Source organism: Leptopilina boulardi, unplaced genomic scaffold (assembly GCF_019393585.1).
Source record: "Leptopilina boulardi isolate dan_hultmark-lab unplaced genomic scaffold, ZJU_Lbou_2.1 LbouV2_121, whole genome shotgun sequence".
NCBI lineage: Eukaryota > Metazoa > Arthropoda > Insecta > Hymenoptera > Figitidae > Leptopilina > Leptopilina boulardi.
In genome coordinates, this window is record NW_026137665.1 from 1,574,941 (window position 1) to 1,637,108 (window position 62,168).

Here is a 62,168-nt window from a genome sequence, read left to right on the forward strand (position 1 = left end):
GAGACAAATCCACTTCTCAAGAAACCATATGCTTGTAGTAATTGTGGTGCATCTTATACACATGAGAAGAGATTAGTTTTTCATGTTCGTCGTGAGTGCGGTAAAGTTGGACAATGTAGAAAATGTGGAAAATATTTTGCCCACATCAGCAGTGTTAATTATCATGAAAAACGTTGCAAAGTTAAATTGTTTTAATTGTTCATTTTAGGTGGTCGTCCATAAACTACGTAGCCCCATTTTTTGGAAATTTTAAACCCCCCCCCCCCTCATCCCATGTAGCACGCTGTTACATATGTATTAGCGCCATTTTCTCCTCTTATCGTAGACAATAACTCGACTCCCCTCCCCCTCTCCCTTGAAGTGCTACGTGGTTTATGGACGACCCCTTAGCAATAATAAAATTATATTTATTCGACATATTGTGACTATTATACTTTTATAAATAGAAAATGTGAAAAATATATATGTAATCGTCAAAAAATCTTTGGGACGCATGAATATTCCCTTCATTACAGACTTGACGGAATTTTTGTGGTTTTAAATTAAAAATTATCGAATTTACATTCAGTAGAATTTTAAAAAAGAGATTTTATAATGAGCCTAATTTTAATAATAAAAAATTTCTATTAAACAAAATTCTGATTTTGTATAGAATTTCTATTTAACTGAACTTAGATAAAGCAGATTTTCTAATATATCAAATTTTCAAATAACATAATTTCAATTTAACAAAATTTATATGTAGAAAAATTTTCATAAAAAAGAAATTTTATTTATCAGAATTGATTATTTGTCGAATTTCTATTTTATTCGAATATTCACTTAAAAGTATTTAAATTAATAGAATTTCCAATTAAAATAATTTCTATATATAACAAAATTATCATTTAACCAAAGTTTTATTCAAAAAATTCCTATACAATCGAATTTATTTATTATTATTTATTCGAATTTATTTTTAGAATTGTCATTTAACAGAAATTCTTCTTAGCTATAAATTTTTAAGCTATAAAGAATTTCTGTTATTTTAAATAAAAATTAGATTGTATAGGAATTTTTTGAATAAAACTTTTGTTAAATAAGAATTTTGTTATATAGAAATTCTTTTAGTTGGAAATTCTGTTAATAAAAATATTTTTTAAGTGAATATTCGGATAAATAGAAATTCGATAAAAGAACAATTCTGATAAATAAAAATTCTTTTTTATGAAAATTTTTCAAGATATCAATTTTGTTAAATTGAAATTGTGTTATTTGAAAATTCGATATATTAGAAAATCTGCTTTATCTAAGTTCAGTTAAATAAAAATTCTACAAAATCAGAATTTTGTTAAATAAAATTTTTTTATTAAAATCGAGCTCATTGTAAAATCTCTTTTTTAAAATTTTACTAAATGTAAATTCGATAATTTTTAATCTGACACTACAAAAATTCCGTGAAGTCTAATAAAGGGAATATTCATGCGTTCCATATAGCCAAATATTTCTTAAAGTTGTAATTAATACAACTCTTCATTCATAAAAAAGTAATGTTATATTTTACTTGAAAATTTCTCTTCTCATCCGTTTATAATGGAGATTACTTTTTTTTGGATAATCTAGATAATGTTTTTAATATTTCAGATAAATTGTTTTTTTTTCATATACTATCGTTTTAAAGTACATTTATAATTGTTACGTTTTAACAATAACAATATATGTAAATTGAAATTTCATTTTACGAGTATTAACAAATAAAAAAAAAGTTTTTTCTACACAATTGTGCTATTACAATTTTTGTAAATCAATAAAACATTTTTTTTTTTAATTTAAAATTAAATTTATATATTTGAATATTATAATATATAATTTTGATAATATATTATAATATTGTAATATATTGAATATTTCTATATTTTTGGAAATAAAGGTATGTTTAGGACAACTTTTTTTCTAATTATTTTCTATTAGAATTGTATTAATTAATTTTTTTTTTATTTTGTTTTAGACTCAAATGACTGGAAACCTTCTTTAAATCAAGATCATCAACTTGACAGTGGATCATTGAGAACATCAACACAATCAAAAAATGGTATGAATAAAAAAATATATAATTTTTGCAAAAAAATATAATTTAAAATTTATTATTTTAAAACAAATACAATTTAAAATTCTTTATGTATTTTTAAAAAAGAAATTAAGTTATAAATAATTTGGAATTTATTAATTTATAATTTTTATTATAACTATATATACGAGTAAAATATATGCAGAAAAATTGAATTTTTCATTTTTTTGAAAATTTTTATTTCTCATCAATTTATGTTTTAGATCCTTTAGATGTGGCGCAATTTGAATTTGTCGATCGAAAAAACCAAGAAAAAAAGAAAGAGAAGAAATTACATCATTGTCCCAAGTGCCAACGTGGATTTACATTGAAACACAATCGAAATCGACATTTAAAATATGAATGTGGCTATGCGCCGAGATTTGCTTGTCCTTATTGTAATTTACGTGGGAAGCAATCATCGCAAATTTATCGACACATTAGAAACGTACATCAAGGTCAAAATGTTTATTACGTTGATTTAAAAACTTAATCTACAGACAATTTTTACAAATTCGAATTATCAGAAAATCGACATTTCACACTCTCTAAATCTGAATTAGTAAAAATATTCACTAATTTCAATTATAGTAAGTCACTTTTTGCTTCTCAATTAGTAAAATTTTACTAATTATTAGTAACTTTTAACTAATTCTAAAGCAAAAAGTGAGTCACTAATTTAAATTAGTAAACATTTTTACTAATTCAGATTTAGAGAGCACAAAAGTTCGAATTATCGAAAAAAAAAAAATTATTAAAAATTCGAATGTTTGATTTATATTCAATATTATTTGATTATGTGATCTTATATTTATTTCGATTTTATTAAAAATATCATGATCACAAAGATTACTTTTTTATTTTTCAAAGAAATATTTGCGTACTCCAATTTTGAAATTAGAGCTGAAGTTTTTTTACTCTCTCGTTGAGAGTGACAATGTTAATAATCAAAAATACTATGTGAAAATTATTGCCAAAATTAATAATTAAATATTATTCTTTATTTCTCAAAATATATATTTTATTTTCATTATTCAAGGAAATTTTATTTTTAAAAATAAAACAAAATCTCGATGTACTTCTAAGTAGACTTAGTTTTTTAAGGAAAAAAAAACTGTGAAAAATTATTCTATAAAAAAATTATGCATAATTATAAATTACATTATATATTATTTACAATATATTATATTGTATCATATATTTTAATATTATATAAAATTTGTAATAAATTACTTTATTATAATCATGTACAATATAATATGACGTTTATATAAAAAAAAATTAAAGAATGTTAAAAGAACCAAATTATAAATAAAAAAAAACTGCTTCTTCTATTTGCAAATTTTTTTAGTTTCTAAAAAAATAGATTTTAATTTTTTAAATGAATAAAATTATATTTTTTTTTGCAGAATTCTAAATTATTAGTATTCTTATTATTTTCATTATTATTTATTTTTAAAAATTCCTTTTTTTAATTGAATGCCATGAATAATAATTATAATTAATTTTTCCTGATTTTCCTAATGACTGACTAAATATTGTTTCAGAATTTACAAGGAGTAGTGAAAAACGACATTATTGTAAACAATGTGGCCGTTGTTATAAGCATAAGGGTCATCTAAAACGTCATATTAATTTCGAATGTGGACTTCCTCCAACTTTTCAATGTCCATATTGTCAATATAGATCGAAAAGAAAATCAGATGTCTATCCACATGTGCGAAAACTTCATTCTGGTCTTGATGTTTATGTTGTCGACTTAAAATATATGGACAATCCATATTAAATTATTTCATTTTATTAATAATTATTAAAAATATATTTTATATATTAAAAAAAAAAAATTCTGAGAGATTTATTCTCATTTATATTATAATTATATATATGAACGAAAAAAATAATAATAAATTTGACTCAGTTATTACAATTTTTTTTTATTAAATATGCTTCAAAAACATCACTTTTTATTTATTATATTAATACAAAATTACAAATTAATAATAAATAAATGAATATAAATAATTAATAACGAAATTTACAAATATTTTTAATAACATAGTAATTAATAAAAAAAAAAAAAGAAAATAGAAATTAAAATAAATTATTGTATATCTTCATTAGGGTCAGTTGGGGTAAATAGAAACAAGTGGTAAATCGAAACAGTAGTTATTTCAGTTAAATAAAAAAAATTTAAAAATAAATACGGCCTCAAACCTTGAACCTTAGATAGATCACCCCCAAACAAGGTTTGAAGCCGTATTTATTTTTAAAATTTTTTATTTAAATAACTACTGTTTCGATTTACCCCTTGTTTCTATTTACCCCAACTGACCCTATAAAATTTAATATCGAAAATACAAAAGATTATGTAAATATATCTAATGAATGTATAAAATAATTATTAAAACGTTTTATTCTCAAAAATGACTATTACATTATTTTAATTTAATTATTATTATTGTTGTTATTAATATTATTATTATTATTATCATTATAATTATTATTTAAATGTTAATTTTCTTTTTTCAAGTATAAAAATAAATATAAATTTTGATTCAAATATTTAATTCGTAAAAAAATCGATTTGTTTTGTTTCAGACTATTATGATTCAATTCAAGTAGAATGTGCACGTAAACATACATGTGAATATTGTGGTAAAGGATATATAACATCGCAATATTTGAGAAAACATCAAAGAGAAACGTGTTCATCAAATCCTGAATCAAAAGATTTTCAAGCACGAATAAATAAACCATTTGCATGTCTTCAATGTGGAACACGTTATGCAACAAAATCGGGTCTCAATTTTCATATTCGTCGTGAATGTGGACAAATTCAAATTTGTCATTTATGTAATGACACATTTTTACATTACAGCAGTTTAAGAAAACACATTCCACGTTGTCGTATGAAAAAAAATAAATATCTTAATTGAAAACCAAAAAAAAAAAAAAAAAACACTTATACCAAATATACTTAATATTATGTTGATAAGACGATATAAAAAAAAGAAAAATTATAAAATATAACACGAAATATTTAATATAAATAAATATTATTATATGTTATACAAAATTATAGTAAATTACTGTTTCTACATTGTAACTAAATGATATAGTTACGATTTTCTTGTATTAAATCAGTATAAACGTTAATAAAGAAACTTTTATACGCTTATAAATATTTTCACATTTTTTTTTTGGTTATACACGGAAAAAACAAACTAACTATTTTAGCACCAAACTACTTTATCCTTTATTAGTATACAATTTCGTTTACCTATTAAAGTATGAAATAATGCTTTTTTAGTTTAAAGTAAGTCCATACTAAACAAGTATAATGGTTATCTTCTTCTTCTTCTTGTTTAAATGGCCTCTTGTAGAAACAAATAGCCAGTACTAAATAATATTTCGGTAAATATACGTAGTTGCGTAGAGATGATTCATCCAAACAGAATAGTTATATAGCAAGGTTGTTGTTCAATAGGAAAGCTGTTGGCTGTTTAATATCAAGTTGTCCAGTAGGTTAGTAACTCATGCGCCGTTATAGGCAGTTACTGTATTGCAGCATATAATGGTTAAGGCGCTTGTATACCTCACCGATTCCGAGTATACTTGCGTCGTGTACCATTGGAGTAAAAGAGACGGAAATATCTTTTGTTTCTTTTACTCCAATGGTACACGACATAAGTATACTCGGGATTGGTGAGGTATACAAGCGCCTTTATACTCTTATAGTAATAGTGACGTACTTTAAAAGCATAAAATTGATGCCCGCGAAGTACGACATATAGTCTACCTAAAATAGCAAGAGCTTGTTCCTTTTTGGTGGATAAATTCTTGTAATCTGCGTTTTGGCCACGCCTCCCTCCCTTTCCAACCATCGATATATCGATATAGGCCAAAACGCAGGTTGCAAGAATTTATCCACCAAAAAGGAAGAAGCTCTTAAGGTGCTTTTATACCTCAAATTTCGATCAGATGAACATTATTTCTGGACTGTGAAAATGCGTGAAAAGTCATTTTCACGGCGAGTATTTTTGAATTGTTTTAAACAAAAATGTTTTTTTAAGAAATATAATATTAAATAATTGTTTTAATATGTAAGAACACTTTAAAATAGTGATAGAAAGATGATTTGATTGAAAAATTTAGCAAATTTTGCTTTAAAACGTTTCCTGCTACAAGAAAGTATAAAATGACGATGTTTGTGAAATGGTTTGTACAGTGCTTCTTCCTTGTGAGTGCCTCTCAGAGTTTTGTTTATATTATCACGGTTCTTTTTAACTTGCAATAAATAATGAGTACTGAAAATAAATCGGTAAGTTGAAATGTTTATTAAGTAATTTTAAATTCAACAGCTTGATTTGAAAATTAATTATAATTACTTATGAAAATCATAAGTAATTATAAAACTTGATATTTAAAAAAACAAAAAGTATGTGTATGAATTTGAGGTTATAAATCAATTTTCCACGCATCTCTCAAATACTTTCTGTATATTAAGTTTCTTTCAGTTATTCGAAACAATTAGTTGAATTTAAATTTATTTGATAAACATTTCAAGTTACCGATTTATTTTCAGCACTCATTATTTATTACAAGTTAAAAAGAACCGACATAACATAAACAAAACTTTGAGAGGCACTCACAAGGAAGAAGCACTGTACAAACCATTTCACAAACATCGTCATTTTATACTTTCTTGTATCAGAAAACGTTTTAAAGCAAAATTTGCTAAATTTTTCAATCAATTCATCTTTCTATCATTATTTTAAAGTGTTCTTACATATTAAAACAATTATTTAATATTATACTTCTTAAAAAAAAATTTTTTGTTTAAAACAATTTAAAAATACCCGCCGTGAAAATGACTTTTCACGTTCCAGAAATAATGTTCATCTGATCGAAATTTGCGGTATAAAAGCACATTTACTATTTTAGGTAGACTATATATCGTACTTCGCGGTCATCAATTTTATGCTTTTAAAGTACGTCACTATTACTATAAGAGTATAACCATTATACTTATTTAGTATGGACTTACTTTAAACTAAAAAAGCATTATTTCATACTTTAATAGGTAAACGAAATTATATACTATTAAGGCTGCAGTCCCATGGCAGCGTTTTGCGTTGCGTTTTGTCACTAAACCATGAGTGTAAAAGAGATGCAGATATATGTTTGCTATGTTTACACTCAGGGTCTAGTGAGAAAACGCAACGCAAAACGCTGCCATGGGACTGCAGCCTAAAGGATAAAGCAGTTTGGTGCTAAAATAGTTAGTTTATATATAATTATAACTAGGTTGTCGCAATTTAGTTAGAATTTAGTATTAATCTACGTAATGCTGAGGTGAATCTTGTTAAATTATTATCAAAAAAAGTCTATTTCGTTTGAAATTAGTTGATATAGTTGTCAGTTGTTAAAAACAATTTTTTAATTTTAGGTTATGTCAATGAATTGAACCTCCTTAAAGGTCAATGCACAATAAATTCGCGAAAGTCGTTTCATTGGTTTCCATTGTCCCCACTTGCCATTTGTCATAATTCTTGTCAACTACCGCACCTTGCTTTTGTGAAAATTTAGTGACTTTATTTTTAAAATTAAAAGTTTCTAAATTTTCACTAGAGCAGGGTGCGGTAGTTGACGAAAATTATGACACATGGCGAATGGGGACAATGGAAACCAACCGTTCGTAAACGAGTTGCAAGAGATAGAAAAGAATACAAATATATCTCTGTCTTTTTCTAACTCATGCATTACGTTCGCGATAATTTATTGTGCATTGGCCTTAAAATTCATCTGAAGTTGGTTGGTTTCCATTGTCCCCACTCGCCATTTGTCATAACATAATGGAGCATTTACATCTTTGGTAAAAAAAATTTTTATTTTTCATTTTCCGAAATACACAAATCTGATTGGTTGTCCATTATCAATCAGATTGTGAACTACCAATCAGATTTGTGTATTTCGGAAAATGCAAAATAAAAATTTGTTTTACCAAAGATGTAAATGCTCCATAATTCTCGCCAACTACCTAGTGAAAATTTAGTGACTTTATTGTTAAAATTAAAAGTTACTATAAAGTTACTAAAGTTTCACTAGAGCAGGGTGCGGTAGTTAAAGAGATTTATGACAATTGGCGAGTGGGAACAATGGAAACCAACCGTTATTATTTTTCTTTTCCTTTCTTTTTTACTATTGAAAAAGTAATTTAATTTTTTTTTTTTAATAATAAAAATTCCTAACAATGAATGCAATTTTTTTCTTGAATTTGTGTTGATTAGGGATTTTTTTCATCCTATTAATACTACTTAATCTATTTATATTATTAATAGTTTGTCTGTTTTGTTTCAGGAGAGGAGAAAATTTTAAAAAATTCTCAAACATTGGAAAATGCTAAGGATAATAGAGCATTTATATGTCAATATTGTAATAAAAATTTCACACAATTTGGCTTTTTAACGAAACATCAAAATAATTCATGCTATTGGAATCCAAAATCAATGAAATACGGCCAACATAGACCTTATGTATGCAGTTCGTGTGGTGCAAGTTATTCAAAACTCGGAAGTTTAACGTCACATTGTAAATTTGATTGTGGAAATATTCACAAGTGCGACGATTGTGGACGAACATTTTTACAAATTAATAGCCTACGAAAACATAGAATTTCCAATTGTTCAGCGCGTTTGCGAAATCCTTTGGAATAAAAATGCAAAATATAAATAGAGAATAATATAATAAAAATTTAAATATTTACAAAATTTAAGAAAATTTTTTTCTTTTACTAACTATTGAAAATTATTCAATAATGTATATATATATGTATATTTAAATTAAACAGAAAAATATTTTTATCTCAGAGAGCTATAAATTATTTATTTGTTTCAAATAAATCGTTTGTTTGGCGTAAATAAAAATTTATTTCACGTAAATAAAATTTTTATTTGAATTAAATGAAATTTATTTTTGAAATAAATAAATATAAATTTAGCTTTGTAACAAATGAGAATTATAATAATAATAAATTGTTGTATAAAATCAAAAGTTGAAAATAAAAAATTGTTATTTCTTTTTAAAATATATTATAGAAATTATTATATCCAAAATAAATGAAAAATAATAATGAACGAATTTCTTTGTGACGTAATCTAAAGAAAGGGACCTAATGCAAAATGATAGGTTATGTTTATGATAGTTTTATTATACTCATACCCATTCGTACCTTGATTAAAAGTTCCTTATGTAAAATAAAAATTTTTATTTTCGATGCAAATGAAAAATCAGTTGTTTTTCCCTTTTCTGTATTTTTACTACAAACTATCATAAACATAACCTAGCATTTTTTGTTTAGATCCCTTTCTTCAGAGCTTGTCACAGTTAAATATATTTATTTTTATGTACTATATATCTATTTGTTAATATAGCTAGCTTTTTTCGTCATTCTAGATTGATGTTTTTCACTAAAAAAAAAAAGAAAAAGAAAATTTTTTATAGTAACTTAAAATTTTTCTTTTTTTTCCAGTCCTTGAAGTGGATTTAGGCGAAGATTTTGACCTGTTTGCAGCCAAATTATGCGATACTAAACGTAATGTATCTGATTCAAAACGCAAGCATCCTTGCAAATATTGTTGCAAAAGTTTCACAACTGTGGGATTTTTAAAAAATCATGAGAAAACAACATGCAATTGGAATCCAAGAGCAACTTGTCGACAAATGAAAAATTCACGTCCATTTTCATGCGATCAATGTGGCGCTTCTTATGCAAAACATTCGCATTTAATATTTCACGTTAGACACGATTGTGGTAGAACACAAAAATGTCTCGATTGTGGAAAAACATTTTTACATAGCAGTAGTTTAAGAAAACATAGAAGATTACTACGTTGCTGTTAAATATATGTGATATATGTATAATATATATAATATGTATAAATCTTAAATCTCTGCAATTATATAATATATACACACCCAATTGAATAAATGGTGTCCTTCCGGTTTCATGTAAATCTTAAGCTTTTACATGAGAGAGAAAAGGATAGAAATATCTTTTGTCCTTTTCTCTCTCATGTAAATGTTTAAGATTTATGATTAGAGATTTCATTCTGCGTTGGCCCATTTTTCATAATTCTCGTCAACTACCGCACCCTGCTCTAGTGAAAATTTAGTAACTTTTAATTTTAACAATAAAGTCACTAAATTTTTACTACAGCAGGGTGCAGTAGTTGACGACAATTATGACAAATGGCGAGTGAGGAAAACGGAATCAACCCCATTGGGATCTGAAAATGAAATTAATTCATGAAATGAAAGTTCCCACACAGCACCCTAAATTTCCTGAAACTTGACAGAGCCTCACACGGCAAGGTTTGGAAACTTCAGTGGCAAGGTTCATACAAGTTTGTGTCGATGTTTAAATGTGCACATGAAAAGAATATTAACACGAAACTTTGATGAAATATTACACTATAAACATTCACGTGCAATGTTCAGTTAATGTTGTGTCAATATTCACCTATACTTATTATATTAGTAAATGAAATTTTTATAACTAGACGAAAATGTAATTTCAATATTGACTGAACATTGCACGTGAATATTTATGTGTAATATTTCCTCAAAGTTTCGTGTGAATATTCTTTTCATGTGGACATTTAAACATCGACACAAACTTGTATGAACCTTGCCACTAAAGTTTCCTAACCTCGCCATGTTAAGTTCTATCAAGTTTCAGGGAATTTTAGGGGGTATGTGGGTCAGATAACGTGACCAAAAGTTTCTTGTAAAAGCCGCAATAAAGACAAGGACATAATGATCGAGTATTGTACTGTTCAAATGTAAACAAATATCTTTAACCTCTAAAAACATTGGCAATCACAAATTATGTCCCTATAAAAATGGTACTAAACGTGAAAATGATAAACATTGTTTTTAAAATACTTTTTTCTCGAAACGCGGACACTTTTTACAAAATCGGACAAAATACCAAGGATCCTTATCTTATTAATTTCCTAAATCCAAAAGATTTGCAAATCCATACAAAAACGCGATTTTAAAACGAAAAGTAGGAAAGTAATATAATGAGAGGTTCATTACGTCCTGACGCCGTCAGATGTCAGGGAGCACAAAGTCGCAGCTGTTATTATATTACTTTTCTACTTTTCGTTATGCAATCGCGTTTTTGTATGGATTCGCACAAACTTTCGGATTTTGGAAATTTATAAAATAAAGATCCTTGGTGTTTTGGCAAATTTTGTAAAAAGTGTCCGTGTTTCGATAAAAAGTATTTTAAAATCAATATTTCTCATTTTCACTTTTAGTACCATTTTTATAGTGTGATAATTAAAGATTTCTCCTTGCCAAATAATTTCAAAGATCGTTCGATACTCTTAACTTATCTTTATATCTTTATAAAAGCAATATTTTGCTTTTAATTTGAGGTTATGTTTTTGTTCACTTATGAACTTTGAATTTTGATCGTTGTTCATGAAATAGAAAAGAATATATATATATTTCTCAGTCGCGAAGCTATTGTGCATTGGCCCTAACCATAGACTAATAATATTATTATGGAAGTGTCATGTTTAGTTTCCATTGTCCCCACTCGCCAAAGTTCCCACTCGTCATTTGTCATAATTCTCGTCAACTAATGCACCCTGCTCTAGTGAAAATTTAGTAACTTTATAGTTAAAATTAAAAGTTACTATAAAGTTACTAAATTTTTACTAGAGCAGGGTGCGGTAGTTGACGAGAATTATGACAAATGGCCAGTGGTGATTGTGGCATATGAGGACAATGGAAACCAAACTCATGACTTTTAAAAAAGGAGTCAGACCAGAAAAACAGCATTTATGCAATTGGGTGTATACATATTTACATTAGAAATGAAATATTTATAAATCATTCACCAAATATTTTTGTTACACCCAGAGAAATTTTTTTTCAAATAAATAATTTATTTGAATTAAAAAATAAAAATATATATTTACACAGAAAAACACAACGGTAAACGCTGTCATGGAGGTCGAATCTATAAAATTCGTTTGGATTTGCTTGAAAATTGTTTCTCGGGGGTTTTCAGTGTTTTTTTTACTACATTTAATTTGCTATATTAAATTTTTGAAAACCCCACACCTTATTCGTAATAAGTGTCCGCTAAAACCCTCGAGTAACAAGTTTGAAGTAAATTCAATGAATTAAAAAATTAAAAAAAAATTTGTTTTAGCACAAATAATATTTTTATTTAATCCAAACAAAATTTTTAATTGAAACAAATAAATAAGTAATTAGCTTCGAAAGAGAGAAATATATTTTTTCCCTGGGTGTATAAAATATAATTTCCAATTTTGGAAAATATTTTTTTCATTAAAAATGTTTCTTAAAAAAATTATTATTTTCTATCATAATTGAACAAATTTAAAGTAATATTTTGTTCCTCATCGATTAATTATATAATTTAATAATAGATTTAATTTTCAGAAACTTTATAAATTAAATAATTAATTGAAATATGTAGGAAACTTTTAATAATTATATTTAATTATTTGTTATCATTTTAAAAAAACGAAAAATTTACACAATAAAATTATGAAACTATTTTTCTTTTTTTTTTCGAGAAAAAAATTTTTTTTTTGTGATAATAGAAATTTTTATTTAAAATTGGAGACTGAATGTTGAATAACGTGATATGTATTATTCGATAGAATTTTATTATAACTCCATATTTTGTTTTTCATGGATTAAATAATAATTTTGTAGATCTCTGCATATTAGTAAAATAAATAATATTTTAAAAAATATAGATATACTATAAGTTTTGTATTAATTGTTTATGTCGTCGACCTTTTAAATATTAATTGTTAATTTCCATCATTCAATTTTTTTTTACAATTTCAGTTTTATAAATTCTGCATGTTTCAATCTTTTTTCTTTGTCATTTTCATTGGTAGTGATATATATATTATTATGTTTGAGAGATATTTCATCACACTATATTAAATTTAATCCACATTTTTTTTTTCATTGTTCTAATGAAAATTTTTCTTTACTTTTTTTAGGTGGAAATCCAACAACTGGTCATGATATGGAATTTATTGATCCCATGTCAATTGATGTTCTCTCATTTTTCACTAAAGGCAACACTGGCTCGTTAAAAAGTGACATTAAGAAATCGGAAAAGATTACTATTTCATCAGGTAATTTTTTTTTTTGTTCATTAATATATTAAAAAAAAAAAAAGATTTTTAATAAAATTATATTCAATATTAACAGAATCAATTTTAATAAATAAATAATAAATTTTTAATATTAATTTTTTTTTGTTTGAATTTTCAGAATTTCAACAGTACGTGAGGCAAGAAATGGGAAAAATGTCTGCACAATTAGATGAAGTTCTTGCACATCAAAGACATCTTTCCGCTCAATTGGAAAAGTCTGGTGTAATTCAGTCAGAAACGTTGGACACTTTTATGCAAGAAAATGCTCTTAACTTACCATTTAGAAGTCTAAGTGAATTCGAACAGTTTGATATGATTTTGACTGTAAATCCCAGCGTCAGAGAAAAATTCGTAAGTATTCTAAAAATGCATAAATAGTTGAAATTATAACATTTTTACAATAGTAAAATTAATATTAAGAGTGTCGAATGGTCTCTGAAATTCTTTGGCATTTAATTATCGCCCTATAAAAACGGCACTGAACGTGAAAATGATAAACATTGATTTATTTAAAATACTTTTTTCTAGAAACGCGGACACTTTTTTCAAAATCGGACAAAACATCAAAGATCCTTATCTTATAAATTTCTTAAATCCGAAAGATTGTGCAAATCAATATTAAAACGCGATTTTAAAACGAAAAGTAGGAAAGTAATATAATGACAGGTTCATTACGTCCTGACGCCGTTAGGTGGCAGAAGCATGCAGGTAGCACAATGTCGCAGCTGTTGTGATATTACTTTCCTACTTTTCATTTTACAATCGCGTTTTTGTATAGATTTACACAATCTTTCAGATTTAAGAAATTAATAAGATAAGGATATATACCTATAAATACTTTTTAGAAAAAATTTATAATTAATAGTTTCTTGTTTTTACTTCTAAAATAAAAAAAATTGCATTTCTTTTTTTTATTTATTTATTTTATATTTGTTTTTAATTTTTAGTTTTTATAAAAAATTTAAAAGCAAAAATTTTTTTATTTAATATTTAAATTTACTTTTCTAGATGGCATCATTGGTTGATTTATTTGATGGGAATTTTATAGCCTCCAAAAGCTTACTGAATATTATTAAAAAATACATGTCAAGAGATGTTGCATTGTCATTTACTGCAATGAAACCAATTAAGGATAAACTCGTTTTAAAAGTGACGACTTTTTGCAAATGTGTAATAAGTAAGTTAATATTTTAGTATTATTATTAAATAAATATTATATTTAAAAAAAACAAATTAATCGGATTTTTCAGCCAAAAATTTTAAAAAAACATTTAATTTTTTTTTGTTTTTTAAATAAAACGCTTTTATTATTTTTTTTCTATAAAGTGGTAAATATAAGGGAAATTTTGTATAACTGTTTCAAAAATTCAATAAAAAAAAAAAAATTCGTAAAAGAATATTCCAAAAAAAATTCTTTTTCATTAAATCAGTTTTACTAAAATAGAGTTTAGTAACGTTCATTTTTGAAGTTTTCATAAAGTTTTTAGAAATTTGTGTAAAAATTTTAGAAGGTTTCATAAAGTTTTTACAAAAATTTTATAAAATTTCTTGAAAGTTCTGTAAAAATTTTAAAGTTTCATAAAAATTAAAAATTCTAAAAATTTCTATAAAGATTCTACAGAAAATTCTATAAAGATTTTGGAAGATTTCATATGACGTTTATAGAAGTTTCCATAAAATTTTTAGAAAGTTCTATAAAGATTTTAGAAGGTTTTTTAAAATTTCCAAAAGTTTCCATATAGAGTTTCTCAAAAGTTCTATAAAAATTATAGATAGTTTCATAAAATTTTTATAAACTTTCCATAAAGTTTCAAGAAAGTTCTTTAAAAATTTTAGAAAATTTCATAAAGTTTCTATGAAATTCCTAGAAAGTTCTATAAAAATTTTAGAAAGTTCTATAAAGATTTTAGGTTTTATTTTCCAAAAGTTTCCATAGAGTTTCTCAAAAGTTCTATAAAAATTATAGATAGTTTCATAAAATTTTTATAAAGTTTCCATAAAGTTTCTAGGAAGTTCTTTAAAAATTTTAGAAAATTTCATAAAGTTTCTATGAAATTCCTAGAAAGTTCAATAAAAATTTTAGAAGGTTTTATGTATGTGGCAAAAAAAAAATTTTTGAAGAATATTTTAATTCTGTTTGAAAAAAATATTAATTGACTAATTTTGAGGTATTTGTTAGACTTTTAAAATTAATTTTAAGTTTTTTAAAGACTTTTTCGATAAATATAGTAATTTATTTTATATTTATCGAAAAAGTCTTTAAAAATCTTAAAATTAATTTTAAAAGTCTAACAAACACTCAAAATTAGTCAATTGGGATTTTTTTCATACAGAATTAAAATATTCTTAAAACTTTTTCTTTCCGTGTTGCTTCTTGAAGTTTCCATAAATTTTAATGAATCTTCTAGAAAGTTCTAGAAAAATTTTAAAAGGTTTCATAAAGTTTCCATATTGAATCCGCCATTTTGAATTTAAAAAAATTTACATCCAATTCTCAATAAACGTACTTTTTTCTATTAGGCCGCACACTCACCTCTCGGCTGTCTGCCTGCCTGCAGGAGTTGTCATGGCAACGTGCAGGAGTAAGAGAGAGAGAAAATTCAAATTTGAATTAACTATCTCTGTTACTCCTACACGTTGCCATGACAACTCCTGCAGGCAGGCAGATAGCCGAGAGGTGAGTGTGCGGCCTTAAAATCCATTTATAAAATAAAGTGAAAATGGATTTTTTAATTACATCCTTTTGACAAACATTTCGATATTTTTTTCCAAAAGATTGTGAAATTTTTTGTTTGAAAATAATTTTTTTCTTTACAGATGTTCTACTAAAAAATCATTTTGATAAAATAAGTGGTGGTAAAGTAACCGAAGCTAAATTATATTCAGCATTGGGAATAATTCTCACAAATGCTAAAGATTGGGAGGGTTATCGTTCACGTAGATCAAGGGCTGCAGCGCAAGGGACGCAAATAATATCCATACGAGAGGATGAGGATTATTAATCCCATTTGCATATGAAACACTAAAAAAAAGGGAATCAAGAATGAAAAATTTTGTAAAATTTTTTTTTTTTTTTAAATAAAACCTTATATAGATAAGAAATTAACTGTGCGAGTTTACGTTTTTTATACAATATTTCGAAGTAAGAAAATCGATTTTTAATAATAAAAAAAAAAAAATTCGGGAATTTTTCATTTATTGTGTTTTGTAGAATTTTTTAAATTTAACAAAAACTATTTAATGTTTTCTCACTTTTCTTAAATATACATAAAGAAAATTTATTTTACATTAAGAAACTTTTACTTTTTTTTTAAATTTATTTTATACGTTCAAATATTTTATTCAGCCAAGTATAAGCAGAATAACTTCGCGTCAGCTGTTCACAAAAAAGATGCATGAGTTAGAAAAGAAGAGAGATATATTTGTTTACTTTTCTCTCTCGTGCAACTCAATAGGCCTAAGCAGAATAGCTTTCGCGAACGTGAAACATGAGTTAGAAAAGGACAGAGGTATATATGTATCCTTTTCTATATCATGCATCTCGTTCACGAATCACGAACGACTTTCGCGAAGCTATCGTGCGTTGGCCTTTTCGTGAACAGTTATCAAGGACTATTGTGCGTAGGCCCCAAAACAGCTGACTGAAGTTGCGCGCGCAACTTTCTACTGCTTGTTCCATCTGTCGAGAACGCTTCAGTCAGCTTGTGCCATTACAATAATGTTGTTTGACGTACAAAATAAATTGTTAAAAAAACATCGGAGTTTCTTAATTTATCAAAAAAAATTTTCTGTTTGAACATTAAAAGTGAATAGTTAAAGATTACTTTCGTCTTTGTGTTATCGAATTTGGATTTGCTGCTTAAAAGATAAGTGAAATTATTGAAATTTAAAAAGTTGCACAAAACACTATACATACAATTTTTTTTGTTATTTCATTCTAATTTAAAAAAAAAACTATTTACATAAGATTTTCATATTTTGACATTCCAAAAAGTAGCAAATATTTTGCCATTATATTTGGAGGAAACATTTCTTATTATAGAAAATTAAAATAAAATTATTTTAATCACACATAAAATTTAACATTTTATGTATGTGTTTTTTTTTAAATTTAGTGAGAATTTATAATTTTCATAAAAATAAAAACTTATTTTTCCCTTTGAAAGATTCTCCACAATTTGATTTTGTTAATTTTTGTTAAACCTATTTAACAACAAATTTTGGTTCAAAGTAATTATTTGCATTTTTGAAATCAATTTTTTTACTTCGAAATAATGTATTTAAAATAGACGCACAACGTATATTTATATATATATATAAATTTAACAATGTGTATAGTTGCACATTCGCAACCCAGAACGCCTAAAATTTACACTGAGTGGGTTATTGAAAAAAAAAAAATGCTATTTGAGTGTATGACATGTATGCAACTGTTTTTGAATATTATTTCCATACTATAATATTGTATACTTACTATAATGACGGTTGGATAAAAAAATAAAATACATTTTCCTAATGTAAAAAATTAACAATAAAGTAATTCATTTTTATTTACAGCATTTCTAATAATTTTAAATCACAATTTTTCTTATTAACCATTTTTAAAATTATTTATTCTCACCATAGGTTTTTACACACTAAGTATAGTCATGGGGTATTTCACGTGAGAATTTCATTCATAAAAAAAAATTTTTTTCGCATATAAAACGGTCGCATATAAAAATCATTAGTCAGAATTTTCATTATATAGATTTTCTTTTGTCGTAATTATTTTTGAGACGAATTTTTATTTCTTCGAATTAGTATTTTGCAGAATTTTCATCAAACCGATTTTTTCTGTATTATAGAATTTTATATAACCGAAAATGACCGAAGCAACAATCGATTTTGGCGCGATTATTAAAATCAACCAATCACAAATTATCCATAAAATTATGATTGGTTGATTTTAATAATCGCGCCAAAATCGATTGTTCCTTCGTTCATTTGCAATTTCGGACAAATGAAAATTCTATCAATTGGAAATTCTGTTAAATGATTTTTCTTTTAAGTAAAAATTCTGTAATATGAAAAATCAGTTATATGGAATTAATAATTTGTACGTACCAATATTTACGTACCAAATAATAATTCGAACAAATGAAAATTCATCTGAAAGAATAAAATGAAAATTCTATGCAAATGAAATTCTACCCAAAAAAAATTCTTTAAAATTCTTATTATGTTAAATAAAAATTCGAGCAAATAAAAATTATGACAAATAAAAATTCAAAGAAATAAAAATTGTGTAAAGTGAATTTTCGGTTATATAAAAATTCTGTAATATAGAAAATTGTTTTGATGAAAATTCTGCAAAATACACGGAAAGAAAATAAATATCAAAATTTATAAAAGCATTTGGGGCATTCCACGGGAGATTTTCATTGAAAATTTTTTTTCCCCGAAACATTTTTTTTCGAAATCTATATGAAAAATTTTTAATTTTTTTTTTGCATTACAATCTCTGCTGATTGAAGAATTTTTTCCCCTATCTCTGAAAGTGGTATTTTTAGTTTTTAAATTACTATTTATAATTTTTTTTAGTACGGCTCACAGAATTGAAGCATTTTTTCTACAAATATAACCTTTTTCCATTAATATTCATTTGTTTTTTTTTTTAATTTTCATAAAAACATACTAAAAATTTTTGCGCCGAGCTTAAAAATTGTAAATAGTAACTTAAAAACTAAAAGTACCACTTTCGCAAATAGGGAAAAAAATTAAAAATCGAAAGTGTCTCTTTTGAGAAAACTCACTTTTTAAGTTTAATTTCAACTTTTTTGTTGCTTCTCTTATAGGTACGTTATTTTTGAGCAGATATTTGAAAAATTTAAGAAAAAATGAACAAATTTCATATATAGCATAATTTTTAATTTATTAGTACAATAGATTAAAAAATGTCCCAAAAACACACTTCCATCGTTGACGTTAAATTTCAAAAAATCATAACTTCCTTCATTTTTGTTAAATAAAAAAATAAAAAAATACGTATATCCTTATTTTTCATATAGATTTCGAAAAAAAATGTTTCGGGGAAAAAAAAATTTTCAATGAAAATCTCCCGTGGAATGCCCTATTTTCAAATATTGTTAATGTATTTTTAAGTCGTGGAAAATATTGTAAAAAACGAAATTTCCATATAAAAAATACTAATCTTTATTAAATTTTTTTGAAATTTACTATAGTTATAATAAAATTTTGATAGATCGTATTTGATTAATTATTAAATGATACCAAATTTTATTAAAACTATAGTAAATTTCATAAAAGTTTATTAAAGATTAGTATTTCTTATATGGAAATTTCGTTTTTTACAATATTTTCCACGACTTAAAAATACATTTACAAAATTTGAAAATGCTTTTATAAAATTTGATATTTATTTTCTCTCCGTGTATACTAATTCGAACAAATGAAAATTCGGTTCAAAAATAATTATGACAAATGAAATTCCATAAAATGAAAATTCTAACTAATGATTTTTAGAACATAATCATGCGTCCCATTAAAACGAGAAAAAGTTTCTTATTTATCAAAAATTTATTCTAAAAAAAAATTTCAAACATCGATCACTTCGATTTTGAGAATAGTCACTTTTTAGTCTTAATTTCAATTTATAAATATTTCCGTTGTAGTTACGTTATATTTTACTACATTTTTAAAATATTAGAAAAAATCAAACAATTTTCATTAATAATATTTTTTTTTATCTATTTGTACTGCAGAGACAAAAATAAGGATTTTCTTATTCATAAAGATTGCGAAAAAACGTTCTAGGCAACAAAAAATTTCTGAATGAAAATCCTACGTCCTCATATTTTATTTAATTAAAAATTGTACATTATGTATAAAAATAAATTAAAATAAACTTTTTTTTTCATTTTAACAAATCGAATTTATTTTTACATCAATTATTATGTGAATTGTGTGAAATCAATTATTTGAAATTGTGTAAATAAACTCATGTTTCTAAAAAAAAAACCCTTTTTCGTAGTGCATGCTTGTGTTTCTTATACACAGTCAGAAGAAAAATAGAATTTTTTTTTTTTTTTTGAAAAAAAAGATGAGTTTTTTTCTTCTTCTGAGAAATGACATTGTATAAAAATCTGCTTTTAATATAAATTAATTATTATTTTTTTTTCAGAGTCATCGTCTTCTTCTTTCTCAGTTGTGAAAGTGGAAGAAGATTATGAGGATGCAATTATTGTACAAGATTCTGGTGACGAGTGTGAGAAAACAAAAGGTGAAAATAAAAAATATGCTTGTGGCAATTGTTCGAGTGCTTTTGCCCAAAAGAAAAGTTTAATGACACATATTCGTCATGCATGCGGACGTCCACCACGTTATAAATGTCCTTATTGTAAACAGGTTTCGAAAAAAATTTGGAACGTTCAACAACATATTCGAAGAAAGCACATTGGTTTTGAGGTTTTTGTTGTAGATGTTGAAAATTTGTAGGAAAAAAAAATGTATATAAAAAAAAATATATATATATATTGAATAAAATAAAAATGACTGAAATATCTGTTTTTCTTTATCATACTTTTTTCCCCGAAAGCATGTCTTCTTTTTATGATATTCATTATTTCTATGATTATATTTTATACTAATTGTAATTACTAATCAAAAAATAAATAAAAAATACAATAAGATGAAAAAAACCTTTAATAAACAATTATAAACAAATTGCAATAAATTTTTTTTTATTAAATTTTAGATTTCAGAGTAGAGGAAATTATAAGCGGTGGAAGATTTTTCTGTCCAAAATGTGGAAATTGCTTTAGAAGAAAAAATGGATTACGAGAGCATACAATTTATGAATGTGGAATGGCACCGAGATTTCGATGTCCCTATTGTCCGAAACTTTCAAAACTTCGAAGTAATTTATATAAACACGTGAGAGGAAGACATGAAGGCAAAGAAGTTTGGGCTTTAGATTTATTGCAACAATAATTTTATTTTATTCTAGAGTATAATAATAATTTTTTTTAATATTGTAAAAATATTTGAATTGAAAAATAAATTAATAAATGCTTTCAAATATGGTAATTAATTAATTATCATTATTAATAAAAATTAGTCTATTCTAATGAAAATAAAATTTAATTATGAAATTGAATAATTTATAAGTACATATGTATATGCATTTACCTGTTAAGTGTTACTAAATTTTTAAGATTACTATATGATTTATTATTTACATATGGGTGATTTTCCACAAACTGATCATTTTCTCAAAATTCAATTTATTTACTCTCCCTGCATACGCAGGGTTCGAAACTCCCAAATACATACAACAACTTAACCTAAAATACATAAATCCTTAACCTAATCGCAAAACTTAAATCTATAAAATCTATATCCGCCAATGTGCCAGGGCTTCCGTTTCCAGTTTCAATTGCCCTTTTTTGGCTTCGTCCCCCAAAGAAAACATAAACAAAACGCCCAACCCTTAATTAACAACCCCCATTTTCTCAAAATGAAATTTTTTCTCATAAAGGTAAATGGAAATTCTATTTCTTTAGAGATTTAAAGGTTTTCTGAAAATTTCCAAATCGATTTATTCATAAGTTTAGAAAATATAAGAGTATTTTTGAAAAAACTCATGGAGCGTTAAGGCATGAGGAGAATAGAAAGGTAATCGTAATCGCAAACGCAACCGGCAAAATGAGTTAGAGAAGGACAAACAATATGTATATCCTTCTCTAACTCATTATTCCGGTTGCGTTTGCGGTTACGTTTCTATTCTGCTCAGGCCTTTATAGCGAGTTGAGTGGAGAAGTTCGTCTGCTATAGGGAAAAAAGTATAGTAACCAACACCCTGACAGTGAACGACACCTGCTATTAAAAACAATAATAACTTTAAAAATAATAATACTGAATTAAATATCACTAGTAAATTCATTAATATACAATATTTAGAAATTGATACAAATTAACACATAATTTTATATGTTTATATTTTCCTCAATATTTTACATTCTAGAAAACTAACCTAAAAAAATTTTGCTTTATTGATTACAAATTTTTATAAATATGAAGAAATTGTTAAATAATTATATTTTAAAAGCAACTTTTTTTTGTACATTAAATCTGAATAATAAAATTTGTGATAATATTAATAAATATCATGTTCCTTAAATAGTATTTTAAATTAATATTATAAACTCTTATCAAAGTGTTTTTTAAATTTTAAACTTATGTACTATAAATTTTAATCCCAAATCTTTTATTTGAAATTTATTTTATACTTAAATCTTTAATAAATACCAATAAAATGTCATTTAAAGTTGAAAGTATGACCAGGGTTTCGGTCACTGTACCATTTTACCCTAATTATTTTTAAGACAAATTTTCATTCTTCAAATTAAAATTTGACAAAATTTCTTATTAAACAAATTTTTACTCAACACGACGCCTCCCATTGATTAGATGCCCGTTCATTTGTCAGAATAATAAAATGCCAACTTGAGCTCAGTTCAATATGAAGCTAGTTCAATTGTCAAAATAATAAAAGGCTAACTCAGTTTCCGTATAATATAATCCTATCTCGCATTAAATTCGAATTCAAGTTTTCGTAAATTAAAAAAGAAGTTTAAGTCAATCATAATGTTAATTCATACTTTTTAATGATTAATTAGTGATTAATAATTATTAATAAAATAAGAAATAGAAATAAAAACAGAAAGATTTCGGCGCGATTTTTAAAATCAACTAATAAAAAATTGTGATTGGTTGATTTATAAAATTATGAAATCTTTCTGTCGATTGTTTGTTCGGACAAATAAAATCTTCGGCGTTTTCAGAATATTCTACTAAATAAAAATTCGGTGCCAAAAAATTATGTTAATTAAAAATTATTTAAAAAAGAAATTCTGACAAATTTTAATTCGAAAAATGAAAATTCGTCTAAAAATTAATGATTTCTAATCAAATACTTTAAAATTAAAAATTTTATTATTATTTTATTTAAAAATTTTAACTAATGATTTTTATGGGATAATCACTTTAAAGTTTTGGTACTTATAGGTTAGGACATACCAAAATGCTATTTTCAGCTATTAAATTTTATTTTTCACCTTAAAAATTATATTTTTTTTTATAAGGTATCACAGTTAAGGGACATTTAAATAACATTTTTGTCTACAGCAAAATTTATTAAAAAGTCTAGATTATATAAACACAAAGACATGAAAATGACCTCTTTTTGGAGAATCGCCCATTACAATAGATTTTGTAGAATCAAAAATGTATTTCAAATATAATAAAAAATATTTCATTGTAACAAATTTATTTGTTAATAGAAACCTTGAATTATTTTTTTTCAAAATAAAATATAATTATTTTGTATAATTAATTTTGTGCTTATTTAAATTATTTTTTTTTATTTCAAAACTATTTGCAATTTATCGTCAAAGATTTTGTAAATTTTGCAATAAAATTTATATATGGTTTTTTAATTCTATATTTTCTGTATAATAAATTTGTACTAATTTTGTTAATTTTGTTTCAGATTTTACAGTTGATCAACAGGGGCAATTAATTCCATGTTATCCTGTTCGTTATTCTGGTGATAATAAAAAATTTCCCTGTTCACGTTGTAGCAGTTCATTTACAAGAAAAAGTGGACTAATTTATCATGAAAGATATGAATGTATGCAATCACCTCGATTTTCATGTCCTTATTGTTTTTATAAGGCACGTCATGTTTCAAATGCACGAAGACATGTTCGTAAATATCATCCCGACGAATTATTAACAACAATTGATATTTGCCAACAACAAAATCAAAATCAATTTTTTTAAAAATGTATAATTTCATTTTCTGTACAAAGATTTTAAAATAAGCGAATAAAAAAAAAAAAACATAGTCAATTAAATTTTAAGGACCAAAGTAGAATTCTGTAAGAGAAATAAATATTATTTAAAAAATCTAGAGTAAAATTTTCTTTTATAAAAATTACTATGTTATTCAATTCTTTTGAGTATACAATATTTCTAATTGAATTAAAAAAAAAAAAATTAATTATAATTCTTTAAACTAATAATAAATTGTGTTTATTCTGTTTTTTTTGTTACAGATATGCATTATTTTGAAGAAAATTATTATTTTTTATCACCAGAAGAATTAGCAACGAAGAAGAAATTTCGTTGTCAAAATTGTCCAAGTTCATTTAAATTTAAAAAATATTTAACCTATCATTTAAAATATGAATGTAATCGTGGTCCAAGATTTTGCTGTCCATATTGTGATCATAAGGCGAGATTTTCAAGTGGTTCACGTTCACACATCAGAACAAAACATCCTGGTCTTGAAATTTATACAATTGATTTATTTAAACCAAGAATTAAATGTTGACACTGAAAAGAAAGCAATGTTATTTAATTTTATTTAATGTATAGGTTGGCAAAAAAAAAAAGGAAATATATATAATTCTCTATATATTAATTTAACAGAAATATATGTGGTGAATATAATAAAAAAAAAAGAAGTAAAAATAAAGAATGTGATTTTATTATCTTGTTCCTGACAATTGCATGATTTCTGTGTTTCTATATATATATATTTATATTACTTACAAAAATCCACTAACAAATATATGAATTTTTAATCATAAGTAAAAAAAAAATGATAACTGAATATTTTTTTTTTAGCTTTAGAAATGGAATTGATTCCACTAACGGAGTTACAAACCGGAAGAGCATGGAGTCAACGAGACACCGCTAATATGGCTTTTCAGGGTGATAGAGTAATTTTCCCATGTCCTAATTGTCCCAGTACATTTAAATATAAAAATAATTTATATTATCATTCGAAATTTGAATGTGGAATGGAGCCAAGATTTAATTGTCCATATTGCGTTTATCGTACTAAGCATGTTTCAAATGTTCGCGCACATATAAGAAGGAAACATCCAGGAAATGAAGTTTATGTTGTTGATATTTTTAAAAATCCACTATAATATATTTATCATTTAATTATTATTATTATTAATATTATTATTATTATTATTATATAATATCTATCTTATTATGTTTCTTCAAGTATATTTATATGACGCGCTCTGAAGAAAGAAGCAAAAAATTATAGGTTATGTTTTGAAATGAAAATACACAAAAAGGATCAATTCTCAATACAATAAATTACTGATATTCAGTGAAAATTGATTTTAATTTTACAGAAATAAAAAGAAACTTTCAATCAAGGTAAAATTATCGTAAACATAACCTATAATTCGTTTGCAGGTCTCTTTCTTCAGTGCACGATACATGTATTAAAATACCATAGTTTATGTGCAAAAATTAATGTAGCAATTTGTAATATTAGTAAAAATATAAAAATAAAGAAAATTTTATAACTATAAATACACAATTTGTTATATAATTTTTACTTTCGATTAATAAATATAATTCTATTGTACAATTCATGTTGATTTTAAAAATATATGAGTCGCCGGAAAGTAAAACCACACATAAAATTCTGACGGCCATGTTAATTCAATGGGAGTCAGAATTTTATGTGTGGTTTTACTTTCCGGCGACTCATATAACGAAAAACATGATAATTGTTGGAATAGAATTTTTCGAAAGTAATTATTAATAAAAATAAAAATGAATTCACCTTTATAATATTAATATATAATTTGTCTTTAACTTTCGAGTGACGCGTAAGGTTAAAAAAAGTCAGTTCTATATATGATCGCGCTTATAGCGATATTCAGCGATAATTGTATATTTTCTTATTAAATTAATTGTTCTGTAAACCGTATGTTTTTTTTATTCAAAATAACCTCCAAAAACTATTAATAATCACTTTATTTAAAAACGCAAATGTTAAACATGTCAAACATAACCTGAAAATCCAACCGAATAAAAACTCAAAAAAAAGTATAAACTGTACTTTATTAATTATTATTTAAAATTAAGATTCTATAAATTGTACTCAAATAAATTTAGTATCGGATTACTTATTGATAGAATTTTAATTTTTTTTTGTACATGAAACAAAGAGTTTATTTATTTCAGTACACTGTAAAAAAAGCCAGAGTACATTAAATTGTGTTTTCCAAATAAAAAATTTAATATCTCATCATCATTTTAAACATTAACTTATATTTTAGACTGCTTCTACAATAGCTGAATCGCATCGTCTTGAAGACGATGTTTTTAGGACGAGACGATGCGCGCGCATCCATTGCCAACTGTCGACAAAAAATTCATTTTTACACATGCACAGGAAATTAAAAGGCATTAAAATAAGCTGCAACGTTTATTATTTTAATCCAATTTTGCTTATTTTAATCCATTTTGGTATTAAAATAAGCAAAATTGGATTAAAATAATAAGTATTGCAGCTTATTTTAATACCTTTTAATTTTCTGTGTGTACGGAAAATTAAAAAAAAATTTACCTGCAAGGAAAAAAATATTTATTTTCTTTAACAAAAATTTTTTTTATAATTTTGGTAATATTTACAAGCTGAAATTATGGAATACGCGAAATAAATTTTTTGTCGACAGTTGGCAATGGATGCGCGCGCATCGTCTCGTCCTAAAAACATCGTCTTCAAGACGATGCGATTTAGCTATTATGGAAGCAGTCTAAAATATAAGTTAATATTTAAAATGATGATGAGAATCAAGTTTGTAATATAAAAAAAATATAAATAAATAAATAAAAATAATTTCAAAGATAACAAAAAAATAATTGACAAAACTTAACATAAAATAAATTAAAAATAAAAAAATTTAACTTTAACAAACCCTACCGATACAGACTCTTCGGAAATTCACTGAAAATTATAATTGACATTGACGTAATAAATTTTCAAGTAGTTTCCAATGATTTCGTATCAATAGAGAATTTCCTTATCCAAATTATTATTATATTTGATAAAAAAAAAATTCAAAAAAGTAGTCTTTTTTCTTCTGCAATTTCACATTCTTTGTTTCAATTTTGAATTTTTCATCCAAATACTTATGGAAATCAATTAAAACTTAAAATTTGTATTTGTTTTATAAATTTGGAATTTAAAATCAAGAATAATTGAGATAACCAAAAACAATAGTAAAAATTTCAAAAAACTTGACAAAATTTACTATTTATACAAATTTTGTGTAGTTGCATGCGAGATGTGATGATTTTGTTTACCAGAAACTAACAATATATTTTTTTTATTTTGTCCTAGAAGAAGCTGATAACATCAATGCTGTTGAAGGTGAAAAAATTGAAGACAAAGAAGAAATAATTGAGGAATTTCAAAATACTGAAGTGACATCAATGCAAAAAATAATGCCTTCGAATGTTCAAGAGAAGAATAATTGGATCAGATCAAATATTATGTTAACTGCGAAAAGATCGCCAATTTTAAATCTTCCTCGCCTTGAATCTATCTACAAACATTCCAATAAACCAACAGAACTAACTCTACCAACAGAATTAACAAATAAAAACCATAATATTGAAGAAATTAAAGACACCGATGAAATTGAACAAGAAACAAGCACCGATTTTGATAATTACGTTGACGTTGGTGCTATTTCAGATGATGAAATTATTACCGAAAATCAAGAAGACGTTTTATCCGTTATTCAACCGGAAATCAAATCAGATTCAACAATAGTTGAATCAACATTTGAGAGACGTTTGGCATGTCCAAATGGTTGTGGTAATTTTTTTTACGTTAAAGCAGCATTACAAAAACACATTCGTTTCGATTGTGGAAAAGTCTATCCACGTCATACATTTCGTTACAAGTGTGCTTATTGTGATTCACGTTCAGAATACAGTTACAGTATTATGCGACACATCAGTAAACATCATCGAATGCAAAAAGTACACGTCATTGACACGTGGTTGAAGAAAATTTTAGAGAAAAAAGAAACTCCCAAAAAAATACGCGAAACAAATGATCCACCATTGGAAACAAACGAAGCAGAATGTATCAAAAGACACGAGTGTCCAAATAAATGTGGAATAACATTTGATCATGTCTCAAATATAAGTCGACACATTCGTAAAACATGCACAAAAGTTCAACGCTATCTTTGCCCCTATTGCAAATACAGAACAAGAACATATAATCTAATTAAGAAACACATTGAAATTAATCATAAACTCAGTAAAATTTGTGCCATCAATGTTTTTACTAAACAAATTGTCTATAAAGAAATGCGTCGTCGTATCAAATTATCAGGTAAAAAAAATGATCCCACAACACCAGAGGAGGAAATAAATGAGGGAAAAAAGACAAATAAACGATTTCAATGTCCCAATAAATGTGGAATGACATTTAATTTTCAACATACAATGGAGAATCATCAACGTTTTGTATGTGGTAAAATGCGCTATAAGTGTCCTTATTGTTCGAAAAAATGCCGTCAAGAATGGGGTACAGTGACGCATATAAAACATCGACATCCTGAGAGAAAAGTATTTGTCATTGATTTTCATCGTAAGCAAGTGATTTATGAAATTGCCGGCAGTAAATATACTGATGATTTTGATTCAATTCAAAATCAATGTATTCGCAATGAATATGAAAAGGAAAAAAATGATTCCACCTCATTAAGAACAAAAAAAGAACAATCAAGAACTTATAAATGTCCATTCTGTGGTAAAATGTGTAAACACGGTTGGAATTTAGATCAACATATTAAATTTCGTCATCCAAATCTTCATCAATCGTCGCGTAATTTTCCAAGGAAGGAGAAAAAAGAAATAATTCATGAAATATCGCCACAAATTGAAAATTCTGATACTGCAATATTTTCAAAAAATACAATAACGGAAAATGAAACTACAATAATTGTTGATGAAACAAAAATTGACAATTCTTCTAATACAAAACAAAAACGTGATTTTTATTGTCCAAATAATTGTGGTAGCCTGATTAAATATGAACACAATTTACCACGACATCTTCGTAATGTTTGTGGAAAACATAAAAATCTTGAATGTCCATTTTGTTCGTTTCGATGTAAAAATAATATTGTTATGAACAAACATATTAAACATTCACATGCGAGGGAAGAAAATTTTGTTTTAGTTGGCGATGAAAAGAATGAATTTAATCAGGTTGATGTCAAAGTTGAAGAAATTGAAATTGATAATGCTTTAGAATAAAAGATTATTAAGATCTTCATTTTTTGTTATTAATTATATTTTTCGATATTGTGTATGCAAATTATTATTTAATGAATATTTCACACATTAGACCTTTGGGGACATTTCACAAAATTCATTGTTTAGAATTTTTATAAAATTTCATTAGATATTTTCTTTTTACCCGAATTTTCAGTTTTCGAAATGGCAATTGATAGAATTTCATTTTAAACGAATTTTTATCAGAATTTTTAGGTCAATGAATTTTTATCTAACCGAATTTTAATTCAACAGAATTTTTCATTTAGCAGAATTTTTATTAAACAGAAATTTTAGTGATTTGTATTTTTGAATACCAGAATTTTCGAGGGGCGTGATTTTCTCATAAAAATCATTAGTTAGAATTTTGATTTGAAAGAATTTTATTAGTTCTGTTGATTGTTTGTTCGGTCATTTGTAATTTCGGACAAACAGAAAATTCGGCGTTTTAAGACTTCTGTACAATAAAAATTCGTGTAAAGAAAAATTATATATCAAATTCCAATTTGAAAAATGAAAATTCGTCTGAAAAATAATTATATCTGATAAAATTCTTTCAAATCAAAATTCTAACTAATGATTTTTATGAGAAAATCACGCACCCCCCCCCCCCGAAATTTTAATTCCACGAATTTTCATTTGACAAAAATTGCTCGAACGAACAATAAACAAAAATTTTGACACGATTTTCAAAATTGTCCAATCAGAAAATATGAATAAAATTGTGATGAATTTTTAAATTTGTGACATAATCTTTTTGTCGATTGTTTGTTCGGACATTTTTAATTTCGGTCGAATGAAAATTTAAAATTTCTATTAAATAACAATTTATGTAAATAAAAATTCGGACAAATAAATATTCGGTGAATTGAAAATTTTTGCATTTAAAAATTTTAATCACCAAAATTTCTGTTGAATAAAAATTCTGCTAAATTAAAATTCGGTTAAATGAAAATTTTTTGACCTAAAAATTTTGTTATGTAAAAATTTGTAAAAAAAAATCTATTGCTATTTCGAAAAATAAAAATTTGACTAAAAGGAAATTCTATCTAATGAAATTTTTTCAAATAAAAATTTTAACTAATAAATATTAGTTTAAAATATTTTTTTAATTACATGGAAGAAAAATAATTTATCGGAATTTCTCAGTTAAAATTTGGTTAAATTAATTTATTATTTATTTTATTTATTAGCATACATTATATATTTAAATTATAGTTCTTTTGTATGAAGATTGACATAAATATAGAAATTCTGTTCAATAAAAAGTATATTAAAAAAAATTTATTGAACTATTTGAGAGAGTTTTACATATAATAAAAATCAGTCAAATAAAACTTGTATTAAGTTATGTAATATCAAAATTTGTTTAAATAGAAATTCTGCAAAATATTAATTCCAAGAAAGAAAATTTCGACTAAAAGAAGTCTATTAAAATTTTTCATTCTGTCGAATAAAAATTCCAATTCATAATTTTTTAGGTCTTTTTCATGCATTATGAATAAAAAAAAACTATTATGGAAAATAAACTTTATAGAGGATATTAATAATGGTATAATTACGCATTTTTCTATTCATGTATTGAAATTTCTTTTCCTAACGCAGTAAAACAAAACAGATTATTTTGATAAATGATATTTTTTTGTTTAATTAATTTTTACCAAAAATATAGTTTCAAACAATTGTATTACTTCATTTTCGACAATATTTTGTTATTATAAAAAAAAAATAGAGTGAATTTTTTCATTTGTATATCTATGTATCGAGATTTGTAAGAAAACTATATATATTTAACGGAAAAATAAATGTCTTACATAGAGCAAATAAAAAAAAATTTTGAACCTTTCATATTCTTTCCTTTTGAATGTCCTATCAGTTTGTATAATTTTTTTTTCCAATTTATACATTTCCCATAATATTTATTCTGTTCATATTAGAAATATAACTACTTTCTGTTACAAAAAATGCTTTTATTAAAGAAAATTATTTATTTATATAATTTTCTTTTATTATAAAAATATATTATATATCAAAAAAATATTTCACTTGAATAATGATTTGTTTGGAAAAAATAATTTTTAAAAAATTTGTTTGTTTGTTTATTTGTTCACAGGAAAAATATATGTTGGTCCACTTGGCAGAATCAGTGATGTTCAAAAAATGAAACAATTTGCATGTCCAAATTGTCCAAAATCATTTGTTTGGGAGAGCACATGGAAAAAGCATGTCCGCAATGAATGTGGAAGAGAACCAAGATTTCAATGCAGTCATTGCAATTATCGTTGCATGTGGAAGGCAAATGTTGTCAGACATATTAAAAGAATGCATAAGAATTCAAAAATTGACGTTGTTAATTGCAGTGAATTTACTTAAATTGTCATTGATTTTTTTGTTTTTAATAATAATTGGACATTAAGAAGGATAGAGGTCACGAACATAACCTCAAAATTGAAAAATGGCTTTTAACCCCTTCGCAGTCCAGTAAAAATGAAGTTTTTGTGCCACCAATGTACAAAAAAAATTTTTTTTTTGAAAAAGCATGGGCTTTATCCTATTATATGTTTTTGGGGTCGCTGAATCCGAATTTTTAGTCGAAAATAACAAATTCAAAATGGCGGCTTCAAAATGGCGGACTCTAAAATTTAAAATTCATCGGATTCACTCGAAAATCATTACTCGGGGGTTTTCGGGGTCGCTGATTACGAATCCGATGTTACTTTTTAAAAATTCAAAATGGCGGATCCAATATGGCGACCAAAAATTAAAAGTTTAAGGATCTGGCTAAAAATGCAATTAATTTTTTACTTTCTTATTGTTTTCATTTTTAAAAATTCGCGCCTTTTACAATAATAGTTCTTCTTTTGTCCGCAAAGTAAAAAAACCCGAAAACCCCCTAGTAAGCGTTTTTAGCCAAATTTTTTAATTTTTTTGGTCGCCATTTTAAAGCCGCCATTTTGAATTTTTTATATTCGACCACAGATTTGAATTCAGCAACCCCGAAAACCCCCGAGTAAGCATTTTTAGCCAGATCCTTCAACTTTTAATTTTTTTTTGGTCGCCATATTGGATACGCCATTTAAAATTTTTAAAAAGTGACATCGGATTCGTAATCAGCGACCCCGAAAACCCCCGAGTAATGATTTTCGAATGAATCCGATGAAATTTTAAACTTTATTGTCCGCCATATTGGATCCGCCATTTTGAATTTTGTTGTTAAATATTTCTTTTTTGAATTTTTTCATTCAGAACATACTCGTTCTAAAAAAAATTTCATTTATGTTTGTTCTGAATAAAAATAGTCGAACCTATTTTTTTTCCAAAAAGTGTATAACTAGATCTTCTGAAATTGTTAGAAAATAATTTTTTTTTTTTTTTAAGTTTTGATTGCATTAAAAACCATTTTTCAGTTTTGAGGTTATGTTAGGGCCTCCATCCTCCTTAATTTTACAAATATAAAATTTTTGCGGCGTTTTGACTTTATATATCATAAGTTTTGTTTTTTTTTTTTTTGAATATTTTTTGTGTAAAAAAAAATTTACATACGTAGAATGTAATCAAAGTTTATATTATAATTTAAATCATTCTTGAAAATTCTTAATTATTTCTTAATTCAAGATGATTTTTAATTTTAATTAATTTTCATATTCTTATATATATATATGAGTGTATGGATTTCTTTTTCATAAATATATATATATATAATATAAATATTATAAATTACAAGCGTGTTGTAAAATATAAATATAACAATAAAAATTATATCATTTGAATAATTCAATTGTTTTTTTTGTATCTAAATAAAAAAAAAATTGTAAATACTTATTTACCTATATATAAAAAAAGCATTTTTTTTATTGAAAACCATTTTTATAATTTCACACATAATTTATATAATATAAATGTTGAATTATATATTATCAGTAAATATTTAGAAATTTTTTTTTTTTTTTTGAAAATAATAACCATTATGTTGATTATTAACAAAATAAATTGTTTTAGGAACATCGTATACACGTTCAATGGCACATACAAGAAGAAAAATTCATCTATCAAGAGCTGAAGGTACAAATTTTCTGAGGAGGAATAATGTGTTCTCATGTCCAAATGAAGGCTGTCACAGTACATTTGTTTGGAAACGAAATCTATTGAGTCATCTTCGTTATCAATGTGGAAAAGCACCAAAATTTAAATGTCCCTATTGTGATTATAAATGCAAAGTTAGAGCAGGCATTCGAAGACATATCAAATATAAACACAAAAATCATGAAATATTTGTTGTCGATATAACTCAACCATGGATTGTTGCACCTTGAATGTTATACATTTTTTTTTCTAAGTTTATATGTGATTTCACAAATAAATATTCTCCGCAGGTTTTCTTGCAAAATATTTGAGTTCAAAATTTTGTGGAGAACTTCAAAAAATAGTATAAAAATTCATTATCATGTGCAAGAAATTATTTTAAAAAAAATTTTCAAATAATTTATTTAAAAAAAATTGCATATTTGAGAAATTGATCAAAATTGTATTAACGACATTTTGATTTTTCTCAAACTATACAGTTTTTTAAAAATAAATTTATTAACAAAATATTAATAAATTCTGTCACATGATCACGAAAATTTTTATACTATTTTTAAATTCTTTACAAAATTTAAAATTCAATCTATTAAATATTATGCTAGAAAACTTGCGGAGAAAATTTATTTGTAAAACAATCACACATAACCTTAAGGCCAGATCCAAGTGAAACAGCGCCATCTACATTGAAACTAAAATTTTAGAAAATTTTCAACAGCCTTTTCTTGAAAACAAGAAGGTAAAATGCTTTTTCCTTTATGGATAATTGATTATTGGCAAGATATACACCAGCTAAAACTTTTTTTGAGTTAAAATAATAAAAATAATTTCATGTCAATACATTAAATATGAGCACTTTTTTCACAAAAACTGTAACAGTACTTTCTCAGAAATTACAATCAAAAATGCAATTTCCATTTGGAAAATTAATAAACGCTAAAAAATACACGACCTAAGATTTACCAATCACGAAAATAACAAAAAAAAATTTTATTAAATATTTAACATATTGATACTGCTTTACTGATTGTGACAGCCCTTTGGTAGATTATGTATTTCAGGTGGTTAGCAACAGCGCCAATCTCCTCCTTTCGGCAAAACTGCGAAACGTCTGGTGACATATATAACCTGCCAAACGGCTGTCATAATGAGTAAAATATGTTATGTTAAAATACTTTTTTTTTTGTTATTTTCGTGATTGGCAAATCTTAGGTCGTGTATTTTTTAGCGTTTATTAATTTTCCAAATGGAAATTGCATTTTTGATTGTAATTTCTGAGAAAGTACTGTTACAGTTTTTGTGAAAAAAGTGCTCATATTTAATTTATCGACATGAAATTTTTTTTCATTATTTTAAATCAAAAAAAGTTTTAGCTGGTGTTTATCTTTCCAATAATCAATTATCCATAAAGGAAAAAGTATTTTACCTTCTTGCTTTCAAGAAAAGGCTGTTGAAAATTTTCCAAAATTTTAGTTTCAATGTAGATGGCGCTGCCTCACTTGGACCTGGCCTTAAAATCACATTTTTTTGGTTGAAATTAATTTTTTTATTTCAATGAAAAAAATTAATTTTGTAATATGTATTTGCAAAAAAAAAGTAATTAATTTATACTTACACGTATGCATTATCATATATATACTTTCATGAATTAAGTGTATTTATTTCTTATTTTTTTAGTACAATTTTGTTTTGTAAAAAAATATTCCAACAACTTAACTAAATGACAACAATATTATATTTATATTAAGTATTCTAGTAAATTGATTTTTTAATGACTTTTCTTTTTTTGTGGAGAGGAGTGGAAGGGGATGATATTTTTAATCTACCGTGTATTTTTAGTAAATAAAAGAATTACTCCGTATTTAAGATTTAATTTATTATTAAAAAATTATAAATAATAAATATTACATATTTTAAATTATTTTGTAAGTGCAAATTTTATAATAAAAAGCCATTTTAATAGTTAGCAAAATTATTTCTATTCAAAATTAATCTTTCAAAATTATAAAAATTAATGTTTATTAAAAGCACAATTAAATATAAAAATAATAAATTTATCAATAGAAAAATAATAATATAATAATATTTGTTTTTTTTCTATACATTTTCTTACATTAAACATTTTAAATAAGAGCGCCTTTTTCTACCAATGAGAAAGTTGGAGTAGCGCAAGCGCAGTTACGTTTGTTGACTTTGAGGCAACGCAGAATGAAATCTCGAATTGTAAATCTTAAGCTTTTACATGAGAGAGAAAAGGATAAAAGATATTTCTATCCTTTTCTCTCTCATGTAAAGATTTACGATTAGAGATTTCATTCTGCTTAGGCCAATTTGTGTTTGATTTTTTTAAACATAACCTATAATTTTTTTTCCTTCTTAGATCTCTTTCCAGTGTGTGTGCCACCTATTAGAAATAATTTTTTTTTATACATTAATAAATAATAAAGTATAATTATTTTTATTAATCATTATTTCTATATATACTAAGAAATATTGTTTATTAATATTTTTAGGTGAATTTTATCAACGTCAACGATATTATTTCTACAAGAAAAAGGAAAATTACAATAATACAACGGGAAGATTTCATTGTCCTACGTGTAATAAAGGTTATGGAAGGAAAGACAACATGTTAAAACATTACAAAGATGAATGTCAAAAATTTCCATGTTATAAATGTCCTTATTGTCATCAAGTTAGTAAAAAAACTTCCAATATCTATCGACATGTGAGAAGCGCTCATCCTAATTCGAATGTTTCTTTCGTAAAACTTTATTAGAAAAAAAATTGATTCTTATTAAAAAAAAAGTATTTAGATTTTTTTTTAATATTCCCGTAAGTAAAATGGACGCATGATTATGTTCTAAAAATCATTAGGTTAAATGTCCCAATTACTGTGATGTACGTAACCTAAGACAGATTTTAATGATAAAATAATAAAAGTGTAATTGAAATAATGATTTAAACCAAGTAGCACGTAATATTACGGCAATATTACCCGGTAACATTACTGTAATATTACAGCGATATTAAAATGTCCGCCTCATGGTAATATTACCGGATAATGTTACTGTAATATTACACGGTAATATTAAGGCATTATTATTGTAATATTACAGTAACATTACAGTAATATTATACCGTAATATTAAGGTAACAATACACGAGAATATTGCAGTAATATTAGAAGAATATTATTTCACGAAAAAAATGTACCCAACTGGGGAATTGAACCCCGAACTTAAGGCACACAAGTCCAGAGTTTTACCAACAAGCCACAGTAACTTACAATATATATATTTATGATTGTGATGCTTTATAAGTAACTGAAATTAATCTGTAATATTACTGTAACATTACCGTAATATTACAGTAATATTACTCGGTAATATCACCAGCAGGCGGACATTTTAATATCACTATAATATTCCAGTAATATTGCCGGATAATGTTACTGTAATATTACAGTAATATTACGTGCTAGTTGGGAATTCTTTTTGTTAAATCACTATTAGTGTCTATTGAAATAGAAACGATACTTTAAACTTGAAAAAAAACAAATATAATATTATTAAAAATATTAATTATTTTAAAAATTGCATATGTTGGTATTACTCCAAGTTTGCATGAATTACTGCCAATTGGGTACACCAATTACTGCAATGCTAAAAGCGTTGATTTAGAGGTTAGGTTGACTGGATAGACCACAGTAATAGCAAGCATGTGAAAAATATACACATGCTCTAATTACTGTAATAGGTTCAATTGAAACTTGAATAACTAATTTAATAATTGTCGAAATATGCATCATTAGTGGATATAATATCAAATATCATTTGGAATAAGTTTTAAAGTCATTTTGAAACAGTTTTATGTTCTCAATTAGGGGAGACCGAGGAGGAAAGTAACAAAAATCAGTTTTTTTATGCTAGCATTAAAAATATTTGTCGGATAAATTTGTCCAATATATTAAATGAAAGCTTGGTCATTCACCTTTTAAATAAAATTTGAATTAAACATTTATAATAAATTGACAGTTCACAGTATAACTTTTACGCAAGCTCTTCATCTGTTACTTTCCTCCTCACCCCCGAGGAGGAAAGTAACAAGCTCCTAGGAGGAAAGTAACAGTATAAAATTATGTAAAATTCTTTAGACTAATGACTATTATTAATTAGAAATATTTTTATTAGGAACACATAAAAGTTTAAGTACACTTTATACTTATTTGGCACATATTTGGGACATATTTAGCACATATTTCGAACATTTTATGAATTTAGCTCATTTTTTTTCTTAAACATATTTTATGCTTACCTAGATCACAGGTTTTTCTTAAATAAATCTCTGTTATTCGTAAAATTAAATACGATTTGCTTCAATCATTAGTTAAAACATGGACAATACCGACAACAGGAGAAAAGTAGCGTGTTACTTTCCTCCTCGGTCGTTTTTTTCTTGTATGTCAACAAAAAAGTTAAAACTACACAAATGTTAAATTGTTTGTTTAAGCACAACTTAAAGACAGATAATAAGGCTACAAAATAACGAAAGGCATATTTTGAAAAACAATAAAATTAAAGAAATACGAGACTTTGAAAATTTGAACGAAAACTTACTTTTGACGTTTTTTCTGCACGTCACACCGGAATCAGACCTAACCTTTCCTGTCAGGCTCGGACACACTATGGAGGAGGAAGGGGGAACAGTGCCGACTAAAAATATGTTTGAACCATGTCTATCCGATAATTTGTTTAAAAGTTATAAGCTTTGTTACTTTCCTCCTCTGTTACTTTCCTCCTCGGTCTCCCCTACTAAGTTTTACTAATTTTATAGAAATCGCAGTAATTGATGCATCAGCAGTAATTGATACACTTATCCTAGTTTGAATTTTCATTTTATGGAATTTCATTTGTCATAATTATTTTTGAGCCGAATTACTATTTTGCAGAATTTTCATCGAATTTTTATTTGCTCGAATTTTTATTAAACATAATAGGCATTTTAAAGAATTAATTTCCATATAACTGATTTTTCATACTACAGAAGTTTTACTTAACCGAAAAATCATCTGAAAGAAAATTCTATGCAATGAAATTCTATACCTAATATAAAAATTCTTTAAAATGCCTATTATGTTAAATAATTCAAATAAAAATTCTGACAAATAAAAATTCCAATAAATAAAAATTCTGTGAAGTGAATTTTCGGTTATATAAAAATTCTGTAATATAGAAAATCATTTTGATGAAAGTTCTGCAAAATACTAATTCGAACAAATAAAAATTCGGCTCAAAAGTTATTATGACAAATGAAATTCCATAAAATGAAAATTCTGACTATTGATTTTTAGAACATAATCATGCGTCCCATTTTATTTTACTTTTTATCTGACTATATTTCTATATCATTAAGAAGAAGATATTTATTTAACGACGAAATATTTATATGTAAAATTGTATATAATATAATAAGTAAGAAGTCATAAATTTAAAAATAAATTTTTATTTTTTATATATGCAAATATTTTTATTATATTTATTCTCAACATTATCTCACTCTATATTTTCTATTTTCAGTAAAGTACCTAATGTAGTTATAATAATTGATAATCATTTTTTTAATCAAATATATTTGAGTAATTATATATATATATATGTAATTTTCTTTTTTTTTAGGTCACGATGTAATTTACAATCAAAAACTAATGAAATTTTTGCAGTTAAATTTCAATTAAAATTGAGCAGAGAAAATTTTTCTTACAGCACAAATATTCAAAAAAAATTTTTATTCGTAACAAAAAAATTTTTATTCGTATCAAAAAGATATAATTTTTATTTTTTGATTAAATAAACATATTTTTGTCGCAAAGGGATAAATAGTTATTTATTATTATTATTATTATTATTATTATTATTATTATAAATCGAATTTCTATATAAAAAAAAGGTAACATCAAGGGTTACTGAAAGATATATCTTTTTCTAATAATTTGTATTATTAATTAAATTTCTATAATTTATTTTTAAACGCATGTTATTTTGAAAAAAAGTGTTTTGTCTATAAATAAATTTCCAGCCTGAAGAGATTAGCAAAAAAAAAAAAATTACTACAGCAAATTGTCATAAACTTAAAAATCATTGTACTTCGTCAATTAAAAAAAATGCATGATGATTTTGTCCTTTTTTTTATAACGCATATGTTTATCATCTTTTTCTCTCTTTTTTTTCTCTATTAATTTATATATTATTGAAATTTCAACTATAATACTATAATAAAAAAAAATGTTTTTTTTTCGTTTTAGAATTATTGCGGCACTATAATTCAGAAGAAGATGAGAATAATCAACTTCCTAGTGAAAGTCGTCATTATTGTCCAACTTGTGGTCGTAGTTATAAATATCGCAAGCACATGCTTTGTCATTTTCGTAATGAATGCTCAATAACAAAACGATTTTCCTGTCCCTATTGCAATAAACGTTACACTCAACGTGCCAAAGTTTGGAGACATATAATTCCAGTTCATCCTAATAAAGAATTATTTTGTATAGATATTGTTACTAATAATATATTATTTAAGAATGCACATTCATAATTTTTTTTTTGTTCTCTTTATAGAAAAAAATTTGTTAAATTTCATCGAGATAATAAATTGCAAAATATTTTTTAATATTCGATATTTTTTCATTTTTTCTATATATGGATATTTTAAATAATTAATTATTTTCAAATTTAGCCTATTCATAAATATATGGTGAGTAGTAAAAATTTTTTTTCAAAAATTATATATTTTCACAATATTATGAGGCCGTTTTCACCGTGTGGATAAATTTAATCTTCCAAGAGATTATAAAGACAGTAGATATATTCTGCGTTTGCGCAGAAGAAAACATTCTGCGCAGACGCAGAATATATCTATTTGTCATTAACCTCTCGGAGGATTAAATGATCAACAATTAAACAAATTATTTTTTAAGACGAAAAATTATCTAAAAAAATAATTTTTTGATGAATAAATATTGTAAGAAATATTTTTGAGTTAAAAATTCATATAATTTTCATTCGAAAAAAATATTTCTTTAGAAATATATTGTTTTTTATTTTCTAATTTTAATACCTTTTGTTTCAAAAAATTAATATTTCTCAAATTTGTGTTTGTGATTGTCTATATAACAAAAATATTTTCAAAATCTCTTTTGTGGAATTGTAATTCTTCTTATATTCATGTTTTTCTTTATATGGAATTATTTTCTAAATGTTGAAACAATAAATAATTTAAATAATTGTAGTTTTTCCAACCAGTAATAATATATATAAATTATTGTAAAATAATTTTTAATAATTTACAGAATTTTATTGTTACTAATGTTTTTTTTTTTCAAAATTCCAGTGTTTTCCAAAAGAAAGAATGGATACCAATGTCAAAATTGTAAGAAATGTTACAAACAGAAGACCTCGATGATTACACATATTTCATATCAATGTGGAAAGAGGCCACGTTTCTCTTGTCCTTATTGTGGCAAGAGAAATCATCAAAAAATTCTCGTGCTTAATCATGTAAAAATTCATCATCCAAAAAGACCAAAAGCATACATCGACGAGACAGATTGTGATTTTGCAAATAATTCTGAAATCATTTTTGTTGATTAGACTTGAAAGGCGGCTTTTTTTTTTATTTAAATGACTACATTATTTTTTATAAAATATTGATCATAAAATCAAATTTATAGCCACGTGATAAAAAATTATTTACTATATTCTTTTTTTTTACTTATAAGGATTATTTTTATACGGATTTTTATTTTTCTGCATCGCATGAATTTCCCACAAAAAAATTATTAATTAGAATTTTCATTTAAAAAATTTTTATTACAAATAATTATTTTTTAGTCGAATTTTCATTTTTCGAATTAGCATTTTGACAGAATTTCCTTTTTATACGAATTTTTACTTAAGAAAATTTTTTAGCTACCGAATTTTCATTTGGAAGAATTTTTATTTTTCAGTTATTTTCTTTACATGACTCTTTTTTTAAAAAGAATTTTTATTTAAGACAATTTTAATTTATTAAATTTCTCATTCAATCGAATTTTATGTGATTCGAATTTTAATTTGTCCTAATTTTAATTTATCCGAATTTTTATTTGTACGATTTTTTAATTGATAGAATTTTTAAGACGTTAAATTTTCATTTGTTTCCAAAATTACAATCGACCGAAAGATTTCGGCGCAATTTTTGAAAATAATTGACCAATCACAATTTTCTTGATAATTTCTAATTGGTCAATTTTCAAAAATTTTGCGACGAAATCTTTCGGTCGATTGTTAATTCGGGTCATTTGTAATTTCGGACAAATGAAAATTCGACGTTCTAAAAATTCTATCAATCAAAAATTCGAACAAATTCAAATTCGTATAAATAAAAATTAAAATTAAAATTCGGTGAATTGGAATTTCTGTCATTTAAAAATTTGAATCCCATAAAATTCGATTGAATGAGAATTTTGTTAAATTAAAATTGTCTTAAATGGAAATTTTATAATAAAAAATCATGTAAGGAAAATGACTGTAAAATAAAAATTCTGCTAAACAAAAATTCGGTAGCTAAAAATTTTATTAACTAGAAATTTGTATAAAAAAAAATTCTTTTAAATGGTAATTCAAAAAATGAAAATTCGGCTAAAAAATAATTATTTCTAATATAAATTTGTTAAAATAAAAATTCTAATTGATTTTTAGGGGAGAATTATGCAACCCATAATTCAAAATTTTATTTAAAATAATTGCATTTCATCTATTTTTAATAATCTCGATTTATTTTTTGTGATACACTTATTCATATATACTTTTCTGTTATATTAGAATTATAAATTATATAACAGTTATATATGTCGATCATATAATCAGTGATTTCAAAATGTGATGAAAATATTAATTAAATGTTATATTTTTCTACTTTTATATTATATATCTATATATTTTTTTATATTATTTTTATAACGCATATAGATTGAAACATATAATCAAGATTATTCATACATTATTATTAACGTGACAAATGTGCGATAATAGACCTCTTCGATCGAAAAAATGTAAATTTATTTTTTAACATAAAAGTTTTTTTTAGCGCGGAAAACAAGCATAGAATAATTTTTACTATACTTCCAAAGTAAATTCTCAACTGTTCGGAATTTCTACGCGTTTCTGGAAACCAGTTTAGTATTTACTTTCGAAGTATAGTAAAAATTACTTTATTTTTGTTTTCCACTTTTCTCCGTGTAATGAAAAATATTTTTAATTTAATTAAAAAAAAGTATTAGAATAATTTTAATATTTTACATTTTAAATACAAAATGCGTGCGCCAAAAAAAAAATTTTAATTCAAGAGGTTCTCAACCGTATTATAAACAATAAATTAAATAAAATATTTTTTTTTTAACTTTATCATCATATTATATTATTTCATAACCTATTTTTTTTAAATTCTATAATATAAGCATGATTATCATATATTTTTAATCACTCATATATCATTAATTCATATATTATAAGCGAAAAAAAAACCGTTGAGAAAAATATATACGATCATTTTTTTTCATATATATATATATAAGCATGGCTTATATTTTTTTTCTACGTGAAATTTTTATAAGCGATTTTTTTTTTTTAAATATAGTTAGTAACAAGTTTTCTTTTTTATTGAAATTTCAGGCATCATGATATCGCCAATGGAATTTGAATACATATCAACATCAATTGTCAACAATGCTCATAGTCGAAATCAAAGAGGAAAAACAACAACAACAATTGGCAAAAATTCACCAATCACTGGTCAAACATTCAAGTGTTCAAATTGTCCAAGTTGTTTTAGTCATCATCGTAATTTAACGAGACATCAAAAATATGAATGTTTACAACCACCGAGATTTTCATGTCCACATTGTCAATTTCGTTCAAAACAAACGAGTAATGTTTTGGCGCACATTAGAACACAACACATTGGACTTCCTTCATTTGTACTTCATTTGGACAGAGAAAATTAAAATTTTATATTTAATGCAATGTGAAAAAAAATTTAATGAAAACGGCCTCAAGAATTGCGTTCACGAAAAAAAAAATAATAATAATAGTGCAAGTCCACAGTCCAAAGATGCGCCAATGGCAGTTATTAAATGTAACTGCGCTTGCGCTACTATACAACTTTCTCATTGGTAGAAAAAGGCGCTCTTATTTAAAATGCTTTAATATAATAAACAAAAAATTTATTACATATTTATATACATATATTTATATTATACACTGAAAAAAAGGTTTGGTATTAACAACCAAACGTTTGGTTGGTATTTAAGCAACCAAATTTTTTTTGTTGAATCAACAAAATTTTGGTTGTCCCAATCAAACTTTAGTTAGGACAACAAAAATTTTTTTTTTCTAATTTTGGTTGTGTCAAACAAATTTTGATTGAGACAATTAAAATTTTGTTGATTAAACAAAAAAAATTTGGTTGCTTAAATACCAACCAAACGTTTGGTTGTCAATACCAAACCCTTTTTTCAGTGTATATAAAAAAAGTTTTAAGTATTAAATTTATTGTTTTTATGTTTAGTTACGTTTTTTTAATCAAAATTAATTTTTTAAACATTATTTTATAAATAATTATAAAGTGCGAATAATTTTTTAAATTTTTAAAAAGTACACAGTAAACTTGGTTGTATCTTTTTCTATTGCAACGTTTTGATGCACATAAGTTATATCAAAAAGAGATCGTTTTGTGTATCATTTTTAGAAATGATACACGAAACGGTCTCATTTTTTGATGCAAAAAATTTAATCAATTTATATCAATCATGGCCGAATTGAATCGAATGAAAATTAAACGAATTTTTTTCAGATATTTTGGTAATAGTACAATTGCGGAGGCCATTTCACTATTTAATTTGAAAATGAAAATAACAGAAAATCAAAGACAATGTGCAATTCGATAATTAAAAAGTGACAGCTTATAAACATAACCTAAAATGCATGACAAAAAATTTGTCGATAAAATCAATATAGCCGAGCTTTTTAGAAGGTAGATGGCAGTTTTGCTTTTTATAAAAACGATTCAGAAAAAATTTAAAGAAAGAAAATAGATGAGTGCTGCCATCTACCTTCTAAAAAGCTCGGCTATATTGATTTTATCGACAAATTTTTTCTCATGCATTTTAGGTTATGTTTGTAAGCTGTCACTTTTTAATGATCGAATTGCACATTGTCTTTGATTTTCTGTTATTTTCATTTTCAAATTAAATAGTGAAATGGTCTCCGCAATTGTACTATTACCAAAATATCTGAAAAAATTCGTTTAATTTTGAGTCGATTCAATTCGGCCATGATTGATATAAATTGATTAAATTTTTTGCATCAAAAAATGAAACCGTTTCGTTTATCATTTCTAAAAATGATACACAAAACGATCTCTTTTTGATATAACTTATGTGCATCAAAACGTTGCAAAGATTTGATGCAATTTTTGGTCTCAATTTGATACTTTTAGGAAAACTGTGTAATTATATGTGACGCTTCATGAGAAAACGGACGAGACAAAAAAATTTTAGGTTATTTTTGTGATATTTGGATTAAAAATACAAAAATAAAATTAATTCTTAACACAAAACCACTGATTTTTGTCTTCATTAGATCTAAAATATTCCATCAAAGCTGATTTTTATTTCATATAATTAAAAATTAACGTTTTATCATGCTAAAACTATCATTAAACATAACCTAAAATTTTTTGCATCCAAAGTCCGTTTTCTCGTGGAGCGTCAATAGCAAAATTATTCCTACTAAAAATTAATTTCTCAAAATAATTTATAAAAATTAATTTTTATTAAAAAACATTCTAACTAAAGGTAAATTTAACACTTAAATTTTTTCTTATTGTTTTCTAAACATTTTATTATATTTCACTTTTCTAAATAAGAGTGCCTTTTTCCACCAATGAGAGAGTTATAGTAGCGCAAGCGCAATTGCATTTGGAAATTTAGAAATTCTTTGAAAAACATTTTTTTTTTTTTAAAGAAATTAACAACAACAAGCGCATCGACTTAAGGGTATGTGGGAACCTCCCACGTGACCAAGTATGGGAAAATGTGTTTTGGTAGTATACATTTCACTCTAAAATGAGAAAAGATTTTTGTCTACAATTTTGAGGGATGATAGATTAGGGTACAAGGAATCTCGCTGTTCTCCGATAAATACATAATTTTGCGTTAAATTATTAAAAAATGATGTTTAAGGAGGTTATAGGGATTGACTGAACTAATCAAAACAGAAACCATTATTTTATGATTTGACTTTCTCGGTACTGTGAAACGTCTGGCAACACCACATTACGTCTCAGTCGAGTTGCAAATGGTTGCTATATGACTTATTTACTTTAATAAAACAATTATCCCTCTATTTAATTAACTTTTATTTAATTTTAAAAAATTTATAATCAATTTTATTTATTAACTTTTATTTTCTTTTTAAATATAGCGTATTTTATACGTGCTATCAGAATCAACATTTTAAAATTTAGCGCGCAAAATTAACGTATAATATGCATGATCAGGTGTGCAACGTTGCCAGACGTTCTGACAGCTGTTCAATTTAACGTATAAAACGTGAAATATTGTTAAAAATTAATTTATTGCAGCTCCCACAAGAACCTAATAACACTTTTTTAAACAGATATTTAATCATTAAATATCTGTTTTGTATTAAAAAAAAATTTCATCAATTTCCTAATGTTAATTATTTTGTGGTGAGTAAATATGTATGAAAAAGTACTTAATTCCCATAAGACACAATGTTAATTGTTAAAAACAAAAACGCTTATAACTATTTATTGCTTTATTTTTATTATTTTTGCGTTAAGTTATGGTAAATTAGTAGAACAGCGAGATTCCTTGTACCAAACAAAATCATTTCTTCAAAATTTTAACCCGAAATCATTTTTCTTATTTCAGAGAAAGTTTCAAACCAAAAAAAAACGTCCTTTGCCCACATACCCTTAAGGCCAGGTTCAAGTCGTGTCAGCTGTTCCATTGAAACTTCAAAGGAACAGCTGACTCGACTTGGACCTGGCCTTAAAGATGATATTTTAGAACGAGAAATTTTTTCACGAGTACTAAAAATTAAAAAAAAAATTTTACCTGTGGGAGGATATTAAATTTTTATTTTCTTTAACAAAACAAATTTTTTTTTTATGATTTCAATAATATTCGCAAGCTAAAATTGTAAGAATTGTGGAACACGTGAAATAAATTTTTCATCGACAGTTGGCAAAGTTTCAGAAAATCAATTTTTTAAAGTAATTCCGGAAAATTCCGCAAAATACACATTTAAAAAAAATTGAGGTTATGTTTTCAACATGTTGAATTGTTTTTCATATTATATTTTTCATTACTTAATTTTATTTTTCGTTATTTAGTAATTTAAAAATTATTATATATTTTTTAGCGTTTTGTTTTCTAGAGTTGATTTAAAAAAAAAACTTAATTATTTTTAAATAATTTATTAAAATTATTATTATATAGGTATTATTATATTATTTTTAATTAATAGTTTAAAAAAATTTTTAATTTAAAATTTAAACAATTTTGAGCAAACAAACAGTTGTTATTACTTAAAAAGTTGATATTGTGAAATTTTTTTATATATAATTATATCAAATTTCAAATAAATTGATGAGGTGGACCATTTTTATTTTTATTTTCTGATGGAATTGCACAATTATTATATAATTTTATTTTAAAAAATTTGCTTTTGTTTGTAAATAAATAAACAAAGAAACTGAACTTACTGTAGATTATAGATTAAATATGGATAATTTCCCAAAAACAGATTGTTATTTTTCAAAAAAAAAAAATTCTTTAAAATTTGATTTATTTTATTTTCTATTTACGACAATTTGTGCCATCAGCAGTACAAAAATATTCTTAAACTTTAAAAAATACATTTTTCTCACCACGCAAAAAAAATTTTAAACAAAATTTTATTTTCCATAAAAGAATTTTTGTGACAAAATTTTTTAAAATTTTCATTGAAATAAAAAGAAAATTAAGTATATGTATGGACCAAAATTATATTAATTTTCCATTTTATTTATTTCAAAAACAAAACAAATTTTACATTTATTTTCCTATATGCATTTACTTTCTTAACAAAACACAGACATTTAAAATGTATTTAAAAAAAAAAAAAAATGTGAAAAATAAAAATAACTTTTACTCAATTGCACGGTTTTTATTTTATATATATGTGCTTTTGATTAATAATAATTTTCATTAAATTAATTTAATATTATTTGCTTTTACTATTATATAAAGGATTGAAATTTTTTTTTTCTTAATCTCAATTGTTTTGGTGTGATTTCAGAAACTCCGTATATCTTCAAAAAATGTGGTGTAAATTTTTTGAAACAATTACTTATTCATTCTTGTCAAGAAACTTCAAATTTCACATGTCCTAATTGTGGAGCTCCTTTTATGACAAGGACAAATTTACGTCAACATTTGGTGATTTGTTGTGGAAAAAATATTTAATTTTAAATTGTTTAAAAAAAAAAAAAAAATTTAGTTGTAAAAAAAAATTGTACGATAATGCATAATAATGATTAAATAACTTTGTTCTAATCAAAATTCAACATTTATAAACATATTTAATTTTTTCCGTAGGTTCATTTTCATTTATTTTACATGAAATAAAAAAATGAAAACTTGTACTAAATTTTTTTTATTGTATTATGTTACTAAAGTATATACGAAAAGAAAATAAATACTTAAATTTTATAAAAGTATTTTCAAATTTTGTATTTTTACATCGTAAAAAATATAAAAACCAAATTTCTTAAATATGAAAATACTTTAATAAAATTTAAAAAATTTATTTTCTTTACATAAATATCTTGCCTTTTGGATTTATTACTCATTATATAATATTTAAAAGTACTTTTCCTGAATGTTTGTAGTTTAAGATTATATATTTTTTTTTATTGCTCATGGGGCTCTCATGAATTACTCATAAATACCAATTAATTAAAATTTTCATTTTAAAGTATTTTATCAGAAATAATTATTTTTTAAGATAAATTTTTATTTTTCGAATTAAAATTTTGACACATTTTCTTTTTATACGAATTTTTACTTAATAAAATTTTCAGTTATCGAATTTTCGTTTGGCAGAATTTTTATTTTACAGTCATTTTCTTTAAATGATTTTTGCCTCAAAAGAATTTTAATTTAAGCCATTATTAATTTAACACAATTCTCATTCAATCGAATTTTATCCGAAATTTTGTCCGAATTTTTAATTGATAGAATTTTTAAGGCGCCGAATTTTCATTTGTCCAAAATTACAAATGACCCGAACAAACATTATAGACCGAAAGATTTCGGCGCAATTTTTGAAAATTGACCAATCACGATTTTCTTGATAATTTCTAATTGGTCAATTTTCAAAAATTGCGCCGAAATCTTTCGGTCGATTGTTTGTTTGGAAGTTTGTAATTTCGGACAAATGAAAATTCAGCGTCTTAAAAATTCTATCTATTAAAAATTCGGATAAATTAAAATTCTTTTGAATAAAAAATCATGTAAAGAAAATTAATGTAAAATAAAAATTCTACCAAACGAAAATTCGGTAGCTAAAAATTTTATTAAGTAAAAATTTCTATAAAAAGAAAATTCTGTCAAATGTTAATTCGAATAAAAAATAAATATTTCTATTAAAATACTTTAAAATAAAAATTTTAATTATTTTTATTTGAAATTCATGCGCCTCAACAAAATTTCATTGGCATCTTGAATTATTTTGCATTCAAGTAACATTAAACAAATTTTTTTTTTCAAAATTTGAGTTATGGGAAATAAATAGAGGTTTAGAAATTTGGAAAAAAAATTTTTTTTTTTATACAGCATGCTATACCCTATATGACTGCTGAATTAGCAAAAAAAAAAATCATATTCTCAAACATGAATCAGATGACGAATTTAAAAACTAAAAAATCATATATCTACTTTATAAAATAAATTCAACGATTTTCAAAAAAAATATTCTTTTTATTATTAATAATTGTTTAAAAAATTTGTATTAATATTTTTCTTTTATTTTCAGGCTCAGCGGCAGAACGGCTACTGTTGTCAAAAAATTTGGAAAATATATCACTGGTACCATCGATATCTGATCTCGCAGCAATATGGCTTGTTAAACAGCGTGCCGAATATCCTTACAGCTGTCCACAATGTGGAAAACGTTATCAACATCGTGCAACACTTTTACGTCATTCGCGACACGAATGTAATAAAGAGCCACGTTTTTTGTGTCCCTATTGTTCTCATCGAACGAAACAACGTGGAAATTTATATCAACACATTCGTACAAATCACGCTGGCAAACGAGTATTTTGCAATGAATAATAATTTCTTTTTTTATTTTTTTTTTATTTTTTTTTTTATTGTAAAAGCCAAGAAAAACAAACCTCAAAGTTACCAATTTTTCAAAGAAAAAATAGTTAAGAATATAATTATAATATACAACGAAACTTTTCAACAATTACGTGACAATTTTTTTTTCAGCAAAAAAATGAAGATCAAAATAACGTGCGTCGTATTTTTTGAATATTTTTCAAGATGTCACTGATAGGGGATATCAATAATTTCATAGAAAATTAAAAGGCATTAAAATAAGCTGTAACGCTTATTATTATAATCCAATTTTGTTTATTTTAATACCAAAATGGATTAAAATAAGCAAAATTGGATTAAAATAATAAGCGTTGCAGCTTATTTTAATGCCTTTTAATTTTCTGTGTTGATACTTTTTGTATCAAAAATTACATTTTTTTTTTTAAAACAATTTTTAATTTTTTTACAATGGGAGAAATAGACTGCTCAATAATTTGCAAAATGTATATAATTTATTGATATAGTTTCAAAATAGTAATTTCCATTGTTCATAATTTCATAATATTGTATACGCAGTGAATTGAATTTTATACAAGACAACATTTTTTATTTAGTACAATTTTAGAAGGCAAGAATTTTTATTTAACTGTATTTTTATTTATATACTCGAATTTTTATTTACTGTATGATTCTTTGTTCGCAGAATTTTTAGACAACTCGCAGTTTATGCGAGAAGAAATTTTTATTTTATAATTATTAATAGAATAATAAAAAATAAAAAGTGAAAGTGACACTCTCATTTCAAATTTTATTTTCACTTTTTACTGATATTTTTAAATGAAAAAATGAAAGTGAATTTTTCATTTTCACTTTCATTTTTATTTTGACTAATATTACTAAAGGGCATTGGGACGCATGATTATGTTCTAAAAATCATTAGTTAGAATTTTTATTTTAGAGAATTTCATTTGTCATAATTACTTTTAAGCCGAATTTTTATTTGTTCGAATTAGTATGTTGCAGAACTTTCATCAAACCGATTTTTTATATTACATAATTTTTATATAACCGAAAATTCACTTCACAAAATTTTTATTTATTGGAATTTTTATTTGCTCGAATTTTCATATAACATAATAGGTATTTTAAAGAATTTTTATTGGGTAGAATTTCATTGCATAGAATTTTTATCTTATTCTTTCAGATGAATTTTCATTTGTTCGAATTATTATTTGGTACGTAAAAATTGGTACGTACAAATTATTAATTCCATATAACTGATTTTTTATATTACAGAATTTTCACTTAACCGAAAAATCATTTAACAGAATTTCTAATTGAAAGAATTTTCATTTGTCCGAAATTGCAAATGACCGAAGCAACAATCGATTTTGGCGCGATTTTTAAAATCAACCAATCACAATTTTATGGATAATTTTTTAAATGGTTGATTTTAAAAATCGCGCCTAAATCGATTGTTGCTTCGGTCATTTGCAATTTCGGACAAATGAAAATTCTTTCAATTAGAAATTCTGTTAAATGATTTTTCGGTTAAGTGAAAATTCTTTATAGTATGAAAAATCGATTATATAGAAATTATATCAAATAATAATTTGAACAAATGAAAATTCATCTGAAAGAATAAAATGAAAATTCTATGCAATGAAATTCTACCCAATAAAAATTCTTATATTGCCCATTATGTTAAATGAAAATTCGAGCAAATAAAAATTCTGACAAATAAAAAATTCGAAAAAATAAAAATTCTGCACTGAGAAAAATGTTTAGTATCATCTACCAAAGTTTGGTTCTCTCTACCAAATTTTTTATTTGATATATGTGCAACTAATCCGTTTGGTTCGGGCTACTAAATTTTTTTGATGAATCATTTTGTTCGGTCTACCAAATTTTTTGTTTTGCACAACTAACTTATTGTTTTTAAGCAAACAAAAAATTTAGTTAAATGAAATTTTTTTTTTGTTTTCTCAACCAACTTATTTTTTTGTTTCACCCTTTTCTCTTTATATAACCTACCTATGCCTACTTAAATTAATTTCTATCGCGGAAAAAACCTAACACTGCTGGGGCTCGAACCCTCAGACTACGCAACGCTAGTCGAGAACGCTGACCACTACTCTACGAATCCTACTAACAATTTGAGATTAAATCATTTTCACAATGTATAAAAGCTGGAAAAAAACTTTCGTTCTTGTAACAAGTTTTATTTATTTATTTTCACTACACAAACTTTTTTTTTTAAAAAATGTCTGAAAAACATAAAAACTTCAACACTGAAACTTCACGACGCGAACGACATATGGTTAATGTTGACATCCCGTGAATGGGAAGCGACGCCATATTTACGAGAAGAGCGCGTGCGCAATACAGCATGTCAGCTATTTAGTACTGGGAACCAAACTATTTAGTTCGTAAACATGAAAGCTTCAAATATATTTTTTGGTAGAGCCAACTAAACTTCCCGATTTATTGCCACTTTCTATTCTGTTGTGACAACCATATTTTAGTAACGCCAACTAAAAAAGCTCAACTAAATTATTTTCTTATTATTACGAAATTATTTTTCTCAGTGTGTGAAGTGAATTTTCAGTTATATAAAATTCTGTAATATAGAAAAAATCGGTTTGATGTAAATTCTACATAATACTAATTCGAACAAATAAAAATTCGGCTCAAAATAATTATTTATGACAAATGAAATTCTCTAAAATAAAAATTCTAACTAATGATTTTAAGAACACTCTGATTAAATAAATAAATATTTTTCACTAAAAAATAGAAAGTGAAAGCGAAAGTGAAACTTTTATTTATTTTGATTTTGTCAAATATTTTTTACTAAAAAATAAAGAGTAAAAATAAATGTAAAAGTGAAAATGAAAGTCAAAGTGAAATTACATGATAGCAACCCCGAATTTTTTTTTTTATTTAGCCGATTTATTTTTATTATTATTATTATTATTATTATTATTATTATTATTATTATTATTATATTATAATAAAAATATTACCTATACTTATTGAAAATTATAAAATTTAGCTTATTAGAAGTGGAAAGTGATTCTAAAAAAACTTGTAAAAAAAAATTTGTAAATTGCTAGAATTCTCCTAAATCACAATTAGTGACATCATAATATATATAGAGTTTTACAAGTTTTTAATATTATACGAAAAAATGAAAATATTTTTCAAATTTAGAATAATATTTGAAATCTTTGTTAGAAAAAAATGCTTTTGAACAATGTATTTAGTTCTTTTATGATTATTATTATTATTTTTAAAAGTAAAATGTTAACATAAGTGGAAATTGTACTTTCTAAATATTTATACTTTTAAGATAACTACTTTAAGTTCTAGTGAAAATATTTTATTACAATTATTTTTGTACTTTAATTTATAGAAAAAAAAAATAAAAGAGTATGCAGGAGCTGACTCAAAAAAAAAATATCAATCTTAATGTACAATTTATTTTTTTAATATAAATTTAATTCTTTTCGCAATATTATATAATATATTCATTATTGGTTAATAAAAGAAATAGGTTACTAATAAACTATTAATTATCACTGTCCGACATTGATTTTGCCCCTGGTATAATTTTGATCACTTTCGATAGATTTTTTCATCCGAATCTGACAAGAAAAATGCTCTGGTACGTCTAGTTTTTGAGAAAATTAGTGTTGAAAAGTCAAAAAAGCATGTTTTTTACTATCTTTAAATATGGATTTACAAAAAAAACAAGACGTGCTAGAATCTCATTCTTGGTTTCAAATGAAAGATGAAATCTTAAAGAACAATTCCACCAAATGAAAATTTAAAGGCATTACGATAAAATGATAAGAAAAACATTTTTTTCCTTTGCCCTCAATTTTGTCATTTGTCATTATTTATATAATTAAATGAAAAAATATTTGATTTGTATGATTGCAAATATATAATTTTTTTAATGACTTTATTTTTCAGATAAAATCTTAAATGTCACCGTGAAAACCCTTGTTTACGTCAAGGAAGTGCATAAAGAAACAAAGCAGTTAAACAACAAATTAAATCAAATAAGCCAGCAACTACAGTTGAATCTTCCGATTACACAAGTGTCGACCTTTGTCGAAGAAAACAATATAGAACTCCCATTAAAAGATATGACAGATTTTGATAGCTTCGAACTAAAGTTGGCAGAAACCGATTTTCAAAAACAATTTGTAAGTATATCCATGTATTTTTATTATATAGTTGAAATTTTTTCAAAAAAAATATATTAAAAATATAATTGGATAATTAAAAATATAATATAAGTTTAAATAAGAAAATGTAAAAAAAAACATGAGGCTGAAGTCCGCAACGTTTTTAAAAACGAAAAATTAAAATAGAATTATTTTTCCATGTCAATTTATCTCTAATTTTGATTTGCACAAACTTTCAAGAAATTAAATTACTTTTGTAAAAACCAGTTACCCCCGAATAACTTTAATTTTAATCCAAAGTAATAGTCTAATTATTTTTTCGTTTTCATTTATAAAAACGTTGCGGACTTCAGCATCATAAAAAAACTATAATTAATTTGAATAAATATATTAAAATACTTTTTTCTATCGTCTTATAATTAGAAAACATTACTAATAATATTTTAATATTTTCAGATATCAACTCTTCCACTATACTATCATCCAAAATTCAATCTACGAAAAACATTAACGAATATCCTCAGAAAATATTTGTCAAAAACATTGGCTCTCCAATTTGTTACACAAAGTAATTCTAACAATAAGGTTAAAAAGGTTTTTAAGGGGACGAAAATGTATATGTGCATGCTTGGTAAGTTCTTTAAATTGATTTTTATTATTTTCAATGTTCAAATTAATCTTGTTTTTTTTAAAACAAAATAAAAATTTTTAATTATAAACTTTTTAAAATTTATTATTGTTAAATATATATAAAAGTAATCGGTGTAATAATTTTTCAGCTACAATTTCAAAAACACACACGGAAGAAAGGACATTGGATCTTCTTACTGAAAAAACCTTTTTATCAGAATTGGGCAACGTTTTCCCTAACGCCAAAGATTGGGAGGGTAGAGTACGCGTTCAGAAAAATAAAAATAATGCAACTCCCGAAGACTAAACTATCAATACGTAATTATATGGCCTAAAAAATAATTACTTTCATTTGTTCTGTAATTATTTTCATTATATTTATGAATAAAAGTCTTTTTATAAATATGTTTTTTTTGGATTTATTAAATATTTATTTATTTTATTATATTAATTTTTATTTAATAATAATCGATTTAAGGGAGCTAATAGGGTTCTAGCGAGAACCCTTTATTCCTGATAGGGAAATCGCAGGGATATCCCTACTAGATCCCTACCAACTAGGTCCCTATTAAAATCTAACTCAAATTTCTGAACGGGTATTTATTTGCATTATGTATAACCCTAACATTACGAAAAAGTGATAAACAAATGAATGCATCACAATTCAAATTTTAAAAAAATTATACAATTTACTGGTTACTTTTTAATTTAATTATAAATATTTAGGTCAGTCCACTGACTTTCGCGTAATAGTGGTTGCGACAAAATTTTAAAAAAATCTAGTTTTAATATATGTGAAACTTGATGATTCCCTACTGAGTTCATTAACCATAATATTATGGTAAAAATTTTATTCCCTTTAAAAATATTAAATATCAAAAGTAGGAGGTTCACAATGTGATTTTGTAACCTTAAATTTTTCAATTTTTTTAAAAACGCTATTATTAAAAAACTATTAAAAATTAGATGTTGGAACTCACCAAAAACATAAATCACTTTATTCTGCACAGAGGAACGAAAGAATTATTGCAAAAATTTATTATTTTTGGATGATATACGATTTTAAAAAAAATTTTATTTAAATATTCTCAAGATTTTTATTTACTTATAACTTTTTTGTCGGTGCTCCGAAAAAATTGAGGTTTTGCACAAAGATTTTTTAAAATATTCTTTACCTTCTATTAAAATCTTACGAAGGTGTTTTGCTTCGTTTTGGAGATATTAATTTTCAAAATTTTTTATTTAATAAGGTTAATTAAAAGACTTGAAGTTAACTGACCAATTTCAAATCGCTACATTTTAATATATTGTTATAAAAAATGGAGCAGTTTGAATTTGGTTAGTTAACATCAAGTCTTTTAATTAACCTTTTTAAATAAAAAATTTTGAAAATTAATATCTCCAAAACAAAGCAAAACATCTTCGTGAGATTTTAAAGGAAGGTAAAGAATATTATAAAAAATCTTTGTGCAAAACCTCAATTTTTTCGGAGCACCGACAAAAAAGTTATAAGTAAATAAAAATTTTGAGAATATTTAAATAAAATTTTTTTTAAAATCGTATATCATCCAAAAATAATAAATTTTTGCAATAATTCTTTCGTTCCTCTGTGCAGAATAAAGTGATTTATGTTTTTGGTGAGTTCCAACATCTAATTTTTAATAGGTTTTTAATAATAGCGTTTTTAAAAAAATTGAAAAATTTAAGGTTACAAAATCACATTGTGAACCTCCTACTTTTGATATTTAATATTTTTAAAGGGAATAAAATTTTTACCATAATATTATGGTTAATGAACTCAGGGAATCATCGAGTTTCACATATATTAAAACTAGATTTTTTTAAAATTTGTTCGCAACCACTATTAGACGAAAGTCAGTGGACTAACCCATTTATTTAATACATTTAATCTAGTTTTAAAAAAATAATTATTAAATTAAAGAGTAACCTGAAAACCGTATAAAATTTTTTTAAAATTTGAATTGTGATGCATTCATTTGTTTATCTCTTGTTCGTAATGTTAGGGTTATACACGGTGCAAATAAATAATGACAAATGACAAAATTGAGGGCAAAGGAAAAAAATGTTTTTCTAATCATTTTATCGTAATGCCTTTAAATTTTCATTTGGTGGAATTGTTCTTTAAGATTTCATCTTTCATTTGAAACCAAGAATGAGATTCTAGCACGTCTTGTTTTTTTTTAATTCATATTTAAAGATAGTCAAAAACATGCTTTTTTAACTTTTCAACACTAATTTTCTCAAAAACTAGACGTGCCAGAGCATTTTTCTTGGCAGATTCGGATGAAAAAATCTATCGAAAGTGATCAGTATTATCCCAGGGGCAGAAAAAAAATCATTTTTGTCGGACAGTGTTGTTAGCACCAAGTCTAGTTTGACTTGATGTTCCCGCTGCTTTAATTAACGAGACTAAAATTATGTCCGTCAATTTCAGAAATTACTAAATAAAGAAAGAAACGATATTCACTTTTTAATACATATATTTTTACAATCTTCAAAAATTACATTAGTGAATACTGTCGCGCGTATAATAGGCGGAACAGATCTTTCTCATTTGAAAGGTAAATTGTTTTTGTCTTTAAGATTATAGAGTTCGGAAAATTACAAGTAGTATGAGAGCAAAAATTTTTAGTGGGAGAAAAAAGGTAATTTGAGAAGGGTTGCAAACAAATTTGTTAGAGGTATAATTCAGGTATACAGAAAAATTCATTTGGACTCGTCGTATAATTTAATGAGCCTTTTACAGCGACTAAATCCTAAAATAACAGTTTGTCGATTTTTAACAGTTGCTTTGTTATCGAAGATAAATTCTCCAACAATATTATTCTTTATAAAAGGAAACAAATTTTTACAGCATATTTCTTATTTAGAATAATAACTGCAAACTTTCTCTTCATAAAAAATGAGATTTAACTGAATATTTAACATTTTTAAGATATATGGATTTATTTTTATTTTGGTTTAAAATCAGATGGTGAAGAGAGTTTTAATTTTTTACGATCTGAACGAGTGTTATAGTTTAAATAAAAATTATAATAGTTTTACTAATTATTAAAAAAACTTACATAAATTATTATAAATAAATATTATTATATTTAAAATTTTGTAGTTTATAATAATAATTTTGTGTAATATTTATTTAAACAATATTTTCTATAATTTCTCTATAAATTACCATTTATAGACTCGACATTATATATATATATAAACATGTAATATATATGAAAAATGCTACATCTAACAAAAATTTTATTATTTTTTTTTACAGGTAATGAAATGTTTAATTGGGGAATTAATTATCAACCATATCCTGTTCAATATACTGAGGAAGCATATGGTTTTTCTGTTGACGCCAAAATTATCACAAGGCTACCTGTTCATCCAAGCAAATTACCTGGTTCATATAAATGTCCAAATTGTGGCAAAAATTATCGTTATCTACGAAATATGCAAAATCATGTTAAAGTAGAATGTGGACAAGAGCCAAAAATTCGATGTCCACATTGTGAATATAGAACAAAGTACAAAAGTAGTTTACAAAAGCACATGATTAGAAAACATTCTCATACACGAAAAAGAAATCAGTAACAATAATAAAAAAAAACATACCAATAATAATAATAATAACCATAAATATTACAAGAATAAATTATTAATTTTTTGGAAATGGATTTAATTTACATGTAAAGGGACCCTCAAATATTAATTAAGCATATTTAAAAATTATTTTTTTTTAATCGTTAAAAATAATTTAATTTGGTTTCAGGAAAACAGGATGCTTCAAATAAGTTATTACAATATTTGTCAATTTATGAAAGTTATTTAAACAAATAAATAAATTAACTTACGTTTGTGGTGACGAAATTGAAACATTTAAAGATGGAAATATCACAGAAGATTAAAAGGCATTAAAATAAGCGTTGCAACTTATTTTAATGCCTTTTAATTTTCTGTGATTCCTAGCACTACACTGTTTTCTAATCAAAAAGAATAAAATGGTTCAATTTTCGATTAAAAAAAAAAAAAAAAATTCACGAAATTTTAGGTTGTTTGACAAAACTTTTGCTATCAGTTAATCAGCTGACAGAAACTGCGCGCGTCGTTTACGATGTTAACCGAGCCATTCCGAAGTATGGGCCAACGCAGATAATCGTAAATCTTGAACTTTTACATTAGAGAAAAAAGGACAAAAGATATTTCTATCCTTTTCTCTCTCATGTAGAAGCTTAAGATTTACGATTAGAAATTTCATTCTACTTAAGTCTTCTCAAACGGTCTACAAATTTCTTATATTAAGATTTCTTATAATAAAATCAAGGATTGAACAATTATTTTAATCTTTATAGAAAAAAAATAATATTACGTAAGATTTTTTTTCCTTCCCCTCTCCTTTTTTAAGAAATCGTAAGTATATAAACCTCTCTTTTTAACCTTTAGAAAACCTGAAAATTTTTTTTCTTAAATATTAAATTTTTTGTAAACAATGACGCCACTGTATTATGGAGTCTAAATGTAAAAAAATTGCTTACGTAATAATTGAACGGTCCTAAAACTCAAACACATTTTTTATATTAAAAAAAACAAAATAAATAAATATTGACAAATGGTATATCCTTTATTTAATTTTTTGTATATTTTATATATATATAGTTATATTTTTATTTCAAATAAAATTCAGCGAATTTTTATTAAATTATAATAATATGTATTGTATTTATAATAAATAAAAAAAATAAATGTTATTTTACTATATGTATACTAAAATTACTATAAATTTGTTAATCTAGAATAGTCTTTTTATTCTTAAAATTTTATCTTTTCAGGAATAATTGCATTTTTGAATAATTGGATATTTATAGCAAAATTTTTACACAATTTAAAGTGATTGTATTTTATAGGTAAAAAGAAGTTTATGAAATTCGAAGAAGGAAATTTCTCTATAGAATGGTAAATTTTTGTCGTATATTTATAAATATGCAAGGCATGTATTAAATTTGATGTTTTTAGCCAACCAACGTCGTTTTTGTAGTTCTAAATGTGGTTTTTTTTCAAAATTGACTCATTTTAAATTTTAATTAATTGACATTTTTTTTTTACAGAAGTACCAATGTTTCCCATTGTACGACCAAAGCTTCACGTCTGTCCGCGATGTGGTCAGATGTATTCTTGGGCGTCAAATCTTCGTAAGCATCTCAAATTGGGATGCGGTGCTGCAACATGCGAAACACGCTTTTCATGCCAATATTGCCCGTACAAAAGTAGAATAGAAGCTAGCTTTGTAAAACATTTAATGTCGGTGCACAATATCAAGTAAAGAAAAAAAAGATTCTTTTTTATTTTTGTAGTTTACTTGAAAATTTTACATTTCAAGTTATAAATGTGCCAGTAATGTTTTATTAAGTTTTTTTTCTAAAAAAAGAAAAAATTGTTCGATTGTGTAATTTCATTTTGACTTTCAGTTTCACTTTGACTCTCACTTTGACTTTAATTTTTAGTTTAGAGCGCATGATTATTCCATAAAAATTATTAGTTAGAATTTTAATGACTTTTATCATATAAACGGTCATTTTTAAAAAAAATTTTTTTTTTTAATGAAATTTTACTAAATAGAATTTATATGTATCAATTTTTTTTGTCCGAAATTGCAACTGACCGAACGAAAAATAAGAAAGATTTTGGCGCGATTTTTAAAATTGACCAAGAAATTGTCAAGAAAATCTTGATTGGTGAATTTTTTTGTCGCACTCAAATCTTTCTGTCGCATGTTTCTTTGGACATTTGCAATTTCGAACAAATGAAAATTCGGTGTTTTATAAATTCTGACGGAGCGCATGAATTTCTCATAAAATTTATGAATTATAATTTTTATTTTAAACTATTTTATTGGAAATAATTATTTTTTAGACCAATTTTCGAATGAGCATTTGACAGAATTTATTTTTATACGAATTTTTACATTAACAAAAGTTTTAGCAATCGAATTTTTGTTTGCCGGGAATTTTTAATTTTATAGTCATTTAATTTACATGACTTTTTATTTATAAAAATTTTAATTTAATCGAATTTTAATTTAACAGAATTCTCATTCATTCGAATTTTATGTGATTTAAATTTTTATCTGTCCGAATTTTTATTCATACGAATTTTAATTTGTCCGAATTTTTTTTTATACGAATTTTTAATTGATAGAATTTTTAAAAAGCCGAATTTTCATTTGTCTAAAACTACAAATGTCCGAATAAATAATCGATAGAAAGATTTCGGTGAAATTTTTCTCTGTATTATTTATTCGGACAAATGAAAATTCGACGTTTTAAAAATTCGGACAAATTAAAATTCGGTGAATTGGAATTTCTGTCATTTAAAAATTCGAATCACATAAAATTCGATTGAATGAAAATTCTATTAAATTAAAATTGGTTTGAATTAAAATTCTTTTCACAGTTTTCCTAAAAGTATCAAATTGAGACCAAAAATTGCATCAAATCTTTGCAACGTTTTGATGCACATAAGTTATATCAAAAAGAGATCGTTTTGTGTATCATTTTTAGAAATGATACACGAAACGGTCTCATTTTTTGATGCAAAAAATTTAATCAATTTATATCAATCATGGCCGAATTGGCGATTCAAACAGCTACACTAGCGCCACAGTTGAACTAATTTAGGCGTGACTCGCTCTGTAGCACTCCATGTGTTTTAAATTATTTTTTTTTATTTAACGCTTAAAAATAATTTTACAAACGCAATAAAAATATCAGAATAATTAAATAATTTGAAATAAACTGTCAAAACAGAGACTGCTTTAGAGCGAGTCACGCCTAAATTAGTTCAACTGTGGCGCTAGTGTAGCTGTTTGAATCGCCAATTGAATCGACTCAAAATTAAACGAATTTTTTTCAGATATTTTGGTAATAGTACAATTGCGGAGACCATTTCACTATTTAATTTGAAAATGAAAATAACAGAAAATCAAAGACAATGTGCAATTCGATAATTAAAAAGTGACAGCTTATAAACATAACCTAAAATGCATGAGAAAAAATTTGTCGATAAAATCAATATAGCCGAGCTTTTTAGAAGGTAGATGGCAGTTTTGCTTTTTATAAAAACGATTCAGAAAAAATTTAAAGAAAGAAAATAGATGAGTGCTGCCATCTACCTTCTAAAAAGCTCGGCTATATTGATTTTATCGACAAATTTTTTCTCATGCATTTTAGGTTATGTTTATAAGCTGTCACTTTTTAATTATCGAATTGCACATTGTCTTTGATTTTCTGTTATTTTCATATTGAAATTAAATAGTGAAATGGTCTCCG

At 24.8% G+C, this 62,168-nt stretch overlaps 6 protein-coding genes across 6 annotated transcripts; all 6 read left to right on the top strand.

Moving 5' to 3' along the window:
• The first annotated feature begins 3,345 nt into the window (after window positions 1–3,345).
• On the top strand, window positions 3,346–8,802 carry LOC127284756 (zinc finger protein 12-like). Its single transcript, XM_051310407.1, has 4 exons — window positions 3,346–3,350; window positions 3,644–3,822; window positions 4,685–4,993; window positions 8,447–8,802. The coding sequence occupies exons 1-4, from the start codon at window positions 3,346–3,348 to the stop codon at window positions 8,800–8,802; spliced, it is 849 nt and encodes a 282-aa protein (XP_051166364.1).
• A 465-nt stretch (window positions 8,803–9,267) lies between these two features.
• On the top strand, window positions 9,268–17,858 carry LOC127284763 (uncharacterized). Its single transcript, XM_051310420.1, has 6 exons — window positions 9,268–9,274; window positions 9,618–9,899; window positions 13,150–13,287; window positions 13,427–13,659; window positions 14,317–14,485; window positions 16,126–17,858. Exons 1-6 carry the CDS (start codon window positions 9,268–9,270, stop codon window positions 16,308–16,310), a joined length of 1,014 nt encoding a protein of 337 aa, XP_051166377.1. The 3' UTR covers window positions 16,311–17,858.
• On the top strand, window positions 16,843–34,744 carry LOC127284771 (zinc finger protein 425-like). Its single transcript, XM_051310431.1, has 8 exons — window positions 16,843–16,909; window positions 20,492–20,767; window positions 21,065–21,226; window positions 23,861–24,079; window positions 25,003–25,125; window positions 27,536–28,831; window positions 31,604–31,849; window positions 33,490–34,744. Exons 1-8 carry the CDS (start codon window positions 16,843–16,845, stop codon window positions 33,801–33,803), a joined length of 2,703 nt encoding a protein of 900 aa, XP_051166388.1. The 3' UTR covers window positions 33,804–34,744.
• Window positions 34,745–37,172: 2,428 nt separating this feature from the next.
• LOC127284779 (zinc finger protein 467-like) lies at window positions 37,173–50,014 on the top strand. The gene is made up of 5 exons (XM_051310444.1): window positions 37,173–37,215; window positions 39,875–40,114; window positions 40,960–41,178; window positions 43,281–43,535; window positions 49,713–50,014. Exons 1-5 carry the CDS (start codon window positions 37,173–37,175, stop codon window positions 50,012–50,014), a joined length of 1,059 nt encoding a protein of 352 aa, XP_051166401.1.
• Window positions 49,717–55,233, top strand: LOC127286464 (uncharacterized). The gene is made up of 4 exons (XM_051312899.1): window positions 49,717–50,197; window positions 53,981–54,216; window positions 54,655–54,829; window positions 54,978–55,233. Exons 2-4 carry the CDS (start codon window positions 54,157–54,159, stop codon window positions 55,133–55,135), a joined length of 393 nt encoding a protein of 130 aa, XP_051168856.1. The 5' UTR covers window positions 49,717–50,197; window positions 53,981–54,156; the 3' UTR covers window positions 55,136–55,233.
• Window positions 55,234–58,121: 2,888 nt separating this feature from the next.
• Window positions 58,122–59,607, top strand: LOC127286526 (longitudinals lacking protein, isoforms A/B/D/L-like). Its single transcript, XM_051312972.1, has one exon. It carries the CDS (start codon window positions 58,126–58,128, stop codon window positions 58,435–58,437), a length of 312 nt encoding a protein of 103 aa, XP_051168929.1. The 5' UTR covers window positions 58,122–58,125; the 3' UTR covers window positions 58,438–59,607.
• Window positions 59,608–62,168: the final 2,561 nt, after the last annotated feature.

Excerpts from the sequence above, each read along its gene's own strand:
- LOC127284756 (XM_051310407.1), top strand. Across the intron at positions 3,823-4,684 it reads TGTGCGAAAACTTCATTCTG|ACTATTATGATTCAATTCAA; the intron begins GTCTTGATGTTT and ends GTTTTGTTTCAG. Across the intron at positions 4,994-8,446 it reads AAAACACATTCCACGTTGTC|GAGAGGAGAAAATTTTAAAA; the intron begins GTATGAAAAAAA and ends GTTTTGTTTCAG.
- LOC127284763 (XM_051310420.1), top strand. Across the intron at positions 13,288-13,426 it reads AAAGATTACTATTTCATCAG|AATTTCAACAGTACGTGAGG; the intron begins GTAATTTTTTTT and ends TTGAATTTTCAG. Across the intron at positions 13,660-14,316 it reads CCAGCGTCAGAGAAAAATTC|ATGGCATCATTGGTTGATTT; the intron begins GTAAGTATTCTA and ends TTACTTTTCTAG.
- LOC127284771 (XM_051310431.1), top strand. The coding sequence starts at position 16,843 with ATGCATCTCGTTCACGAATCACGAACGACTTTCGCGAAGCTATCGTGC. Across the intron at positions 16,910-20,491 it reads CGTTGGCCTTTTCGTGAACA|AGTCATCGTCTTCTTCTTTC; the intron begins GTTATCAAGGAC and ends TTTTTTTTTCAG. Across the intron at positions 24,080-25,002 it reads AAATGCACGAAGACATGTTC|CTTTAGAAATGGAATTGATT; the intron begins GTAAATATCATC and ends TTTTTTTTTTAG.
- LOC127284779 (XM_051310444.1), top strand. The coding sequence starts at position 37,173 with ATGTTGGTATTACTCCAAGTTTGCATGAATTACTGCCAATTGG. Across the intron at positions 37,216-39,874 it reads CATGAATTACTGCCAATTGG|AATTATTGCGGCACTATAAT; the intron begins GTACACCAATTA and ends TTTTCGTTTTAG. Across the intron at positions 43,536-49,712 it reads ATTTCGTTCAAAACAAACGA|GCTCAGCGGCAGAACGGCTA; the intron begins GTAATGTTTTGG and ends TTTTATTTTCAG.
- LOC127286464 (XM_051312899.1), top strand. The coding sequence starts at position 54,157 with ATGACAGATTTTGATAGCTTCGAACTAAAGTTGGCAGAAACCGATTTT. Across the intron at positions 54,217-54,654 it reads CCGATTTTCAAAAACAATTT|ATATCAACTCTTCCACTATA; the intron begins GTAAGTATATCC and ends TAATATTTTCAG. Across the intron at positions 54,830-54,977 it reads AATGTATATGTGCATGCTTG|CTACAATTTCAAAAACACAC; the intron begins GTAAGTTCTTTA and ends ATAATTTTTCAG.
- LOC127286526 (XM_051312972.1), top strand. The coding sequence starts at position 58,126 with ATGTTTAATTGGGGAATTAATTATCAACCATATCCTGTTCAATATACT.